This window comes from Chiroxiphia lanceolata, chromosome 20, assembly GCF_009829145.1.
Source record: "Chiroxiphia lanceolata isolate bChiLan1 chromosome 20, bChiLan1.pri, whole genome shotgun sequence".
NCBI classification, from domain to species: domain Eukaryota; kingdom Metazoa; phylum Chordata; class Aves; order Passeriformes; family Pipridae; genus Chiroxiphia; species Chiroxiphia lanceolata.
In genome coordinates this window covers 10,454,213-10,522,291 of record NC_045656.1, presented here as the reverse complement: position 1 = coordinate 10,522,291, position 68,079 = coordinate 10,454,213, and the positions used below count along the sequence as shown (strand labels likewise).

Sequence of the window (68,079 nt, the reverse complement as noted above, 5' to 3'; positions counted from 1 at the left end):
CAGCGGAGGGTTCGCCCAGGGGTGGGGACGGTCCCCGACCCGAGGCACAGGGCAGGTGACAGAGTCACAGCCGTGTCCTTCGCCCGCAAGCCCCGGGAGCAGCCTCTGCCTTCCCCAGGGCACACTGTGGCTCTCCATCCCCCCCAGCTCCCCCCGGTGCATCCCAGCGGCTCCCACCCCGCTTGCTCCCAAGGAGGGAGAAGAGACGCCTTTTCAAACACTTTTGGTGAAAGGTCGGACTCTCGCAGGCCCGCGGGAGGGCGGCAAGGCTGCCGTGCCCACCATCGCCCCCTCCCTCTCTCCCGGGCTCCGAGGAGGCACCGGCGGTGCCGGGAGCGCTCCCGGGCGCGGAGCGCGGCTCCCACCTAGCGGGGAGCGCCGGGGGAACGGGGGCTGCGGGGGGAGCCGGGCCCTTCCCGCAGACACCCCCCGACCCCCCCGCTGCCGGGTGAATGTTCTGTAAGCAACAAATCGTCCCCCCGGCTGCTGCCCTGAACCTCTTAATTAAAGTCACTGAGCTCCACCGGCTCCCTGCGGTCGGGATCCCCCTTCCCAGACCAGCAAATGCGTCCATCAAACGCCATCCAAACCCACAGAACCCTGGGCTTAACCAGGTTTGCTCCTCACTGCACCGAACGCTCCGGCTCGCAGCCCTCACCCCGGGGCTTCCCCGTTACCCACCAGGCGTAAGGAACCCGCGGCTCCGAACATTCCAACCACTTTTCCATCAAACAGCCTGCCCCTGCCTCAGCCCACGGCGGCTTCCAACAGAGCAGAGGGTTCCCACATTTACACCACGGCAAGGCTCCTGTTCTCCCTCTCTCCCCCACCAAGTGTAGGCTCCCACATAAATTTACAGGTTTTCCCACAAATCTGGCCACATACCTGCCTTGGAACAACAGGACTCAGACGCCAGTGAAGGACACAACTGCTTGTGCAGGAGTTGGGCAGACTGTGGAGCACACCTGCACCCTCCCAGCTCACTGCTGCTCCACAAATCCGAGGGTTTTTGCATTTTCCAACTCACACTTTGGCTCCCTGAGCACACTGGGCAGGGAGTCAGAAAGCACGTGGCAATAAAGCTCTTACCTGGTGATGGAAACTAATGTTATGCAGCTGGACAGGCACCATCTCAGGTGTTCAGGGGAAGAAAAACCCATGAGAGGCCTCTGACTCCACCCCCGGGCCACAGCTGCACCTGAGGGTAATTCCAACTGCTCCCAGCTGAGCCCACTGAGGGAGGGCTGGTCCAGCTGGGAAGGATCTGCTCCCAGGAGCCACCCTGGTGACTTTTTCCAACACAAAATAAAAAATTACTTCCAACTTTCTCCTCGCCTTGCCCTGCACAGGAACTCCCTCAGGGCACACCCCAAGACTCTGTGTTGGCTCTACATTTAATGGTAGTGCTCAGTCTGGAAATGGATCAGTGCTAGAACAGAGGGATTTTGCTCTTTGTAACAAACCCCTGCACCCCTCTGGAGTTACAGAGCAGGCCTGGGAGTAAAGTTTGACCTTCCAAGGAGAAATGAGTAATTCTGCTGTAATCACATCCCTGCCAGGGCTGAATCAAGGCACACAAATCCAAACCACGGGTGTTTTTACATCCTGTTTTTCACTGCCACACCACACAAGGTGTGCCACAGTTTTCTTGCATCACACACAGCAGCAGCACTCAACTGGGCTGGGGAGAAGGTGTGTGGAAGGCAGGGATGAAACCCAAAGGAAATCCCTCCCTTTCCACTGCAGGGCAGAGCTGGGCAGGGAGGGAGAGATTAGATACAAGTTACAACTGTTAGTTTGGGGTGGTGGTGGTTTGTTTTTTTTAAAAAGAAAATAACAAACAAAAGAAAAAAAAACAAACAAAAGAGAATCCCCGCCCACACAAACACAAAAGACAAACACAGAAACATGAAAAACCACAACAAAAATCACAAAGGAGAAGAAAGACACTAACAGTGTTTGTTGTTTCAAAATGTTTAATGAAAGCTCAGCCTGGAGTTTGCAGGCATAGGAAGAACTCTGTTCTAATCCCAGGAAGATTAGCTGTTATTTCCTTACGTTGCTCCACACATTTCCTGTGACTTTGTGCAGCAGCATCACCTTTCTCTCAGCAAACAGCTGGGACACCCAATTTTCACTCTTCAGAGGTGACCAGTAGGAGTCAGTAGGAGTCACTAAAAAACCACAGAGGTCCCAATTACCTGGTATTGCCACACTTTATCCCACTCTGAATTTAAGCAAATGATGGAATGGGAAGAGTATATTATTCCGTTTCTATAAAGAGCAACTTTCCTCAGTGAGCTATAAAAAGATGACACTTGAGGCAGCTGCTGGGATGCATCAAACAGGACCTGCCACTTCCACAGCAGGAAACATCTCTACTGCTGCAAACAAGACACCTGAACAGGCAGAACCTCCAGCTTTGAAAGAAAATGGTTTATTTTCCGCTCTTATTTTCCAACTCACACTTTGAGATAACAGCCTTGAACCTTAAAAAAAAATTATCATTATCTCCAATTTCATCCCTGAGGAGAAGGATGGAGGAAAATGTGCCACACTCATGAGTCTGGGGGGCACCAGAGCTGGATTCCCCCCAAGGAAATGTCTTAGAGTGCCAGGTGGGGAGGCTGGATCCTGGCAGGTGACAGCCAGGGCACAGGCAGCAGAGTCCAGGGCAGCAGAGCTGTCATGAGGGAGGGGGATTCTCCCTCTGTGTCCCTGCCAGCTCTGGTGTCTGCTCCTCTCCATCCTTCCTCTTCTCCTGCAGCTCCTCCAGCACAGTTTGGAGCTGCTGGTGTAAGGCAGGATCCCTGGTTCCCGCAGATCCCTGGTGCTCCTGCTGTGCCACCTGCAGGGAAAGACACAAAATCACACAGATCAGGGTGCAAGCAGCTCCTGAAGGGTGACTGAGGAGAGAAACAGCCCTCTGTGTGTCCAGAAAAGCTGACAGGAATTAATTCATGCTGAGATTATTATTATTATGGAAAAATTCAATGCACAGTAGCACACAAACATATTTCCAAATGGTTTTTACAGACACACACTTATTTGAAAGATTATTCCATCTTTTATCACCAGAACAAGCTCTTTTCTGTCCCACAAGTCCCTCAACCTTGGCCAGACATGTTCATGATCAAGAGGAAAGTTTCCTCTGCACAGCAAAGACATTTTATTACAACCATCAGACATGTGACTGCTTTGCTGAGAATTTACCTCAGACCACCTCAGTATCAGAGGCCTGGGAGAGGGGTTTTCTCAATCCACCAGTCAAGTGACTCTGTGAATATTTAATACTCACTTTATCTGTTGCTCTTCTCTGTAAAATGATCCCACTGGCTAAAAGGGCTTTTCCTGTTTCTTCAAACAATTTCTCCTCTTCAATTTTCCCTTCTTCCTTCAGCTCATTGTATTTCTCAACAAACCTGGATTGCAAGGTTGTGTTTTTACTCTCACAAATAATTTTTGGTTCAGTGACTGAAGGGGAGGAAGGGACAAGTCTCGGAAATATCTCCAGTTTAATTATAATCTTACCTCTGGCAGGTAGATTTGAAGTTTAACTGTGTCAGGTCGAAAGGCCTTGGACCACTGCCATAAACTCTGTAAAATCTCCTGGTCAGAAAAGAAAACAGGTGAGTTTTTGAAAGTAAAATCAATAGTAAATAAACATCAGGGTCTGTTAGATCAGGGTGTGATAAAAAGCATTGACAGAACTATTTCTCCTTTTCACAGGAGCTCTTATGAACACCTGGAAGTGTCCAAGGCCAGGTTGGGGTAACCTGGGGTAGTGGAAGATGCCCCTGCCCATGGCAGGGGGTGGGACTGGATGGGCTTTAAGGTTGCTCCCAACCCAAACCAGCCTGGAATTCTACAGAGATGTTTGTTCGAGCATTTTTAATGGTTTTAGTAAATTCTAGTTAATCACCACCATGGGTCAGAGCAGCTCTGTAACCCCTTCTCAGGGGGGTTAAGCCCAGCCTGGAGCTCTGTGCTGTACAGGTGTGTTTGCCTTTCCTGCTGCACAGGAGCCTCCATCAGCCATGAGAAACATGTGGAAGATCATGAAAAAAACTCTATTTGTTCAAAAAAATCACAAATCAAGAAGCAAAAGCTGGATTTAGGTGATTTACTTAAAACCTGTTTCTACCCTACAGCAGCTTCAAGGCTCCATTCCTCAAACGTGCCCTGTGGAAATTCCCACCATCCAACACTCAAACCCTGTGTGAAACTGGGATTGTCCCTAATCAGCACCTGGTGAAACTCAAGAGAATCACGAGCTTCAAGTGAGCAGATGACAAAGGGAATTTCAACCGATTGCTCCCCAAAACCAAGTAATTCTGCTCAATATGGAGCTGGTGGCTGCCATGAAAGCATTCCATGGATCATGGAACGGTTCGGGTTGGGAGGGCCATTCAACGTCGTGTAATTCCAAACCGTCCAATTCAAGTAACTCCAAGGGCAGGGACACCTTCCAGAGACCAGGCTGCTCCAAGCCCGGTCCAGCCGGGCCCTGGGCACGTCCCGGCGGGATAACGGGTACAACGCGGCGGTGACTCACGCCCGCACTTCATCCTCGCGGTAGAACACGGGCGCGACCGGGTCCACGCTCCGCCCGTAGCGCGGCCGCACCGCGCGGTGCACGGGCTCCCGCAGCGGCGGGAACGCCGCGTACACGTCGAACCACAGCGGCTTCTTGATGATCCCGATGCGCAGCAGGTCCCGCGTCCTGCGGGGGAGAAGCGGCGGGGGGAGGTCAGGGGGGGCCGCCCTCACCGGGAACCGGCCCCCGCCCCGGCTGAGCCCCCCCCGCGTACCGGCTGAACACGCTGCCGATCCTCTGCGTGCGGCTCCCGGCCATGGCGGCTCCGCGGTCCCGCCGGGACCTCTCGGGACACCCCGAGCCCCTCTGAGCCCCCCGAGCCCCCGGGGCCGCCCCGAGACCGGAACCGGAACCGGGGCCGCCGCCAGGCCGCGCAGCCGAGCGCCGAGCGCTGGCGGGAGGCGGTGCCCAGGCAGCGCCAGCCGATGGCCGAGTGGCGGCGCAGCCGGATTGTGTCGTGTGTCGCCCCCCCCAGCCGGGGCTATCGCGACACGCGGGGCCGGGCCCGGGTGAGCCCGAGCACCCTCAGCCCCTGCCCGGGCGGCACCGGCAGGGCCGAGGCTCGCGGGAGCCGCGCCCCCGGGGCGGGCTCGGCCGCCATGTCACTGAGCCACTGAGTCACGGAACGTCCCCGCAGGGACCGTCAGCCCGACCCTGGCCCTGCACAGACACCCCGGCAATCCCAGCCTGTTGTCCAAACACTCCCTGAGCTCTGTCAGCCTTGGGGCCGTGACCAAACAGTGGGAGCCTGTTCAGTGCCAGCCACCCTCTGGGGGGAGAACCTGTTCCTGAGATCCAGCCTGACCCTGCCCTGGCACAGCTCCAGCCGTTCCCGGGTCCTGTCCCTGTCACACCGAGCAGGGATCGGAGCTGCAGCCCCCGATGGGCTCTGCCCTCGGTCTGCTCTGCTCCTGCTGAGCAAACCCAGTGCCCTCAGTGCTCCTCGTGTGGCCCTTCCAGAGCCTTCCCCATCCTCGTGTCCCTGTTGGGCACATGAGGGATGAGGAGACCTGGGACCCCCACCCCGGGCACCTACAGCAGGTGGGGGGCTGCCCTGTTTGCCCCCCAGAGCTGGGAAGCCCATTCCCCCACACTGGGACAGCAGCAGCTCCCTCACCGACCCAGCCCCAGGGAGATAACGGGGCCACTACCCCCCTGCTGCCCCCCAGCCCGGACCCCTGGCACCACCAGCAGCTCTGAGATCCATCCTCTGCTCCCAAACAGCCCCCTCCTCCAGGCCAGGCACAGCCCCAGGGTGAAGGGGTCCAGAAGGGTTTGGGGTCACAGCCCTCCTGGGGGCAACAAAATCCCAGGTGTCCAAAATCCCAGGATCTCCCTTAGCACCAGCCCTGGAGTAAGGTGACGCCAGCTGTGCTTCCCTAAACATCCCTCCTCCTCCCTTCCCCCATCCTCAGGGCTGTGGTTTCCTGGGATCTGGAGGGTGGACAAGCCATGGGACACAGTTGTCACTGTCACCCTGCCAGGCACGTGCAGGGCCTGGCCGCCATCTCCGGTTTCTCTTGGAGCCATCGGGGCTGCTGCAGGGGCAGGACAGCAGTGACAGGAAAGGACAGCTGTCCTGGGTGAGGGACACAGCTGCAAGGGAAGCAGGAGCTACTCCCACCCTCACTGGCCAGTCTCTCAAGGAGGGGACAACTTGGAGATGCTGTGCCTGCGCCTCCACAGTAGAGTCGTTTCTCTCCATACATTAGGAATGATGTCCCCAAAAAGGGCTGGGGCTCATCTCCTCTGCCCATGGCACTGAACTACCCTGCCTGCTGTCCCCAAGCTCAGCACTGCTGTGTCCCCATGGCAGCGAGGGCATGGGGACCGGGGGGTGACATCGGGCTGCAAACTGTCACCAGCAGTGGGGTGTGGGGAGGGTCAGTCTCACCCCATCACCTTTTCATGGACTCACAGAATATTCTGAGTTGGAAGGGACCCCCAAAGATCATCAAGGACAACTCCTGGCCCTGCCCAGGACACCCCAACAATCCCACCATGGGCCTCAGGGTGTTGTCCAAACGCTCCTTGAGCTCTGGCAGGCTTGGTGATTCTTTTCATAGAATCATTAAGGTTGGAAAAGAGCTCTGAGATCATCAAGTCCAACACCTTTTGGTGTTGGGTCTCGCCTAGACAGAGAGCAGATGGTGGGATCTGCACAGTCCAGGAGCTGCTCCCTGACCTGATCCTGCCCTGGCAGCCCCAGCCCTGCCCCTTGATTTATATAAAGTCCAGGAGCTCCACCCCGGCCCTGTGTAAACAGCCTTGCTCCAGTTAGCCTTTCCACCAACCTGGCTTGGCAGGGAGCTGGTCACTAGGTGCAGCCCTTAGCTTGGGAATGAGCTGATGGGAAAAAAAAATGCATCCCTGCTTCCATCTTCCAGGCTCGGGAAGGAAGGGGGCAGTAAATTTCCACGGCAGCCTGACAAGCCAGCAGGTATTGCCGGGCTCTCACATCTCCAGCTTCATCCTCATCTCACCAGTTTCCAGCCCTGGGCTTTTCTCAGCTGCTGGTTTTCTTAAAACACGGCTTTGAAAGCAAAACCCTTGTCCTTGTGGAGAAGAGGAATTAAAAAAGGAGTTGCTGGGACTGCTCCAGGGCTGCATCTGAGCTGCTCCAAGGACTGGGCAGGCCCTGGGCCATTCAGCTCCTTGGAAAGCCCTGGCTCCCCGCAGAGCAAGGCACTCGCTTGGCTGCAGCAGGCAGCCAGAGTTTCTCCACCATTTCTGTGCTTTTGACATTTAAGGCAAGAATGCCTTGACTTTTTCCAGGGTCTTCTTTCACAGGGAAGGTTTCCAAGCCACACGTGAGGCTGGGAAGCTCTAATCCTGCCAGGAACTGGAAGTTGCTCCTGGACAGCTGGTGCAGAGGGAGTGGACTCTGGCCTATCCCTGCATGTGAGAGGGATGCTCCATTTGCCCCCCTGGCCCTGCCACTGCAACCCCGGGGCTGCCCATGAAGTGCCACATGTGACAGCCTCAAAATAACCCCCCTCCTGCAAGTCACAGGCTGCCCACGGTGGAGGTGGAGGTGTGGAGCCATCCCCGTGTCACAGCCCTCTGCTCAGGCTGCCTGGGGGGTGTTTCTCAAGGACAGCACAGCCTGGATAGGCCAAAACTACTACTTTTCCCAAAATTGAAGAGCTCAAGGCTGAGGTTTTGGGTGCTGGCTGGGGACGTGGGGGGCTCCTGTAAGTGGGGCTTGATGCCCTTCCCTCACACCATCACAGACTCCCCTCATCTCTGGGTCCATGTGCTGCTTTTTGAGGCCCCGAGGAGTTTTCACCACAAGTTTTCCTCTTCCTACCTGTTTGAAGGGAACATGAAAGGAAGGGAAAGGCAAGTTCTTGAGAAAATCGTCGGATGCAAATTCAGACCCGTCAGGAGTGTGCAGGCAGTGAGCCAGGGCAGATTTTGGGCATCTGCAGCCTTAAGGGGCACAGCTGGAGCTGGGCTAGAGCTGCCCCTTCCCTCCCCATTCCCCTTTCTTTTTCCTTCCCCCTGTAAAGGAATGGGAGTAAAAAAATACCCCTGAGTGTTAAGAGTACAACAGGACTTTATTATAGGAATTACTATTAAACATCTTTAAGAAAAAAATCACTTATGGAAATAAATTCTAAAACAGTCACACTCACAAACATCACAGATCAGTTTGGTATGTTCTTTTTAAACCCTTTTGTAGAGAAATGATACAAATATCACTGAGAATTGGACATTTTAATGTAAGAAATGAGTTTTGGCTCCCAAGTCGGTTTTGTGGCCTTTCTACTCATTAGACCTGATTTTTTTGTTTTTTGTGTTTTTTTTTTAAAGGACACAAAAATAATCCCTCTCCATCCTCCATTAAAACGATGCTTTGTTGCCTCCAAGATGTTTTGACATGGCTACAGGGTGACATCACTCAGAGGCTGTGCCAGGCCTGGGATGTTTAAGGGCACGTTGTTGGTGGTGCGAGCCAAGACGTCCCCAGGGCGCCGTGCCAGCCCCATGTGCCCGCAGTGCGGTGCCTGCTTTGGGCACAGGGCCCCCCAGCACCACAACACCTCCGTGCAGGGCAGACCCCACCCGTCCCCTCCCCACGGCCCCGTGTCCCAGCTCACAGCCCCCAGACCACCCTTCCTTCCTCTCCCCGTTCCTCACACGCCCCACAGCCCCGTGGGCTCTGATGGGTCACGGGGAGCAGATGGTGATGGGCACTCGGGGGATGTGCTCAGGCAGAAAGCAGAGGCAGCTGCTGTCCCCAGGCTCCTCTGCCAGCAAACCTTGGCTGGGTTACAGAACGTGCCACCTGAGCAGGCCGAGAGGAGGGACAGTGTCCACCTCTGGCTGCAGCTAAAGCCAGCGGGGCAGCAGGACTGGCCTGTGACTGATGTGAGACGTGCCAAGGAGAGCTCAACTGATCCCCCATGGCACGACCCAGCCCGTCCTGGGCACAGCGAACCCTCCAAGGCTCGGCAGAGGGGGGTGAGCTGCGAGTGCCCAGGAACCGGTGCCTCGCTGCCTCAGCCCTCCCGTGACCACCTCCTGGTCTGGGAGGGCAGAATTCCCTTCCCGCCAGAGCCTGAGCACCCGCCCGGCTGCCGCTGCTTCCTGCGCTCATGGAAACTTCGCCGGCAGTGCAGCCCTCGGTAGCTGAGAGGCGCTGGAACGGGGACAAGCTGATCCGGTTCCAAGCTTGATTTTCTTCCAAATATGCAGAGCTGCTTTGGACTGGGAAGGGGTAACAGCAGCCTCCTATGGCCCCGAGGGCCAGCAGAGGGTAAGCAAGGAGCCCCTCCTTCTCTCCACCACTCTCAGGCTGGGAATGAAAGTCCCACCCAGGGAGTAAAGGATTTTCTGTTCCCAGATTCGCACTTAGGCCCCTTGCACCCTGAGCCAGGAGGGGACACGCTCCTCCAGAGCCCCATCCTAGCCTGCAGGGTGCAGAGCAACCCGAGGCACAGCTGGGCACACCACAGGGAGCAGGGGGCTCAGAGCCTTGCCCCTGGGACGGGATGGCTCTAACCTGTCACCAGGCTGCCACGACTCAGGACATGCTCCTCAATCCTTCCTTCGAAAGCAAAGGAGGGGGACACCAAAGCTGGGATTTGCAGCTCTGATTTCAGGAACTCAAAGCTCGCTGGTATCCCAGGGCACTCCCAGCCCAGCGCATCCTGCCCTCACCCTTGGCACCCTGGGATTTGTCCGAGTGCCGGTGCCGTGGGAGCGTTTAGTTTGAGCTAATGAGACACTACGTGGACCCTGCAGCCACAGACAGCCGGGAGCAGCCCTGGCTGTGCATCAAGAGCAAGTGAAGCCCGTGGTGCCCCCGATGCCTCCGCGCTGCGAGGGGCGACAGCAGCGCTCAGCAGGTGCAGCGGCTGCTCGCAGGGGGAATCTTGGCGTCCACTTCAAAGGCATGCGGGCTCCGCTGGGATTGAAGAGGAGCCTGCCGGGAGCCAGCGCCTGCAACAGGGACTTTTGTTACCAAACCCCGTGGAGAGGCAGGGAAAACAGTTGCGTGAGTGTTTGATGGCTGGGGCTTCTGCGTCTGCCGCCTTCGCAGCTCCGATCCTGCAACATTTGTGCTGGTTCGCGGGAGCCAGAGAGTGAAACAGGCACGTCTAGAGCCACCTCCTGCATTTGGCAGGGAATGCTGTGCCGATAAAGGAGGAGAAAATGTGCTGGCGGGAGCGAATTCTGCCTTTACGCTCGTCACTCGGTACTTACACAGCGAAGGAATTTGTTTATGTAATTATTTTTAGCCTGACAGCATCTCCGAGAGCTGCAGCGATTCCAGCGCTGTGGGCACGAGGAAGGGGCTCTGCTCCTGCCCCGCACCAGACCCGGCAGTGCCCCCGAGCCCTTGTACAAACTCTCCGTGCTGAAAACACCTCCACCAGCCTTGCAAACGCCCAGCTCGGGCTTTGCCTCTCACCCACAGCGGGGGCATCCCTTAAGCTTCCAGGCTCCAGGACCACCCCCGGCACCCCACACCCCGTGGGACGTGTCCTGCTCCGTCAGTGAGGGTTAAACTGGTGCAAAATCCAGCCCTTGGTGCTGCCCCGCGGCGGCACAAAGCGTCCCAACTTCAAGGCAGTTGTAGCAATGCCGAAGGCAAAGGTTTAATTCAAAGTGAAATGCCTAGGAAAAGAAGGCCTTTCCTTTATAAACAATTTATATTATTTGACTATTACCTGATCTGAATCTCTGCTCATTACTCCTAGCAATAATAGACAACGGCTGTTAGCTTCCCTTTCTCACGTGGTTTTTGTTCCGGTGTGCGCAGAGTGAAGTTGCATCAGACCACTACAGATATGTTCAGGAGTGCTCCGGCCCAGCAGACCCCACGTGTGAAGGGATCCTCGTTAGTACGACTGATTTCATTCCTCCTGCGACGCCGCTCGGACCGGGAGAGCAGGCGGGCCTGCTCCTCCCTAGCCTGAGCTCCACTGGCTCCTCACAGCTGCTCGCAGCAGCTGCTCTCTTTTTTTTTTTCCTTTTTCTCTTTTTTTTTTTTCCTTTTTGGCTGATTTTCTGGATAGAAAACGTTGTTTTCAAACCGCCGGTAAGAAAACATTGTGCCTCGCTTCAATACTTGTACTTCTGAGGAGCACAGCAGCGGAGGGGGAACAGCCAAAATCTGGGTGATTTGTTGGGTGGGTTTTTCCTTTTTCAGCCATCTCCTCGTGAAGCCTCCTGCACGTCCTGTGCCAGCAAGAAACCCCAGTGCTGGGACCTGCAGAGAGGGGAAGGGGAGGGAAGGAGAACAGCACGTGCTCAGCCTCAGCTGCACCACAACCAGCACCTGGGGCTGTTACAGCCACGGCCACTGATGTCCCCACCCCGACACACTCTGGACCCACTCAGGGCATGCAGCCTCTCCTCCAGCCACGACAGATGGACAGGACCATTCACACACATCCCCAGGTGCCTCTCACCATTTACTGCCCTTCCTTCAGTGTCTCCTCCTCCTCCCGGAGCTGTTGCCTCCGTGCTTGGAAGTCTTCATCTGAAAGGCAGAGGCAGGCAGGGGCTGGAGCCACCTCCACACCAGGACACCTCCACTGCACCATGGTCCCAGCCCCAGAGAGGTGCCCCAGGGGGAGGCAGCCCAGCCCCTGTCCTGGAGCAAAGATTTCCTTGCTCAGACAAGACAATTCCCAGTGGGACACTGGGGTTCTCTGCCATAATTGAGAACACTGGAAGGGGGTTTTGGCCCACAGGGGTATTTCTGCCAAGCGGTCACACCTGGGCCATCCCCAGGGTGACCCGAGACCAGGCACCGCAGGACACAGCCAGCCACGCCCAGCACAGCACACCCAGCATTCCTTACCATATCCATGGCCTTCCACATCATCCAGGAGATTTGCTGTTGAAGCTGCTGTCCCCATCCTGCACCCTCCGCTAAGGAAAACCAGCTGTGGGGCCGGGAGGTGGCTGTGGCACCACAATCACCCTTCCCATCCCTTCCCATCCCACGGCCCAGCCACGGGGCAGCCGGGGGGCTCCAGCCACACTGTGCCCTTGGGGAGCCCCCGGGAGCACCTTAGTGAGGCCCCTCTGACAGCCCTGGGCCCTCCCCCAGTTCCCTTTTAGGATACACCTGGTGCTTCAGCAAGTGTTTTCTTTTTGATTTTCTCATCTTTGTCTTCTCAGAGAAGGCTCTGGCGAGTTCAAACAGCTTCTTGCGCGTGGCTGGAAGGAAGGAACTGGGTGAGGGTCTCACCCCAACACCTTCCCAAAGCTGCCACAGGGGAGGAGACAGGCAAGGCCAAGGTGTGAGAGCCACCCACAGCCCTGTGGTGATGCCCTGGGCTTGTCTGGGAACACCAGGACTGCGCAAATCTGCCAGGCTTGGAGAGTGAGACAGGGATGCCTTGGCCCTGGTGGGAGGTGCTGATGTTTTAGCCTTGGGCTCGGATTTTCATGATCTTCCCAACCCAGACTGACCCACCCTTCCCCAGTGTCCCCACTGCCTGCAGCCCAGCCCAGGCTGCCCAAGGACCTGGGTCCAGTTTGCGGTGGGAGAAGGAGGTTGTGACTTTCCAGAAGAAAGGATTGGAAAAGGGAGAGTTACAGCAAACCCTTGGCTTGCTGTTCTAGGATTCATGCAAACCCTGGCCAGAAATTCCTCTACCCAACACCACCTGCAGCCTCCACTCACCACCTGCAGCCTCACTCCACAACCCACAGGTGCACCAGGGACAGACGGACAGTGCAGAACTGGGGCAGGACTTGGGTGTCCCTCTCTCACCTGCTCTGCCAGTGTCCAGCCCAGGAGCATCCTGCCATTGGCAAGGCCCAGGAGAGCACCACGGGGCAGGGATGCACCAGCCCATGGCTGTGAAAGGCAGGTGGAAACTGCTGCCACCTCTCCCCCTGCCTCCCCCACTCCCAGCTCCCCTCCAGCCCTCCCGGGCATCCCGCTGCCGGCACAGAGCCTGCATACCAACTCACATTTTCCCATGTGTTTCAATTTGTCTCGGAATAAGGCATCATCAGACACGGCACTGCCGGCCTCGCTGGTTACAGAGGGGGCTACATCACCTGGAAGGCAAACATCTGGTCACTGGGATCGTGTGATGAGGGGAGACTCGAGACAAACCATTTCCATGACCCAGTTCCAGCGCTGGTGAAGCACAGCCCTGCCACGAGCACAGCTGAGCCAGAGCAGGAGGGATGAGGGCACTGGCACACGGGGCTGGCTCTGGACGAGGGCCCTCTGCAGACACACCCCTGTGTTGGTGGGTGCAGATGTGGGCCTGCAGCCCACCCTCACTGTGATTCCCCCCTGAGTGGATGTGAGGTGAGCGGTGGCTCAGTCCCAGCACAGGCACCTCCCTCTGTGCTGCTCCAGGCCCAGCAGCCCCAAATTACCCTGGGCACTACCTGCACTCTGGGTATTGGATCATGGTACCCAGGACAGCAGGGTCACCACATCAGGAGCAGGACTTCCAACTCGGTCAGGTGGACCAGAGACCCTCAGAGCCATGTCCCTGTGCCTGTTGGGCCGTGCCCCTTCCCCAGGTCTGTGTGCCCAGCTGGAGCTCTGCCAGGCTGCCCTGCCACTGCATCTCACCCGACCCTGCACGGGGCCATCAACAGACACCAGCTCTAATTCTGACTCTGGGCAGCTGCTCCCTCACCAAGGTTAATCAGGATTACCCGGGAACAGTCATTATGCCTCCCAGGCACAATCCTCTGCTCCAGCTCAGGCAAGAGGGGACAGAGATGGACAAAGGCAGGATGCAGGAGCACCTCCACAAAGGGAGGGCAGGAGCACCCATTCCCATCGCCCACCAGCTCCTGGGGGGCAGCAGGGAGGACTCAGCCCGTTTTCTGCCCCCCCAGCCACTTTGGAGGCAGCTGGGCTGAGGGCTGGGAATACAGGGCCTGAGGGGCATCCTGCTGCAGAGGGATGATGCTCACATGTGCCTTGGAAGTTACCTGATAATACGGAGGAAAAACCAAAGTCGTTGCTGACAGCAACACTGCTCGACTTGGATTTTTTGGACTCATATTTCAATCGATCTGAAAAACAGAAAGCACAGCTCGATCAGACCCTCGGGGCAGAGCACCCGGCTCCCTCCCCTCTCCCCTCATACCCCGTGGCTGCCAAGGGACAGGCTGAGGGCAAGGGAGGGAGCTGGGGCTTCCCTTCAGCACGGTGACCACAAGCCCCTCGGTGGGAGGCAGCAGCAGGGGGTGGGATTGCTCCTCACCCAGCAGAGGAAGCCGCACCCACCGCGAGCACGCGGCAGGCACACGTGTGGTTTTCCAGCCTCTGCAGTGAAGGTGCTGCCAGGACCCTGCAATCCTGCAAGGCCCCTCGGCTTGGGGGGCTCAGAAGGAGGGGAAGGGCAGCTCTGTGATCAGGAGCAGTAAAACCACCCACACCCTCCCCATGGCACTGGACGAGCAACCGGCTCACTGGGAAGGAGCGTGGTGACAGGGAAGGAGCAGTCATGGGAAAACTGCTCTCCAGTTCAGGCCTGCCAGCACCTGGGGAAGGTGCACGGCCAGGGAGGGCTCAGAGGGCATTTCCAAAGCTCCTTGCTATGGATTCTGCTGGGCCCTGCCAGAGACACTGGAGAGAGGTGAGCAGGGGGAGGAGAGCCTTGTGGCAGGTGCTGAACACCCAGAGCAGGAGCCCACCAGAGTGTGCAGGTCAGACCACCCGCCCCCAGCCTCGCCACATCCTGCACTGGCTCTGCTTTGGCAGGGCAATGCTGCCAGCAGCCAGTGCCACAGGGTGGGCACACACCAAAAAAGCAGAGGTTTCTGCAGGTGCTTCTCACCTCTCTCCAGGGCGAGGAGGAAATCCCGGTTCCTCTGGAGCTCCTTCATGAACTCCTCGTTCTGCAGGAAGAGCGCGATCCGCTCGTCCTCCAGGTACTGCTTCCAGCGCCGCTCCTGCTCCAGGGAACCCTGGCCCCGCGGGACAAGCCCCCTCGACAGGGGCTGCCTGCAGCCATGGGAACCCTGGGGGGGAGGCAAACATGGCACAGGTCAGGTGGTGGTCTCGGTGCCCAGGGGTCCCTGCAGCAGTGCCTTGGGCTGCTTGGCATTTTGCCCCTGTTACACTTCACCCCCAGCCTGGACAGCCACCGACTGCTGCTCCCCAGTGGGTCCCTGGGACAGCACCGTCCCCTCAGGATGGTGCTGCTGCCAAGGGGGCAAAGGGGGACACGGCATCGCTGCCTCTGGCCACCGGGAGGGGGGACAGGATGGAGGGGACCGACATTCCACATGGGAACCTCTTGGAGCCAGAAGTGCTCCTGTGCAAAGCACAGGCTGGCACAGATTTTTAACTTTACACTGTGGGGTTGTGCCGCCACAGGCAAGAGAAGGGTCTCAGCCAGCATTGCTGCTTTTATTTCCCATCTCTAAAAGAGCAGAGTCTGCAATTTCCCGCTGACAAACGTCCCTGCGTGAGGCACGTCACACCTCGCACCTGGGGAGCAGCACAGCCCCACGCTGCAGCACAACCTCAGCCTTGCCTACAATATTTATCTGATTTGTAGCTGCTCCCAGAGAGCCATAAAAAGCAAAAGCACACAATTACCGGGGAAAGAAAAGGGCAGCTGCTCCTCTCCTCCCCCTGAGCCCAAATGAATTGGCACACTCCTATTCCCAGAAAGGTAATAGAGCCCACAAAGCTCAACTTGCAGGGCAATCGTTCATGAAAATGTGGCAGGCTGCCTTTGGAGCTGAAAAGGGAGGGAGGAGCAGGGTTTCTGCAGCCCCTCCAGCCCCTTGCCATGCCAGGAGGGTGCTGGCCCCATTTAGTGTTAGCAAAGAGTCGAGGAACACCCCAGACTGCAGCATGCCTGGCACTGAGCTGGATGCCCAGCATGGTCTGAGCTGGGGCTGCTTGTTCCCCACAGGGTGCTGCCCGTTGCCTGCCCTGCTGCAGGCACCCAAACCTGGTGGCTTCAAAACTGCCATGGAGCACATGGGGACTCGGATTTCCCAGGGGCAAATCCTCTGGCTTACACTAGCTTTCCCACCCAAGTTCCACTGCAGCAGCCCCCAAGTGCCCCAGCAGTGCCACTGGTCCTGCAGTGTTACTGGTCCTGCTGCTCCTCACCAGGGCAGCAGGTGAGATTTTCAAATAATTGAAAATACAAGGTGCATATGGCAAGTGGCATTTCTGGCACTAATGATGGAGATAATGGCAGGAAAAATATGAAAGCCTCACTGAAAGATTCTCCTTTCACACCTTGCCCACTTCAGTCTTGCCTTGAAGACATGCTCCAAGTTTAGTGCACACCCAGTACCCAGATGCTTCCAGAGTGCTGGTGCTGCAGCTCAGGGTGGCTGAGGACAGGGATCAGTGCTCCATGCCACACTGTGGAGCCGGGATGCAGGGCTGGAAAGGGGAGCAAGGCTCACCTGTGTGCTGGCTGTCTGCTGGGGCAGGATGCGGAGGAAATCCTCGGGGAGGTTGCCCAGGAGCGGCGGGTTCCAGTTCCTGTAGTGCCCGGGTGCCGGGGTGCTGCCAGGGCCTGGCACGTCCGTCCTGTGGGACAAGCACAGACTGTGCTTGTGGGCCCCTTTGGCGAGGGAGAAACCCAGCAACACCTGCCACAGCAGCGGGGCACAGGGCCTGGCACGGCAGTGCTCGCCCAGCTCCACCAGCGCTCCTGGGAACCAGGAAACCCCAGCACACTTCCCTAACCTGTGGTGTTAGTGTCAGCTCTGGAGAGTGAAAGGCTTTCCTTGTGCAATTGGAATCTCTGGGAGCTGCATTTCAAGCCTTGCCCTGCAACTTTGCAGGCTGGGATTTCCTTCCCCTCCCTGTTTCACTCAGACTCCCAAAAACAAGCCTGGCGGAGCCCCAGCAATGCAGGGATTCGCCTACGAAGCTGATGAAGGTTTCTCACCAGATGTCACACCCAGCCCGTGTCCGAGGGGCTGGCACAGGGGTGGCCAGGGCACCACACAGGGGTCCCACAGCCCCACAGATACAGCCATGGTGGTGCTGCTGGGGAAGAGCCCCCAGCCTGCAGGGCCACAGACCCTGGGGCTCAGTGCCCCAGCTGCTGCCCCACACAGAACCCGTCTGCTGCCCCACACAGGGCCCGGCTGCCCAGCACCTGGTGTTTGTGAGTGGGGGCGAGCACTCCCCGCCTCCGGGAGCTCATTTTTGCCATTCCACACACTGCCAGAGCAGCTTTCCAGGCCCCTCAGCTGTTCGTGTTTTAGGGCCTTGCAGGGATTTCTGAGCCAGCTGTGAGCTTCATTCATCTCCCTTGTCTTCATCCCACCCGACCCCAACAAAGTGGGGTCAGATACCCCGTGCCAGGGCCAGCCAATGGCAGCCTGACCCCTGGGAGAGGCATGGGGTGCAGCGGGAGCAGGAGGTGTGTGGGGCTGGGGGCTCACCTGGGCGGGGGGGTGGGCGGCGCGCGGGGGTAGCGGCTGCTGAACGTCTGGCTCTCGTAGGCAGGAGGGGAGTAGACGGGAGGGGGCTCCTCATCCGAGCTATCCGGCTCCAGGGTCCGCTCCAAGATCTGCGGGGTGAGAGGATGGGGTGAGGGCAGGACAGGGAAATGCTCCTCAGTGGGCCAGGGCCCCAGTGCAGCAGCACGGACAGCACGGGCTGAACGACACTGCAGAGGATGGGGGCAACCTCCTGGCACTGGTCCCCTGCACCAGGGGGTTTGGGGGAGTTTGGAGGTGCTGCTCAAGGGATGAGCATGGGTGAGCTTGTCCTTGGGAGCACACAGCTCTGTGGAGTCCCTCTGACGGCAGCAAAGGGTCTTTGTTGGGTTTTGGGGTAGGAGGGAGTAGGGAGAGCACCTTGGCTGAAGCCTCAAGCAGTGCCCAAGACACACCAGGCAGGCTGTGTGCTCCAGACCAGCTGAACAGGCACTCGAACCTCTGCCTGCCTGCAGCAGCTGAGTAGCATCGTGTCCAGGCAGAAGGGAGGCAGGATGAGACTGAGGTGCCCGCTCACGACAGCCCAGGCAGAGCCCAGGCAGGGGAGCCCCCCCCAGGTTACCTCGGGGGGGATGCTGTCCTCCGAGTCCGAGCTGTCGTCACAGCCGCTGCCATCCAGGTTCATCTGCAGGAGCTGGTCGATGGTGGCATCCACAGCACCATTGTTGGCCCTCAAGACACACTCGATGATGTCGTAGTCCATGTTGGGGAACATGGTCTTGAAGTCCTCCATGGCCTGGTTGAACTCCAGCCGCCGGACCTGCCTGGCGGGGCGGCTGTTGTTGAGCTCCTGGGCGGAGGAGCCGCCGCGGGAGCCGCCGTTGCTGCTGCTCCGGCGGAAGAGGCTCGTCATGGCGGGGCGGCTGCGGGGGCACGGCGGCCACGGTGCTGCTGTGCCCGCCGCCCTCCTCACGGGGGGCTGCCCCGGCGGCCAGCGGGGACCATGGGTGGGCAGCGGGGGTCCCGCTCCCTGTGGCCGGCGGCTCCGCGGGTCAGCCCCCGGCGCACTGCGGCATCCTCCCACCTGCGGGGAGAGGGGAGAACATCACCCACACATCACCCACGGGACAGCACCCTGAGACACCGCCAGGTCCCCGTCTCATCGAGGGATATCCAGTTCAGTCTGACTCATCCCACTGCGCCCTCGTGGGACTGTCCCGTCCCTGGCACGCCGGAGCGTGGATGTGCCGCGCCGGGGGCTGTACAAACAAAAGGCAAGGCAAGAGAAATGGCATTACTTCCACTGCCGAGGGCTGCCCAGATTTAACGTTTCCATGCTTGACATGTATTTATAAACACGGTAAAATCGCGCTTTAAAATAAAACATGGAGTCGGCTCAGAGAGTGTCAGAGCAGGGGGCTAAAATGCTGTGCAGCACGGCAAAATCGACTCTTTGGAAAAGCCACCAAATCCAAGATTAACATTCACTTTAAAACCATAAACAGATTATACAGCTACTGCTTCTCGTTTGGAAATGCAGGGCCAAATTCAGTTCTGGATTAACTCCACTGTTGAAACAGAATTACCCCAGGAACACTTTTGATCCATAATATCATTTTCAAAGGCTTTTTCCTAAGCAGCAGGCAGAGAGTTCAGGATAACTGTCCCTAAATGGTACTTAATGCAGAAGAACGTGCCAAGCACATTTCTTAGCGAAACAGGGTATAATCAGATTCCAAGCCATTAGGAGGAGCAGTCACCTCTGAAGGTCACCCAGGCTCTGCCCTGCCCAGAGCCAGGCCCTGTGTGACAGCCACGTCCCCAGAGCTCGCCTGGCCTCGGCTCACAGCCCCGAGCTGCTCCAAGAGGGGCTTCCAGAGGCTGCTGAGAGCGAAACACACTTGAAAAACATGGGGAACTCAGCGGGAACTCTGGGAGCAGGTTCACTTTTGCCACGCTGGTTAACCCTGGCCTTCATCCCCAGGGACAGCGCTGCTCTGGCTCGGTACCAGAGGAGTCACAGGGGATGATTCCTGCTCCTGCTCCGGGCACAGTCCGCTCTCCTTCCCTGGCTTTTTTGTAATCCTGGAAGCATTTGCATCTGGATGCACCACCAGCAGCCCTGTGCAAACACCAGCACCAGCACCCGACCAGACCCTGCACCTCGGCCGAGGGTCCCTGGGCTGAGCACGGTGCCACAGGGCCCCCCTCCAGGGCCACCTTCCCGTGGCATTTGTTCGCCCTGCGGGACAGGACCCGTGGAAAAGCAGCAGCAGCTTCATTGCCGGGCACGAGGGGCCATTTCCAAACAGCACCAGGAGCCCCCAGCTCGCTCCTGCTCACTGATAGTATCCATGTAAGTGACCACTCAGCCAGGAACTGTCTCCATCCCGCTGTTGCACTCTGTCCCCGGGATCTGCTCCAGCTTGTAGGAGTCAGGCACGGAGCAGGAACAATTCCGCCAGCTCTGCCCGGCTCTATTCACCGAGGACAAATAAATCCACTGGAGTCAATTAATAAAATGCTGCTGCTCGGTTCCTCCTCCGCTCCCCTGACTCACTCCCAGCAAAGAGCCCGGCATTGTTCACACCTCTGGAATTATACTTTAATTGCAATATTGCATGGCTGGTTTAGTCATGTGTTAAATTGAGTTGTAACACATTCACAGGGTACACACCTCCTTAAAAGATTTGGCTGCTCCAAGAGGATGGTGAAAGAGCGACACCCAGGAAAACACAGCTTGTACAGAATACACTGCAAACACACACACGATCCACGTACGGAGATGAGAGTCTCTGTGGAGAGCTGCTGGCTCAGAAATGCCATGCCAGCCCATAAACCTCCAATAGCGAAATCAGCCCCCAAAATCAGGCTGGAAATCCCTAAGTCTCTTTAAAAATCATCAAATCTACAAAGTAACAAGGAGCATCTGTGGCTGGAGGGGTCTTTGTCTTCCAGCATTTGTCTTTGAGTGTGTATTTAAGATCTTCCCTGTAACCATGAGGGCCACGACCATGCCAGGTGCTGGCAATCCCCCTGCCATCCCTCTGGGCTTCTCCTGAAGCCAACACCTCTGCTCTGGGGAGGTGTTAGTGAACACTGCACGAGAGTCTGGGACAACTCTCTGGAAGTGCTGGATAGCGTGACTGAGCACGGCAACGTGCCGAGCAACAGAGAGCTTCTGGTCAGAAGATGAACGAAATCAGGGATGGGGACAAGATATTTATACACCAAAAAGGCTCTGCTGAACATCTGGCTTCAAACAGTCCTGAGGGAATGTGCTGCTGGGACCTTCCCAGCCCTGACATACACCCTGGGAGTTCGGGGCTCGCAGGGGCTGCTGCAAAGGACACCTTTGGCAACACCGAGGTGCAGTCGGTGCCCCTGGCACAAACCAGGGCAGCTCCACGTGCCCTGTGGGCAAACCCCACCGTGGGCAGAGGTGACAGTGGTGAAACACCACAAATGAAGGCTTTTAAGTCCATTTTTTAAAGTCCTGCTGCTAATGCAGAGAAACGCAAATCACTACACCAGCATGAGGAAAAAATCCAGGGAAAAGCAAGTCCCCTCATTGGCACGAGCTGACTTAAAAGATCAGCTGGTAGTTGTATTCCAAGGATCCTCCCCAGTACCTGCGTGTCTGCAGCAGCATGTTCAGGTGAGCAATGGGGAGGGCAGTGGGACCCCCAGGGAAGGGGCTCAGCACGCTCCTGGCCCTTATTGCTGTGATGTCAGTGAGGGGCTGGGAAGATGCCAGGAAAAACAAAATCCTTTGGATTTCCCAAAAAAGGAAAGAAGCAGCTGGTGTCTGACTGCAGCCCAGGCATGAGCATGGCTGTGCTCGGGGCACGGGCTGGGCTCCTCTTCACCCCGTGCCCCCATCTGCAGAATGGGGCTGTGATGACTTGTTTGGCTGCTGCCTGATCAACTTTCTTCCCGCTTGAAAACAGCTCTCTCCCTGTTTTCCTGCAGGAAGGCCCCTGAATGCTGTTATTCATTCACCCAAACCCGGGCACAGGCGTAATCCTTCACCCTTCTGCTGCGCCCATCACAGGAGGAGCTTAAAGGCTTTGCAAGCTCCGGGTGCGTGTCCCTGTCCACGGGTCACAGGGAGAGGCGAGGTGGCAGCAGAGACACTGCTGGGGCTGGCACTGCCCCTGTGCCCCCCACCAGCATGGCCTAAATCCTCCCGTCCTGGCAGGGCACGGGCAGTGGCTGGTCCTGGCTCGCCCTGGGGACACAGTGGCAGTGCCCAGCTGAGCCACCTCTGCATCCAGTGGTGGTGGCTGTCCCAGCACTGACCTGCACCATGGGGAAAGTGCCAGGTGACATCCCAGTGCCAGCCCTTCCACTGTCAGCCCCGCAGGAAGGGCTGTCTTGATGCCACTTCCACACCAGCTTCTACCTAAGTGCCTCTGTGCTCCGGGATGGGGCTGGTACTGAAAATGCCCAGGCAGGTTTTGGTGTCACCACCCAGCCAGGACAGTGTGGGATGCTCTCCCACAGACCTCCATGGCTGCAGGCTGTGCTCAGGCACCAGCACACCTTTGTGTGCAGCTCCTGCCCCAAGCTCATCACCACTTAAAATCAGAAAATGCAACCAAACACAAGCTGACCTCGGGAAGAGGCTCTCTCGTGCCAGCCCAGGGCTGCACCCAGCTCTTCTCCCACCCAAGCTGCCAACGACTTGCACAATTCAGATCAGAGCCAGAGCCAAGAGAGACCTCGCAGCCAGGAGGAACCCTCAGTGCGGCTCAGGGGGAGGGATAATGCTCACAGCCTGGGGGCACATCCTCCTGCCTGGGCACTCGGTACCTCCCAGAACTGGGCTCTTCCCATGGAGGGGTGGTCCAAGGGGCCGCGGGCACGGTGCAAGGAGCACAGGCTGCCTCCCGTCAGCCATCCGGGAACGGTGCAGAGAGCAGCTGGATAATCCCGGGGGTGGGTCAGACCGGTAATGTCATGCTGGAAACAACAGTTGCTGGGCTCTGTGAGGAGCACAGCCCGAGCCGGGGAGCCAGCAGCTGGAAAAGCACTGAGACTGATCGCTCGCAGCCCTCACCGCTCGGGGAAGAGCCTTGGCACCAAGTGCAAACGAGAATATTCCCTTCCCCAGTGTCTGCTGCGGCTCAGACAGCAGATGGGATTGCTCAAACACCGCTGAGCCAGCCCGGCCCCTCTTCCCCTGCTATTGCCACGCTGTGTTTGCAGATCATCCCTGAAAACACGCCGGAGCCGTGAGCCCCATCTGCAGCCAGGATCGGGGGATCCCCGAGCACTGGTTCCCCCCAGCCCAGCACCCATCACTCGGCAGCTGCCAGCCCAGGCCTGTGGTGCAGAGCAGAAGCATTTCCAAGCACAGGATTATCTGGAGACAAGGGCTGACAGCCCCCCCAGCTCCTGGAGGGAACACTCTTGGAGGAAGTCTCAAAACTAGGGATGTTAAAGCAGAAATAATGGCTCTGGCCAGAGCAGATGTGCTGAGCTCTGCTGCAGCCAGACTCCTGAAAAGGGATTGCTCAATATGGGAACAAGAAGTCTGGGAACTGTTCAGCAGCTGCAGGTGTGACTATAATGGGATTGAAATTGGAATGAAAAGTAAAGGATCAGGAACAAAAATGATACCAGTGCCTAACAGCAAACTTGCCAAGGATGGGCAGGATGAGGCCCTCTCAGTCTCTCCCAAATCACCTTCCTCTCCACCTCAGGGGATGCTGAGCACCCCTCCTGGGCCTGTAGCCTGGGAAAATTGCCTGCCAGCAAATCCTTTTTCATGGAAACAAATAAGCACCTGAGGATTCCCTTTAATACTTGTTCTACTGCATATTAAAATGGCTGGGTTTAAGCCCTTTTCAAAGGCAAAAGCAATCAGGGAGGCGAGCACAAGTAAGCCCTGCTTGGGAACCTGTGCAGCACATACCTCTCTGCAACAGGAAATTCCCCTCTTGGCTCCGAGAGCAGCGACTGAGAGCAGAGGAGTCAGGAGAGCCATGCAGTGATCCTGGTTCCAAACTGGGCATTGGCAGCATTCCTGCTCAGGTGCTCTCACCTGATGGCTTTGCTGAGGAGCCCATGGCCAGACCTGCATTCTGAATGCTCCACATCCACGTTTCAGAGGAGCAGTGGCTGCTGCTGCCTTGGGACACCCTCTGCTCTCCCAGCCGTGCTGGCCATTCCCTCCTCCCGGACAGATTTATGGGAGCCCTTTGTGAGCTGACCAGATGTCGGCCCTCCACAGCACCCAGCTGGCTCCTAAACCAATGACACCCGGATAAAACCTGGGGGACACACTCAGCTGGGACAGGAGAGCCAGGCAGGGCCATACAGGGGACCTCTTGCCCCCCCAAGAGCAGCACCCACCTTTGCCCTGCCAGTGTGGGCGTGCAGCAGGATCTGCAGGGCTGTCAGGGGGTCCTGGTGCCCCCAGCCCTCTCTGCCAAGCAAGGCAGAGCCACCCGCTGCCCCTCAGCATTGTGCTGCTAATCCCTGGCTTTCACAGGTTTTCCATGCCAGGAGCACAGCCCCCCCAGACTAAGCCTACATTAATGAGGTAGAACTAGATCCTCATCCAAAAAGTCGCCTGCCTTGCGAGGCCGCCTTGCACTGGTTTCATTGAAGGTAATTTGATCTTGGTAGGACGACATTCCTAAAATAGTTGAGGGAATTCAAACATGAAATAAGGTTTCCAGGAAGGGATTAAAAAAAAAAAAAAAAATAGGTCAAGCAAGTGTGAGCGATTAAAGTGACCCGGCATCCCTTTGTACGGTTTAACTGCGTCTCTGTTCAACTCTATCTTGCATCAACGTGTAATAAATTAGATCCAAGAGGTTGCCCAAAGCAGGGAGGCTGATATAAGATTATTCCAGGAGGTGACTGGTGTCGGTGACCTTTCCTCCTCCAGCTTTCACCGCCGACATCAAACACACGCGGCCCAGAGCTCGGAGCTCTGGAGCGGCACACGCGACAGCGGCACGGCCGGAGCCAGCGCTGCCCCCGTCCCAGGGCACAGCCCTGTGCCCACCACGGACCCTCTGCCTCAGCCTGCCCACCCCAAGCCTGGCAGGAGGGAAGCCCAGGACCCCCGTGCCCACCAGCGTCCCCCCGGCGCCGGCCGCCGTGCAAAGCCCTCGCGCCATATGTCACACAAACCCATCTTTAACTGCTTATCCCTCTCCTCCCTTTGTGCTCCCAGCTCGGCACAAAAGCCTCGGGAAGCAGCTGGGAGTGAAAGAAAATAAAAATTCCTGCGGAGACAAAGGTGTGTGACGTTCCCTGGGGCTGGGCTCGGGGCAGGGCGTGCTGAGGAGTCACTGCCAGGCAATTTTTGGGTTAGATTTGGGCAGAGAGCACCTAAAGGAGAGGGGGAGAAAACGAACACAGGCTGCGGGCAGGGCCAGCCCTGCTCCCTGGATAATTAACATGGCTTATTCCCAATTGCTAATTTGCTGTTATAGGTCAAGGGTCACAGATATTAAAGGACAGGAGGGGGAAAAGGGAGAAAGAGCCTGAGTAGAGGCAGTCCTTTCCCCTCAAGCTCTTTGCAGGAACATACTGGAATAGACTGGGATTAGACTGGGCTGACCCTGCTCCAGCCTGGTGCAGAGCATCTCTGCAGGATTTGGCCCTGGGCTTCCTGCAAAGGCAGGGACAGGCAGGGACAGGCAGCGCAGCCCAGGCCCAGCCTCCAGCTCTCCTGCCGTCAGGGTTTAAGGGCCATCGCTCACTGTGCAAAGGAAAAATCCCGTATTGATTCACCCGAGGCTCCGGAGCACAGACCGCACGAGTTTCTATGGAAACAAAATTAGTGGAGTAAAACTCTCCCTGCCGGCACACGGTGAATTATTCACCAGGACAGGGCCCTGGCCAGAGGGGCTGCTGAGAAGATTTAAAGGTGATCACAGCGTGGTTGCCGCGATCCCCCTTCTCTTGGGGACCAAACCACAGCCGGGGAGGAGGAAAGGACCTGGGTTTCCACACCGTGTGTGTGGTGAGACCCACAAGGGATGTGGGAAGGTCCTGCCCCTCCATCAGCACGTCTGCAGCCTGTGGGGTCCCCAGGGAGGGGACAAGGGCTTCCCCCCTCAGCTTCCCCCTTCCAACCCTTCGCTACACAGCACGGCAGTGATTCATGGCACAAAGCCAGCAGAGATACCCCTGCCCAATGCCCTCCTGTCACACACTGGTCACCCCGTGGCCACCCATCCCTGGCACCCGGGATGAGGGCAGGACCGGCTGGGCCCCGCTCACCCTGCAGTGCCTCAGCACTGTGCTCGTCACTGTGAGCCAAGACTGAGGGGAAGAAAGGGACTAATTAAGTCACAAACAGAGGAGGTTTTTTTTTTATGAGTCACTAAGCCATATGGCTGATGTAGCTATCCCGGGAAAGTGCCGAGCCAACAATCCGGGCACTACCCTCCCTGTGCTGGGACACAGCGTCGCACTGTAATTGCACCAGGCTTTTGTCCTCCCTCACGCAGGGTGACATTGCTCAGCAGAGGAGAACCTGCTTGAAAGGCTACACCTCACCAGGGACAGGTATTTAATTAACACCCTGCGTCAGGCCCCTCCTGCCAGCCTCCAGCACAGGCTGCTCCATCCCGGCACATCGTGGCTCACAGGGCAGAGAAAAGCCCTGAAAGGCAAAATATTGACTTTGCTCCTTTCCCTCTGCTCCATCACGGATATACATAGAAACTACATGGGACGCTAACCTGGATTTGAAGCCAGGCCAGTGCTCAGAGAAGCTCTCAGTCTCCTCAGCAGCAGAATCACTCCTGCACCAGCACAGCCCTGGTTGTGGGCAGTGAGGGGACCCAGACCCCCAGCAGTGGCTCTGCTTGCTGCCCACTTTGTCACCAACCACATGCTGGGCTCAGCCACCCAAACAGCTCACATTCTTCTTCAAAATCCCATCTCACTTCTCTTTCATTATTTTTAAATTTGTCACCATCCCATCCCAGTTGATCTGCACTGGCCTGACAGTGGCAGTCACCAGTCAGGGAAGTTAAAAGCCACAAGGATTTTAGAAACAACAGTTTAGGCTCCAGGAGCTGGGGATCCTCCCCAAAGGCTGTCCCCTGTCACCACCACTGCCTTGCATGTGCTCCCAGTGACCCATTCCCTCACCAGGGCTGCAGCCACCCCTTCCCTCCACTCTCTGGAGATGATCCCCCCTGTTTTCCCTTGTTCAGCCCTGCTTTCCTACGCCAAGGACAGCGGCCAGGCCCCATCCCGGTGTGCTTGCGTGCCCAGCTGCGTGTGCCTTCCCTGGGGAAGTGAGAGCGAGGGCAGGGATCGACCAGCTGTCAGGCAGAAGGAAGAAATACCACTTCCAGGAGTCAGAGCTCATTTCCCAGCAATAAAAGCAGGCTAGGGCTGGAGAAAAGCACCACTAATGGGGATGCACATCCCGCACCACTCCAGCTGCCGATAGGAAAGTACGCAGGGGCTGCATTTTGGAAAAATAAAAGCCTTCAACAAGGGTTGGTTTCAAGCAGCACAGACCCAGATTAGGCTCAGATTGGGCCATAAAGGATCTGCCATTCCCCACACGGATTATTGCTGTGGACGATGCCTTCCACGTGCCAACCTCGTCTCCCTGGCTCCCAGCTACAGCTCCTCCAGCAGATGGGAAAAGAAAACCTTACTGCTTCCTCCAGGGAGGGGAATTGCTCAGACAAGCATCTGCCCTTAACCGTTCCCCTCTCCATCCTCCTCAGCCCCATTATCCCCCCTCCACCCACACACACCCTTCTGGGGACCTACGGAAGAGCCAGAGTCTCCAGTGCTCATAAATGTCACCTAGAAATGAAGACATGAAGAGTTTGTGCTTCCCAGAGTTACTGCTGCGTGGATTTTAGCTCCTTTCCCACCTATTTTTGCTGCACTTTGATGAGGAGGGTCCTCACCACTGAGCAGGCACTGCCTTCCCTCTGCCAGCTCCCACCCTCCGAGCAGAGGGTGCAAGAAGGACAGTGTTGCCTCCCCAGAACAACCCCAGAGATCCAGGCAGACCCCAGTGACCAGGATATGGTGAGGCCCAGCCTCGCCAGCCGTGGCAGGAGGGGACAGTTCCTGCGAGGCCATTACTCTGGGTTTTAAGACATTTGTTTGTTTGTTTGTCGCCGGGCAACTGAGAGGATGGAAAAAAATATCAATGTCATATTGTCACCTATGAGTCACCGCTCGGCACGGGTCGAGATGCCCCGGTCCCTGCACTGCTGAGCGTGGGGTGGCCGGAAAGAGCCCCAGGCACCCCAAAAGCTGCTCAGCCCAGCTCCTGCTCCCTGCTCAGTCCTGCCCCAACACCTTCCCCGTCCCCACAGATGGGGACTCCAGTGGCCTGGGGACATCGGTGGCCCAGAGACATCGGTGGCCCAGGGACAACTTTCCGGGCCCCGGAAGGCGAGGCAGGAATTTGCATTCCTATTTGCATTTCCTAATTGCGCCTGCGGGTTTCCTGGGGCAGCGGCTGGCTCTGGTTTCCATGGCAGGTTTTGTGCGGACCCGAGAACCGAGGGAGGCACAAAGGGGCCACAATGGACCTGCCACTCACCCGCATCAAAGGCGGCCGGCGGGGCGGGCCGGGGGCACCGCGAACGGGGCAGCGCAGCCGGTGCCCCCCGACACCGCCGGCACCGGGCGGGCACCGGGAGCCCCGGGGCAGGGAACGGGTTGTCTGGTGGCCGACACTCCGGGACTGCCGGAGCAGCGGAGGGGACATGCCACCGCTGAGGCTGCTCCATGGAGGAGCCGGGTTGCGGCCGCTGTCGCCCGCAGGCAGCAGCCGCCCCGCGCCCGTCGGAAGTGGTGCAAGAGCTGGACCCAGATGTTCCCCCTGTTCTCATTTCCTGTTATTTTCAGCCAGCTTTCCACCCAGCCGGGTGGTTTCTTTCTCCTTCCAGTTTCCCTATCCACTCAGGGACTGTCTCGCCATCCCGGCTGTCTCTCCCTGTCCCGGCTCGCCTCGCACGCTGCGGTGCCCACCCAGCCCCAGTGCTGACCCCAGGGAACCGGCAGAACAGCCAAAACCGGGACCGAGCCCTGGGAAAACCTGATCCCAAACCGCTGCTGCAAGCCTAGGGCCACCGAGCAGAGGTGAGGCTCCAGCCAACATCCCTCCACAACCCGGCCATGGTGCCAGAGTTGCTGCCTCCTCGGCCACACCACAGGAGAGGGACCCATCTCTGCTTTGCACACCTGCCAAGGGCTTGGGCAATTACTTCAAGCTTTTTTCTTATTTTATAGCTATCAATTACCATCATCATCATTAACTCCTGCCACCCAAAAGCCTCCCAGCTCTGCCCACGAGTAGCCTGAGATGTGCCAGCGAGCGCATCCACAGGGTTATGGCAACAGCCCCCACCCATCCCGGGACTTTACCCTCATGGCACAGACCCCGGGCCCGAATGACCCTCCAGCTCCTCTCCCACTTGGAACACCAGTGCCCACAGCACCCCTGTTATCTGTGCCCCCGCAGAGGGGGTTTGTGCAGGCAGATGAGCACTGAGTGCTCACTGTGGTGCTGCTGCTCCCCGGGGCAGAGGGAACCACGGCACTGCCACCACGGCACTGCCACCACGGCACTGCCACTCAGCCCCACCACGGACCTGGTCGGGGCAGCAGGTCAGGTGTTGTTGCGTTCTGCTTGTTTTCATTTGAAAGCTCTTCTTAAATAAAATGCTGGAAAAGTCAAAGCTTTCCCAGGAACTTTGTGGCTGGGAAGAGGACGGGCACCTTTGACAGAAATGCTTCTGGCAATCAGAGGCTTCAGCACCGGAAAGGGGCTGTGGGCATCCAGGGATCAGTGTGTCAGCCTCTGCTGGCATCAGGCACATCCTCACCAAGGAGACAGACACTGCCCAAGCCGTTGGATAACACAGTGGGAAAGGCCACAAGTGCACAACAAGGAGCTGATGGCAGAGTCTCTGCCATAAGGACCACTAAAAGCTTCCCACTAACCCCACCAACAGCACTGACCGATCTCTGCTCCCAGAGGGCTCCCCTGGGGTCTCGCTGCCCCAGTGCCATGCTCCAGCCAGCCACTTCCACAGGAAAACCTCCGTGAAAACCACAAAAAGCTTCGCAGCGGAGCAGATGCCACTCAGCCTGTGTTGTTAGAGATGGAGGAGGAGGTGAGGAAAGCCACAGCTTCCCCAGCCGTGGGGCAGCCCCACCAGCAAAGCCCCACTGGCAGCCTCAGGGGTCAGCCCAGGATGGCAGCTCTCCCACGGAAATCCTTATGGCTCCGGCCCCTGTGTTTGTTGTCAGTGGTAGCAGCAGGAGGAGGTGTGAGGAGGAGGTGTGACTCCACTGCTTTTTAAGAAAATAATAAAAGGGAGCCTTTCCAACCCGCCTGTGAGACAGACGGTGCGGGAGAGTGCTGCTTTGAGCGCTGACTTGCACAGGAGAGGCAGCTCCCAAACCCTTCCCCATCACTGTGTGCCTACAACCCATCGGCGGCAATTTCGGCGCTGGACGGGAACCCCGGGAGAGGAACAGCCTGGCAAGACAGTGCCCTCCATCCTCACGGAGGATGTGAGGTCTGGCTGCACTGGGCACCCCAACGGGGGCTCACAAATGACCCCAGCAGGTGACCCCCAACACCATGGCACGCCAGGGCCCCGCCGTTCCTGCACCAAGCCCTGACCCACCCGGCAGGGATGCTGGGGTGTCGGGGATTTCAGGGATGTCGGGGTGTGAAGGGCGTTGCTCCATGAACCCGGGGATGGGGAGGATGTCCAGCAGCAGGAAGGCACCAAACCCAAACCCGCGGCGCACGGAGGGATCACGCTCAGGGAGCAGCGACGCTCCGTCCGGGGCTGAGCGGGACGGGGTCCTGCCCCCGGCTCTGCCGGCCCCACGCGGGGACGGGACCCTCACCCCAGGCCGGCCCGGTGGGCTCGCCCCCCTCTCTCTCCCCACCCCGCCCCGAGGGCTCCCCACGCGGGACCCTCCCGGACCCGGCGGGCGCGGGGCCGCGGCGGGGCCGGAGCGGCGGCGGGGCCGGGCCGGGGCTGCGGAGGGGCGGCCGGGCGGCTCCAACAGGCGCGGCCCCGGGCCCGGCCCCGCCGCCGCCGCCGCCGCGGCCGCTCCGCCCGAGCCCCGGTGGAGGCCGAGCCGGCGGCGCCGCCGCTCCCCGGCCGTGCCCGGCGGGGCCCGCGCGGCCCCGGGCCCGACCCGCGCAGGCCGAGCGGCGCCGCCCGCCCCGGTCCGGCCCCGGCCCAGCCCGGCCCGGCCCAGCCCGGCTCGGCGCACAAAGAGCCCCGGCCCGGCCCGCCCCCCTTACCGGCGGTCGGCGCCGCGCTGCGGGGGCGGCGGCGGCGGCGGCGGCGGGCGGCTCCAGTCACGCCGGGAACCATGGAAAGGAGCCGGGACGGGAGACGTACGTGGCGGGCGGGCGGGGGCGGCCGTGCCCGGCAGCGGGGGGCGGCGCGGCGGGGCCGGGGCCGGGGCCGGGCCGGGGGGGCGCGGGGAACGGGGAGCGGGGCTGAGCCCAGTGGCTGCGGGGGCGGGGGGCGTGCGGGTCCCCTCGGGGCTGGGTCACCCCCCCCGGGCCGGGTGTCCCCCCGGGAGCACCGAGGGGCGGCACCGCCCGGCCCCCGCCGCCTCCCGGGCTGAAGCAGCCCTGACGGTGGTTGGGGGTCTCGGGGTCCCCCCGCTGCCCCCAGGCTTCCCTGGCACCCCCAGCCCTGGGGTCGGCATCTCTCGCCCTGGGCAGCCCGTGGAGGGAGCAGTATCCCGAGGATGGATGGATGGATGGATGGATCCCAGCTCTCCGGGCTCTAAGCCTCCTCCACACATTTGGAGTGTCTCAGGCTCCTGGAGCTTGGCCCCCCAGTCCCGTGGTAAGGAAGAAGACATGGTACTGCTGCCCCATGGCTGAGCATCAGAGATGGGGTTGTAACAGAGCATCACTTGGAGCACAGACAGAAAACAGCCGTATCCCATGTCCCGCGCTCCAGCTGACAGCTCAGGACGGGAAGTGATCTCGTCTTACAAGTTACAGGAGCCCGTTTACACAGGGCAGACACTTCCCCTTCCACAGAGACCAGAGCGAAATCACGAACAGCAGCAGGTCAGAGCCTCCGCTTCCCTCGTGGCTCTCCAAACCTCCCGGACATGCTGTGGGAGGAATCCACATCCCTGGGCACCACGGCCCCCACCACACCCTGCTGCATCCAGCAAGGCCACTGGGATGCACGTCTGTGGGTGCTGGAGCCCAAGCTCACATGTGGGGTGGTCCAGGGCTCTGACAGGACAGCTCTCCATGCTGAGGTGTTTCCCACTCAATCGTTTCATCCCTGTCTGGGAGCTGAGCGATCCTGGGTTAAGATCTGGAAGGCTCTGACAGGGAACTCAGAGATCAATAAGAGTGGAAACACTGGAGGCAAACCTTTGGCCTTCAATGTGCACGGAACATGTGCCACAACATTCTCTCCCCCAAGTTAACGCAGACCAGACTCTTCCAAGGCACAGCGCCTTGCAGCGAGCTTTGGTGGCTGCAATCTCTTCCTAATCCAGGCTTGTTTCAGGGAAAACAGGCAGTTTTATATCCCTTCGATATGGGTCTTAGCTGCTAATGACACTAGGAAGTAAAAAGAAGTGGGAATAGAAATACACAACCACGAAGAATTAATAGTGAATGTAATTTTCAGCCAGTTCCAACGAAATTGGTTATTCCCTGGAAAACAAGCCTTGCACGGAAAACACAGAACACAAACGGTTTTGTCTTGACAGCTGGTGAGAACAACTAAGTGAAAAAGTGAATGGAATATTTCTGACTTCTCTGGACAACAAAAGGTTCCACACATTTGTAAAATGTCCTTTTTTTTTACTAAATGGGTTGGTTGGGAGGCAGGGACTGTAAATGCTCTGGAGGAAAGCAGAGGTCTGTGCTCTGACACAAGCAGTGATTGCAGATGCCAACGGTGTGACTTTCAAAAAGCACCAATGCTTCCTTAAAGGAAAACCCAGGGCTTTTAAAAATCATAAAACCACAGAATGGTCTGGGTTGGATGGGACCTCAAAGCTCATCTCATTCCAACCCCCCACCAAGAGCAGGGACACCTTCCACTAGACCAGGTTCATTCAGAATAGCCCAGAAACCTGAACAACAGCAACAACAAAATATAACATTTTTAAGAATCATAAGCCTGGCTTGCCCAGTGGTCCTGATCTGGGCTTCAGGGAGATGCAGTGTCTGACAGAATGATGTGATGCTGTGGCGGTTGCCAGCTGAGGAGGGAGCTGGCTGGACAGCCTGGCTCAGCTCCTCTCAGCACTGAAACACTCTTTCCAAACCAATACCAAAAAAGGGTTGTTTCTAGGTCAAGACCTCAGCACTCAATTTTAACCAGGGGCTGACAGTCCAATCTGAACACAGCTGTAAAATGGATTTGCAGGAGAAGCTCTGGCATTCTTTTTGTAATTAGCAAACAGCCAGTGAGCCATGTGCCTTTAAAGGTGAAAGCTATTTTTGACATAAAAATTAGCACGTAGTTCCTCTGTCACCCCTCGGCTGCTGCACTGGGAGCTGTGAGTGAACAATCCAAAGATAAGAAGTATAAACATGCTGAATTAAACAAATGCGTAGAAGGGGATCAGGTTTAATTTGTTTTATTCTCTGACAATTAGAAGAGATTTATTTTTACACTTTTTCTCTAAAAAGCATGGGTTAAAAGGTCCACTTAAGCACTGAGACCTCAACGGCATTTAAAAACTTGAAGTGCTTTTAATAGCTGCCTTTTGAAAACACTGTTCAATCTATTTTTGAGATGGATAAACTCAGCCACCAATGAGCAGGGCAGGAGTTTTCCGAAGGGCCCGGCACTGACAAACTGTTGTTCACTTCTCAACAACTCAGCTCCCACACGGGGACTCTGAGATAAAAAACACCACAGTGCTGGATGCTTCAAAAACCTGAGCGTTCCTCAAATCCCAGTTTTCCCTCCTTCTCTCTTTGGTGGGAATCTAACCCTCTCAGCTTCGAAAACGAACCCCAGGTGGTTTTTAGGATACAGATCTGAGTGGCTGTTTCTAAAATAAAAGTGAGGGAAGAGCAAGCAGAACTTGGAGGCTTATCAGCACCCAGAATGCCCCGGCTAATCCTCGGCAGCCCCGGCCCCTTTATGTAACCTGGGATTGCTGCAGCTCAACAGCTTACTGGGGTCTGGGTGGTTTTCTTTAAACCTCTCGTGGACAAATGCAAACACACTAAATACTTCTTTCTTCCGCCTCTCTAAAGAAAAAGTTGTTTTAAGGGGGGGGGGGGAAAATGTTTTATTGGTGAACAAGGGCAAATAGAATTAAACTCTTAAGCTGAGAATAAAACGTGTTTCTCTCTGATCCATCTTGACTGAACAGAATCTTCCCCATTTACAACACTCAGGTGTAACTTCTCAATAAAAGGTGGAATCCCGGATTTCTCCTCACCCCAAACACCCTCTGGAAGTGGTGGGGTGTTCCAAATAAAGAGAAAAACTGCCCATTTATACCATTTGCACCACTCCTGGCAGCGTGGGTGGCTGGGCTGGAATACTTACGTCCCCGTGGCCGCTTCCAGAGCCGGCACCCGCGGCTCTCCTTGCGCGGAGGACGCCCCTCTGTGCCGTTCATCTGACTGCTCTGACTTTCCACGGCACAAATCCAAGGCAAAATTCAACTTTTAAAACCCTCAGTCGGTGCTAAGCCATTCACCTCACGCTGAATGCTTATGGAAACATCACAAGGAAAAAAATAAACCCCCTATTGAACTCCTTGCAATCGGAGACCTGAATGGGCTCGACATAAACCCCACTCGAACCAACGGCAGCAATAGGCTTCCCTGGATGTTGGACTCGATCCAGCTTAAAAGTTTCCATGAAATAAACTAGGCTAAGCGCATCAGCTGCATAGAAACTAACTCGGTGTAACAGGAGCATCTGTTCTTCACAGCCACCATTTTCCTAGAGCCTTAAACGCGAGGTGCCGCACGGATCACCGGCCGTGACAGCTCCGGCCCCGCCGCACGGGGACGGACATGGATTAGCAGGGAGCATGCACGTCGGATAAACTACTTGACCAGGTAGCTTTTGTTTGTCAGAGAAACAGCTTAATGTATTTGGTAGGACGGCATTACAGAGCGCAGTCAACGTCCGCACTGAGACAGCTGAGGACACCTCGGACCCATTAATACACGGCACAAAGCAAATGTTTACCCAAGTACAAATGAAACAGGTCGACAATTAGCTAATGCAGCTTTGTGGACATAAACCAGGTACAGTCGAGCAGAACCAACATAAAATAAAAAGGAAACAGCCCTTTTCCTATGCCATGCTAAGAGCACCATGGTTAGTGGTTTGGGAAGCCTCTGTCACAGTGAAAAATTTCCTTGCCGGTGTTTAATGTGTTTATTCTACTGCTACACTGCTGGGATAAAAATAACAGCAGCCAGGCTGTGCGAGGGACCCACTGTCAATACTGCAGTAATTGACAACATACAATTAAGTCTCACACCTGTTTATTGTAAGTAATTCATAGATAACCACTTCTAGTACACATTTTCATATTGGCTTTTAATGCTTTTGTTCTTTTTTTTTTTTTTTCTTTTTTTTTAAGCTCAGGGGCACCCAAACTTCACCTAAGGGTCATCTCTGTGGTTACCCAGGCCCGGAAGGCTACACCTACTTTGGAAAACTGGTGCAAGGTGGTGTCGTGGCCCCGGGTCCCAGAGATGGCTGGCAATGTACAGGTCCCAACATGCAGGGGGGCTGTGGGGAGGGAGGTTGGGGTGCATGTGCCCGGGGCTGCGGGCTGCCCCCCGCCCGCCGAGCTCCACACAGTGCGAAAACACAGACCTCTACACAGCTGGAGTAAGAACAGTGGTAACAAAGTCATAGCTACATATTCTTCTCTACATTTTTGTTTATTGAGACAAACTAATTAAAAGGCACAAACATAGGGCATATGTTTACATGGACATTATAACAAACATATACATTAAAAGTGTAGGAATGTGTTTCCTTTCTGCTAAACAGAAAGTTCCTAAGCTTTTATATATACAAAAGTTGTACAATTTGATGTCCTAAAGTACAAAAGATCATTTATAAAATTATTTTACACTAAGCTCTATTATTTATTTTTTTTTTTTTTGTCTGTTTTTGTTTTACTATGTAGTCCAAGCCCCTAGAACAGTTTCACATAAGGATACAGATACCTGTCACCTGAGCCAGCAGCCTGGCAATCACTGCTCGCACGGACACGGCCGGGGAGGAACGGAAGCAGTCCAGTGTGACTGGTCAGTCCTGCTATGACTCTGTGAAAATGCACACGCTAATCTCCAGAGCTCTCAAATTCCTTAAGATAAAAACATCTCAACTGTAATTTCTTTTTTTTGTGTTTTTCCTCTTTTTTTTTTTTTTTTTTTAAATTTCACGTAGAGTCTTGGGTTTAGGGTGGTTTGTTTGTTTGTTTTTTTAAACAAAGTTTTAAAAATGTGAATATGTGACATGATAGTCTAAAAAGTATATCTGTTTCCCTAGATTTTTGCTTTCTACTTTATGTACAGATAAACAGGTTAAGAAATAAAAAGCACATGTAGCTTAAACATGTGTGACCATTTATGGAGCAGTTCTGGGCTGGACAGCTCAGCACCCCAGAACTCCCACATATTCATAGAAATGTGTTAACACAATAGAAGAATAACGTAAAAATGATGATGTTTGCAAATATTTACAAAGTTGAACAGATTTGCACAACACTTGATTAAGAAATAGGGGAGAAATTAAAAGACGCTCTCTGCTTGTCCTGGAGGGGCATCCTACCTAGTTAGTGGTTAGAATAAAAACTGTATACAATTTAATATAAGACAAAACTTCTAGTGAACAACTAACACGTCTGTCCCCTGCTGGAACACCAGCAGGCTCTGATTGGGAGGCAGAGGGCATAAAAATCACACCCAGGGCCTCCAGAATCTTCCAGCTTAAAGCAATATTTCTTAAGTTTCCAAGCACTCCTTTTGCTCCTAGATAAGAGTCCCATGGGGGTCTGACTGTTCAGAGACCATGTTTACATACATTTCGACTCCTCTTCTGTCAGCCATGGCTGTTTCTCACCAAACAATAACAGTTTTTTTAAAAAAAATGTTGACTACAATGCTCTATTCCCTTAGGGTAATATGTTGGGTAATATTTACATCTCCAAATATCAGGTCACAATCCCTATTATATGTTGAAGTTAGAATGATAAGTTATCATATGCTTTGCATATCAGAGCTGGTATCACCTTTCCCATAGGGAATGCTGCCTGAAATTATCATATTCCCAAAGGTAAAATGCATATTTTCTCCAAAAATGCATTTTTTTTTTTAAATGACAACATTGTAATGCATTTACTCATTAAAAAAAAACAAAAACATCAACACAGACAAAGGTTCTACACTAGCTCAGAAACAGTGGACTTGCCTGGCAGGTTAAAATGAGCCATCCACCCTGTCACAGATACAGAGGGGTCTTTGCTAGTGTTTAGATTAAAATAATTTTCTAAGTTATAATTTGAGGGGATAAAACATAAAACTGTTTTTTTAATTACCTTTTTTTTGTTGTTTTTTTGTTGTTTTTTTTTTTCTTTAAAAACTCTGGCAAATAAGTATCTGCTCTAATTCAGCATCAGTCAGCTACAAGGTAAAACTTACTTTAAATGAAGTGCTCCAGTGAAACTCAAGCCTGAACCATGTGAGCCAAATCAAGGGGAAGATGCTACTGTGGTCTCTGATGGTGTTGCCCCAGTGTCTTAGCCTGAATTTATTATGAACTAAAACAAAACAAAACAAAAAACCCAACAGAACAAAACAAAACAAAAACCAAAATAAAAGAAAAAAAAAGAAAAAAAAAAGAAAAAAAAACCCCAACCAAACAAAACCCAAAAAAGAACTGCTGGTAAGGATTCCATTTTAATCCTTTTTAATACTGTTTAGAACTTGTTTACCAGGGAGGAGAGGTGGGCAAGGCCTGGGGCAGGAAAGGCATGCTCTCCACTGGTCTCATGGCTATGTTGAGGGGGCCAGCCAGCGTCATGGGGGTGGGCAGGTTCATGGGGGACGTGATGGTGACGGGGTGCGCTATGTTCACGGGAGCCGTCACCGGGGTGGGCAGGTTCACCGGGGTGGTGAGCGTGAGGGGCGAGGTCATGGACAGAGGACTGGTTATGGTTACAGGATGCCCTAAGTTCATCGGACTGGATATATTAACTGCACTTGATACATTTACTGGACTTCTCATGCTCATTGCAGCTGCCACTGTGACTGGGTTTGTGATAGTCCCAGAAGCCACAGAGGACGTTATATTGAATGGAGTAGTAAGAGTCACAGGCGTAGTAGCAGCAGTGGAGGTTTGGCACAAGTTAGCAGCTTCTAAAAATGAGACATAAAAAAGACAAAAAGTTTTTAACACGTAAAAAAAACCCATGGACAAGATTTAAACAAAACGAAACAAAACAAAAAAACCCAAAAACCAAACAAGAACAGGTACAAATTCCGGAATAATTTTCTTTAGGAATTATTAGTAAGTTAAAACTGTTAACATTCTATAGCCTACAGGAAATACAAACTCTCATGCAGGTCATTTCAATTCAATTTTTTTTTTTTTTCCTGAGAATTCAAGTGAGGTTGTCTTAGCAAGAGGGTTTCCAAGTTCATAAAAACAGTATCGTACAATCGAAAAAATCCTCCCAAGAGGAACATTAGAAATAGAGGAGAGAGTGTACATACCGAATGGTACGTACTCTATAGCCTTCTCAAAGGTGAACTGACATTCTGTGAAGGTTTTAAAAAGTCATTATTAGGGACTGATAAGCAAAGCTCGTTTCAATATTTACCTGCTTATTTCAGTCTTAATTACTGCTACTTAATTGCTCCGCTGCTCACAGTACCTCTACTCCAAGCCTACCCCAGCAGTACATCCCTCAACCCCCTTCAGCTCCTCAGCTTCCACATTCATTTGGGGTTTTTTGGGGTGGTTTAGCAGCAAGCAGGAATGAAGTGCTGAGCAAGGGAGACCCAGGAGGGCGGCGGGCAGGGGGTGGGGAGCAGGGCCGGGCACTGGGGAGCAGGGCTGGCGAGGGGGGCCGAGGGGGGAAGGAGGGCTCTCTGCACATCCATCAGCACCACCTGCCGGCTACCCACACCAGGAGGCTCCAAAAACAGGAGGAGGGGAAAGGGGAGGGCTGACTGCTAAAGAAACCAGGGAAAATCGTGTTCTACATCAGCGTTACAGCATGGCTAAGTCGTGTCTGATTCCACATTTGTAGGGCAGGACCCCAAGCTCAGTTACACCCACGTGTCAGAGGTAAAACGGGAGCAAAGAGTCCGCTTTGCCACTCGGGCAATACAAATGTAACTTTGAAAGCAACATTAGCCCCATTCAAGGGTTACTGTTGGTTCTTCAAAGTCCATAGCTAGGAGGGGTGGAAAGGAAGGGAAAGAGTAAAAAAAAAAAAAAAAAAAAAAATTGTGAAAATAAATTGTATTAGACTAAAAAAATCCCATCTAGTGTTGCAAAGCGACCACAAGTGGCACCAGCACAGGAGAACCAGCAAGGAAAGAGCAGCTCAGGCATGGCACTGACTGGTCTAACTTCACCTTCAAGCACAGTCACACCCAAAGACACATCCCACCCATGCCCCTTCCCCAGTCAAACAAAGCTAACAGCATCAGTCTGACACCACTCCTACCCACCCACCTCCCTCACCCCCCATCCTGCCCCAAACCACTTCCGTTAAAGCACATTCAATAATCTCAATGAGCAACGAAGGGAAAAAGGAACAAGACATAGGAAGAAACAAGCAGGAAAATAATTCTCAAGAGATTTTCTAAATCCAACACCCATTTGCTTTATCTGCTTAGTGGCCTGATGATATTTATGTTTCTGTTATCAGTACATCTTAACATGAATAAGCTGTTTCTATACTGTCTAGAATTCAATTACTGGCATAACAAGGCAAAAGGAGCAAGCAGCCTAAAACACAAAGAAGACCTAGAAAAGAAAAACAGATTGAAGAAACTGAAAGGAAGGTTAGGAGAAAAGAAAAAAATAAGGTGAGTCAAAAACATTCCTAAAAACAGCCAGTGAAAAACAGTAAATGGTCACTAACAGCTTCTAAAACATATAATCCACAAGAGTCACATGACAGGCATTAGAAATCAAACTGTTGTGAAACAAATAAGCAGCAATAATGGGAGAGTTTAAACTACTATATCCTAAAAACACTACACTGAAGCAATTTGTTCTTTACAAACTGACACAGTGGCCAACAACAGGAAGCAATTCCTCTTTGGTTATGGCAGCACAGGTAAGGTAAGCTGTGATCCAGCACTAATGAAAAACAGGATCACTGATTAGTTCATTTTGTAATGAAAAAAAAAGCAACAGAGGGAGAAGAGTAAGTTCTCTGAGGTCTAGAAAAAGTCCAGGAGAGTTAATGATGATAAAGTAGATGGAATAAATTGAGAGAGAGAAGATGAACAGGAACAGAAAGCACACACGTGCAAACTGGTGACGCAAAGACAGAGGGGGGTGTGTATATATACATATACATATATATATATATATATATATATATACACACAAGTGAACAAGGGTAAATATGCACAAACACAGCTCAAAGCCACTTGCAAGTCAAAGCCCACACTCCTGCCCTGGAGCAGACACAAGCCTCCCTTTGTAACTGATGGCTGCTATAGACACAGAGACCAAAGAGAGCAAGCAAAGAGGAGTTCATGTAACACAGCCTAATCCTGGGCCTGTTTCCTCCTGCTAGTTCTGAGCTGTGACTTCTAACACCGGGAATGCAACTGTCCTGTAAAACATCCTTCCTGACACCTTGACCTCCCTACAGAACTGCAGACTGCACTGCCTCACAGACCTAAACCCATCAATATTGGTTTGGTTTACCTTTCTTCCTCGCTTTGACGGCCTCTTCCCACAATCTCAGGGTCTCTACCTGCTTTCCAGGCCAACTTGTTACGTGTTGCTGCTGTTGCTGCTGCTGCTGCTGCTGCTGCTGTTGTTGCTGTTGTTGCTGCTGCTGCTGCTGCTGCTGCTGTTGTTGTTGTTGCTGTTGTTGCTGCTGCTGTTGCTGTTTCTGGTTGCTGGTCTCTTCACTCATGCATGCTATGCCAATTAAGTAAGAACACAAATTCACCTTGAAAAGTTACTCTGGTTTCTGCTGAGATCACAAAGGCAACTTCCATAAAGAGCGTGTGGAATCTCACAGGATTCCAAGAGCAAAAAATCACAGAGGTGTTTAAAACCATATATTTAATTCTGTGCTTTATAAAACTACTTTTCCAAGACCTAAAAACCAGCATATAAGTCAAGAACATCTGCTTTAACTGCCAAAAATTGACTTCCTTTCTGATTATTTAGTTTGCATTTAGGAAGAATGAAATCAAAGACTCCAGTGAGCCTCTAGAACTCAAGCTGATTCCATTTTTTCTAAACCTCAGCTCCAGCTCAAAAAAAAAAAAATAAAAAACCTTTTTACTTTTTATTGCAAGTATGACTTAAAACTTTCAGTTTACCTTTACATCACAGAACAGCCTGTCACTACTCCCTGGCCACAGTACAGCTCATCATTCCCACCTCTAACAACTGCTCTAAATGCCTCATGTGAACTGGCTTAGCACCACCAAACTGGCTTGGGAAGCCAGAGCTGTAACCCTATACCTTAAAAAATACTTCACATCCAAATTTCCTACTAAGCTCAACAATCACGCATTTCAGACATTCCCAGTACCTTCAAATTATCCAGGAATAACAGGAACAGCAAAGATGTTGTAAATTAATAGTTTAAAAGGCTTTAAGGACAAAGTTTCCAAAGACATGCCTTACTTCTTCCTCTCGTTCCTCTGAAAACCCATTTTATATTACTAACCCTGTGGGTTAACTTAAGTTACAGGTATCTGAAAGTCAAGTCTTCATTTGTTTGCTAGGCACTCCCAGGTCCAGGCTGCAGCATCTCCACAGAGGTTAAGACCAGAAAGAACTATTACAAACATCTCATCTGACCTCCTGCACAACACCAGTCAGATGCCATTAATGCCCAAAACACATCAGGGCTGGATTTAAATCCTCTTCTTGTCAGCTACTGCCAGAGGGAGGAAACATTAAGCCTTGGGGTCAAAGCTCAGGGAAAGCACAGAAATCTTTCTCCTAATTTTGATGAGCTTTAGGTGATGCTTTAAACCTGAAACCTGGCAGATTTTAGCAGTTCTTAAATAGCCTAAAATCTCCAAATTATCTGTTGGACTTCCAGGCCTGCACAGTTGAGGAAGCACTGTAATTAGAAGGTGAGAAAACCTGGGCACTCTCACAAACTGCAGGGCATTCCTAAGGGATAAGAGCACAGTCTAGCAGCCAACCAGTTCCCCACACGCCAATTCTTGAGCTGAAGCAGATTCTGTTACTAAATATCTACTTTTAAAGGTGTGACCACCCAGACTGATGGGTCGGTTGCATCTTAACGTCATCAAAGGCCATTCCCTTCGCACGCACACTGTTAATTAGAAATGTTTGTAAAACGTTCACCTACTTTTATTGATGCCTTGTTTACAGGTATTACAGTTGATACTTTGGCTCTGCCCGTGTGTCTTTAAGTGGCTGGTGATATATGCTGCACTCAGAAGTTTACCACAGATATTACACGATACCTTTCCTTCATGGCGCACCATGTGTGTCCGCAGTCTGTCTTTGGTGGCAAAGGCAGCAGTGCACGTCTAGATGGAGGACAACAGTTACACTTGAGGGGCAGACAGCAGCATTACAGCAGCAGTTAAGGCCCACTGAGAGCCCTTTTTGCCTTGCAGGTCCTAAACAGTATCCTAAATGCACTGACAACATTAAGTTTTACCTGTATTTATAGAGAAACCAAAATCAAACTACTAAACAGAGATTGAGAGTGGTATTGGTTTCTGAGACAATCAGGACAAAAATCATACTCAATATTACTTGAAATTTCTTAAAGTAGCAGGTTGCCTTACCCTCCAAAGCAAGAGGGAGCTTATAAAAAAGCCTGGAGCAGGCAAAGTTGTTTTTTGATATAATTTTACTGTACAAATATGAACATGATCTCTTGAATTGCTCAATTACGTCTGTTCCCATCCAGAACAAGGAAATAAAACCTCTTCCTAATGCTATTCTTTTTACCCGAGCCTTTTATTTAATAAGATGAGTCAGTAAAACAGAGGTTGGAATAAGCATGGATATTCCAAGCAAAACAGTTAATTGTTCAAGGGCAATTTAATTATTTCTCCTAGACTCAGTCATCAACTTACGACAACTTGCCTTCCCCTTCCAGCAAAATAACAAATCCAGAATCAACCATTTCCATCCATTTTAAATAGATGTACTGAGAGACATTTGATTTAAACATGCTGAGAAACACACTGCACACATTACTCCACAAATCAGCACTGAGCTGAGGATGCTGTTACAACCCTACTACTAAGTTAAGCATATGGTAAAATAGAGCAACTACGCTGTTCTCCAAGACAGCAAAAAGCCTCTAATCTTCCTAAAAAAGCAGCCACGGCATCTTTTTAAACTTCCACCAGAACTCCAGCACTGTGTTATGCGGGTGGATGTGGCTTTACTCCTAAACTTGCTTATCAAAGGAAAGCCTGGGAGCAAATATAACTCTGGAAAGATTCACCTGAGATTGTACTGATACAATAAAGTATTGTTCTTAATAAATCATTTTAGCCCTTACTTGGCATTTGAAGGGTCTCTCTGTTGAGTGAACGTGTTTAACGTGACAGCTTAAATGATCAGGCCTGCAAAAAAGAGAGGAACAGGAGAGAAAATGCACTGTTACAAACACACAGTAAGGACACCTTGGCCAGTGGGCTGCCACTGCTGGAGACCCCCTGCAGCCCCCAGAATAAATACCTTCCCCTCACCTACCAGTGGCTGTCACCCAGAGCTCCTCACAGTTACTCTGGGACCCAGTTTGCAGCTTAATCCTTAACCCTGTTCTCCTTACACACCCAAAAATGGTACATTTGGTCACACCTTGTGTAAAGGTGAGAGCGCAGCAGCTGTAAAGGTTGATGTTTTCTCTGCTGCAAGCACAGGTACAGACACAGCCAGCAGCAATGCAAGCTCCCCCCAGAGCTCTGTCAGTGCCCTCAGCCCTGCTACAAGACCAGGTGACAGTTCACCTGCCCTGCCCCATTCGGTCACAGACTGTGGCAAGGCTGGTAAAGGGGCTCCGTGCCCACCCCTGTGACACAGACGTGTCCTACAGGGCCTGGATGACGTCGTGAAGCCATTTCCAACCACTCTCCTACAAAACTGACCGCTTTTGGCCACTGCTAACCTGGCTCAGATGGAGACCCCCACCCTGGAGGCAGACAAGGCTCCTTATCCCCTCACCAATCTCCTCAAAGGCCTGGTTCTCCCAGCCCCTCGCTCCGCCAGCTTAACCCTTCGTGCGTATGAAGAGCCAACAGCGGAGCGCGCCCGGGATTTGCTACACGGTACCTCGAGAAGCCTTTTCCACAAACACCACAGGTGTAGGGTTTCGTGATGCCCCCCTCGTGAGACCTCACGTGGTAGGTCATGCGATCCTTTCTCTTGAAGCGCTGATTGCAAATGGGACATTCGAAGGGTTTCTCGTCGGAGTGGGACAGCTTGTGCCGGTTGAGGTGGTAGACGTCCCTGAAGGCCTTGCCACACATCTCGCAGGCGTGGTTCTTCTTCACGGGCTTGCTGGGCTTCTTCACCGTCTGCGTCACTGCCATGGCCGTGGCGCCGGCGCTGCTGCTGGGGTTGGTGGCAGAGGAAGACGTAGTGACAGTGGACAGGATGCCTGCGATAGTCGAAACCAGTGAACTCCGGCTGTTGTCACCAGCGATGGTCGAGATAAGGGGCACCATTGTGGTGGGAGTTTTCTTTGGCCGTGACACTAACTTTATCCCTGTGTGGCAGGACTCGTGACGCCTCAAATGGTAGCTGTCCCTGAAAGCTTTGCTGCAGTAAGTGCACACAAAGGAGGTTTTAGGTTTTTCCTTTTTAATCCCAACAATAGCATCCTTTAATGTTTCTGGTGCAGGCTGAGGTTTCTGCGTTATTGGTAAGGGCAGAATCGGCTTCTGATCGGGCGGCTCAACAGCAGAGCTCAGGAGAGGCAACAAACTGTTCTGTGCTGCCTGCTGTTGGTGATGGGAGGCTTCGTGTGCCTAAAACCAAACATTCACACTTAAATTCTCTGGATGGGTGCTCACTTTAACACGGTGAGAACATTTACAAACAACAGGAAAGCATATTCTAGACCAAAAGCCAGGGAAGGAACAACAGGGGAAGGTTACATAATTCTGGTTTTGGACAAGATAAACCACTCGCACTGTAAATGCACTCGCTGTGCAGATCCTGTGGTAAGTGTAGGACACAGCACAGCAACCAAAGAATTATTAAGTTTCCGGAGGGCAACTTTTTATGGAAGACAATGAGATGCTTGTCAGATCTTTTACTAACACAGCGTTTGATCTTTACATAACAGATAACTCATTTTGCTAATGATTGTATCAGATGCCACCTTGGGACTGTCTCTGGAGCTGACGAAGGTACTGACAGGAGTTGCAAAATAACGCCCCACCTTTAAGTCGAGCTTAGTGCACACTGAAAATTGAACTGCAGCCACAGAGAGCCAGGATGTGATAAGGCGTCTTATTTAAACAGCGTGTTCATACCAGTGTGCCAGCACTGAAACCAAAGCAACTGGAATCGGGAGCTGTCTAAAGCCACATCTCTATATTTAGCAGGTTCCCGATGCATTTATCCACTGACCACTGTGCTCTCTGTGTCTGGAACTAACAAGAATAGCGACACGGCCTTTTTCTCTTCGTCAGCAGCTACTTTGTGCTAGGAAGAGAAGCGAATCGATACGCACTGGGAGACATCTAGAGATGCTGGAGAGCACACATGGGGGGGTGTTGGGAAAAAACCTCTGAAAGCTGTTTGAAAGCAGCCAATACCAACTGACTTCGGACTACAGAATCAGTGGGAGAAGCTACAGGGAAGGGGCAGAGGGGGGACCGCGGCCAGCACCGCTCAGCTGAGCTGCAGCCTGCGCCGCCACGGGCTGTGCTGCACCATGCTTGGTTATTCTAAGGCAGAAAACCAGTGGATACTGTTATTAAAACTCATCCAGTGAGACTGGGACAAAACCCTGGCAGATACAATTTTAAAGTGGTTTAGAAACCACACAGACCAATTCAGCCTAATGGAGCATTAAAATAAATCACTCCAGCACCTTAAGCCAGTTTAAGCGCATCTGTATTCAAGATGTGCCTCGGTCTCATCAGACCAGTTTTAAATCAGGCTCGTTATTAGCGCAGCGTGCCAGGCCTGAAGCTGTGTTTGGGGAAACTTGCATTCCCATTAGATCAGTATTGCAGCCTTCCAGGACTCCTTTCCTACAGCTTCCCTTACAAAATAGCACGACTCGAGGCTGCGAAAGCTGAACCAAACACTGTGCTGGCGTGTGCCCCCAACCTGCCTACTTTTAGATCAGCTGAGGATGGACAGTGCTAGGGAGTGCACTCAGGCTAATGCTCTCCCCACAGGAATCCATTTCAACACGGTCTTTGCAGAAGCCAGTATTTCCAGAAGCTCACTTTGGGACTTTTTCCTAGTTGGATCTGGAGGCTTTTGGAGTTGGATCTCTGGATTGCAGTAGGCCACCCCAGAGCACCTCTCCCTGGCTGCAGGGTGGCTCCTGCCCCTCACAAGCCCTTCACCACTCCAGTCTCACTTTTCAGGAGGGTGATGCTGGTGATCTTTGGATAAAAAGCACCAGAGGATACCAACACTAACCTATATGGGGAGGAATATGAGCTCCCTAACACTCCAAGCCTATCCGACAGGAAAACAGTTCACGGGATGAAGCCTGGATTTGGGATGGTAACAGGAGACAAAACTTGTGGGAATCATTAGAAGCCAGGCCAGCCTGTCCATCTGTATCTGCATTTTCCATCCTGCCTGTGCCCAAGGTCAGGATGCAACAGGTAGGCTGGATATTACCACACCTGCCTGGCCACAGCAGCCACCTCAAACAACAGCCCCAGGGGCTGCTTTGCAGAACGACTGCTGAAGAGCCGGATCCAGAACTCTCCTGGAGGCGACGCTGCTAAATCAGGGCACGGCACAAGCTCCAGCAGCTCCATTAAACTTTTCCCTGACTTCAGTGTCAATTGTGGATTTTCAACCATTTATCTTCCGTGTTTTTAAGAGGGCACTGAGACATCCACATTGCATGAAAACAGAGTCTGCAGGATACACACCAGCAGCACAGTATCGAGCAAGTTAAGCACTTGGATACAATTTTAATTTAAAAAAAAATTTGAAATGTTTTACAACTTCAAATGAGCATTAAACAGTGTTGTTAAACTGCACCAGAAGACACTGCAGAGCACCTAATGATAGCTCCAGAGATACAGTTTCAAAGGCAGAGCTAACAGATCGGATAATGGAGAGCCCAAATCCTTTGGACAAGGTTCAAACTTAGGCAGTTTATGGATATTTTTAAGCCTCAAAGAATCGTCAGCACTTCAAGGTAATGATGCACTTATTCCTACGGATCCGACGGAGACAGTGGACATAAAACAATGTATATTCATAAGGCTACAGGCTATGGAGCTGCTGCTTATATAAGTCTGCTTATCTTGGTTCCCAGAGAGCCAGCGTTATTAGCACCGTCCTGCCCGCAGCCCCCGTGCCACGAGCCCTGTTCCTCAGTTTCCAAGGGCTGCCTGCCTTAAAGCCTTTTAAAAAAGGATCAGGCAGCATTTTTTTTTAACTCCCTGTTGGAGAAGGGAAGGCAGCACCTGCTGCACGCCTCTCGCGGGCGCTGCTATTCAGGCTCCGACCACAGTTTTACTTGACCCAGAATTAACGTCAAGTCAACATTTTGGGGATATTTTGACAGCCCGGGACAGGCTCTCGTGCAAAACCCCCTCGTTCTGTCACTGGTTTCTTCCCTCGAGGGGAGAGGGGGCAGCAAACAAAAAAACCTGCAATTCGTGACCCGGAGTGTAGGATGTGGCATTGTGAACTTCCAATGCCAGAGGCTAAAATATTTTTGTGCTCCAGCCTTAATGTGAGAGCAACAAATTAGGATGAGTCATATCTTGAACGCTCCATCTGATGGATGAGTCCTCCTCACATTAACAGATACAACTTTCGCTTCCCGACCAGATACTAAAAGTGGGTTTCCAAATAAGCATTTCGTGGACTAAGGAGATCCAAACAAGAACTGCTTATTCAGTAGCACGATCGTTCCTTTAGAAAGGGATACAATTCATCAAAATGCCACCTAAAAACAATCAAACAACTTTATTTGGAAGGAGCGATTTACAGTCGCACAGCCCATTGCTACAGGACTAAAATTACGACGTCGAAACCTCCTCTGAAAACATTTGGCTAAAAATTACAACTTTATATCCCGTGTATTTAACTGTCCCTTAGGAATCCTGTCCTAGCTGGAACACACACTCGGCTTAAAACTCCCCCCAGGAAGAATGAACATGAATATTCAGTCACTTGCATTTGTTACTTAACCGACACAGGGGAGAGGCTTTTAAATCCACTTTTTTTTAACTAATTTTAACTAATCAGCTGGGTCTTGGCTGCTGTGTGCTGTAGGAATGGGAAGAAGAAAGTCACATCAGGAGTACCTTAATGCTGCTTTCAGCTGGGTGCCTTGGGATGCTCGCAACCCAAATCGTTGATTTCTAACAAAATCACTCCAGAAACGATATTCAGCATGTATTATGAGCTCTGAAAGCTTTATTATTTGGGGGAAAAAATAAGAAAAAAAATCAGAGGAAAATTTCCACACCACAGTTTTATGAAGATGCATCCGAGTCGCAAGCTGGGAAAGTGAACTGCTGACTCCTTAATTAAAAGCAGCAAAGGCGACTCCTAAATCAGCCTGTGACATCACTATTTCAAAACTCAGCACCTTCAAAAAACACGGACGAGCAGCGAGGAGCTGGACACGTACTTGAAAGCATTACTTGGCATTTCTCAGAGCCTGCTGCAATACCGTCCTGCCAGCCCAGGAAAAATTTCCCCTGGAAAGCGCTCAGCTGGGAGGCAGCAAGGCACTACACCAGCCCCGGCTCGGAGGGAGATGGCCCTAAACTAAGGAGATTAACTTCCTAGCGTGAAGTTTCCTACGTGCGAATCACAACTGCCCACTAGAGTGAGAAATAATTCACCAGACCTCAGCCAAACTCGATGGCATCACCCGCATCCACCACGAAAAGGCGGAAAACCCAGTGCCCAGCTCCCGGTACCGGCTCCCCGGAACATTCCCGGCGTGTTTTCGGAGGCAGAGAACCCGAGCGAGTGACTCATCCCTTGGTACTTGCAAGGGACGAATTTTTCCTCTCTAAAGGAATGGTGCTCGCTCTTGGCGGATTTATTCATTCAACTCAGGTTTTCAAACTCGTGTCATGGGTTGGGTTTGGGTTTAATTCCGAGGAGGACAGTGAGGAAGCGAGCGGCCGCCACCGGGAACGTGCAAAGAGGATTATTTTACCTTGAGAAAGGTGATGTGCTGGGCTTTTTTTTTTTTTTTTTTTTCCCCCGCTGCTGCTGCAATCGCACATTTTATGTTTTCCAGCTCAAAAAGAGCAGGAGAAAACAATCCAGCGTGAAAGGGCTCGCGAGGCTCACAAAAGCCAGGCGAGGATTTTTTTTTTTTCTGATTTTTTTTTTTCTGGTACACTGGATTTTCTTCGGAATTACATAAACAGCGGTGTTTTTAAGTCAGTCTTTCGCCGACAGAAAGGGGGAAAATTGTGACTCAGTTGGCAAAGGGAGGGGTTGCACGCTCCACCGTCCCTATTCCTCCCCATTCCCGTTAGGATTTCGCCAGTTTTTACAGAAATCCGGCCCGCTCGCGTCCTATTTTAAAAGAAAACAAGCTCCCTCGTCAGCCGGCCCTGAGTCAGGCTGTTTAAAGAGGGATTAATTTATTCTCCCAGACACGGCGTTTGTTCCATCGGGGTTTTGTTAGAGCCCGGTGGAAGCTTGGGGTTGTTTTTTTTTGTTGTTGTTGTTGTTGTTTTTCTTTTTGGGCGGGGGGGTTGGAGGTGGAAGAGAAAAACAAACACCAAAAAAATAATAAAATTTAAAAAAAAAAAAAAGCGCGATTTCACGTTTTGGAGGGAGGGAAAAAAAAATAAAACACGACTACGAATAGACGGTTTGCGAGGGAAGCGGGAAGGGAGCGCGCTGCGGGGCGGCGGCGGAGGGAGAAAGTGCAGGAGGGAAGGAGCGAGAAGCGGAGCCGCGGGGCCCGTGAGGCGCTGCCCGGCGGGTCGGGCCGGGCCGGGCCGGGCCGGGGGCGGGCGGGGGCCGGGCGGCCGCGCTGAGTGACAGCCCGGCCCGGCGGGGACCGGCGGGGCCGCGGCCGTGAGGGAGGGAGGGGGGGCGCGGGCAGCGCCGCCGCCGCCGCGGGGCCTCACCTGAAAGAGGAACGCGGTCCAGTTGGCCTCCATGGCGGGGGCGGCGCGGCCCCGGGCGGCGGCGGCGGCGGCTGCGGCGGGCGGTCCCCCCGTCGCTCCCTCCCCCGGGCCGCAGCTACATGGAGCCGACAACAAAGCGGCGGCGGCGGCGGCGGCTCAACATGGCAGCGCCGAGCGGCCGCTTCCGCTAACCTCGGGCTGCACCACTGCGGCCCAGAGGGGGGAGGCGGCGGCGCGGCGCCCCGGCGGGGCGGCGATGGCCCGGGCGGCCGCGGCGCCGCCCCCGCCGCTCCCCTCGCCGCGGGGCGGGCGGCGGGCCCGGGGCGGCGCGGCGGGGCGGCGGCGCGGGCGGCGGGGCCGGGGCGGCGCGGCGGGCCGGCCGCCCCCCCCGCGGGGCTGGCAATGGGCCGGTCCCGGGCTGGGGAAGCCGAGCTGTGGCGAGAGAAGATGGAGGAGCGGCCGAGGTGTCCGGGGCCGCCGCGCCGCCCGCCCCGGCCCGGCCCCGGGGCCGCCGCGCCGCCCGCCCGCCCCTTCTCCCCTCCCCGCCCGCCGCCCCCGCCCGCCGCGCCGGCAGGGAGGGAGGGAGAGAGGGAGGGAGCCGCGGGGGCGGCGGGGGGCGGCTTCGCCCGCGGGTGCGGGCGGGCGGCGGTGTCGGGGGCGGGGGGGTGAGCGCGGGGCCGCCCCGGGGGTCGCCCGGCGCCGCCGCCACTTGGGCTCCCCCGGGCTCGTCCTCAGCCCACCCGGGCTCGTCCTCAGCCCACCCTGGGTGCTGCCGCCTGCCCGGGCCGGCCCGGCTTCGCACCCCGCCTGGCCGGGCTCCAGGAGGGCCGGGCCCGGCGCTGTCCCGCGGCCCAAGGCCCCTCCAGCCCCCCCGGGCCGGGCCGTGTTCCCCCGGCCCTGCAGCCCCCGGGCGGTTCGGGCGATGCGGTGCCACCGCAGCCCCCTCCCCGCTGCGCTGCCCCGCACACCTCCACGTGTTCGGCTGAGTGGATTCGCCCGTATCTGAGGCATCTTCAGCGCAGCACCTGAATGCAAATCGTAGCCACGAGCAATTAAATGCATACATACCGTTAATTACGTGTTTATACACATCAAGCACATCCCTGACAGGCAGGAGGATGGGACCCAGGGACAGCTCCATGTGCCTCCCCGGTGCTCCCAGGACAGGGAGGGATGTGTGGGACACCTGTGCCCCACCTCGGGTGGCATCTGAGGGACACCTGGCATTTCTTGGGTACCTGAGAGTGGCCGATTTAACACTGCAACAGGAGGGGGGTTTTAATCCTGACCTCCACTTGCCTTCCCCGGGGCTGGGGAGATGAGAACAGGCTTACGGCACTTTATTATTTATTTTCCCACAGCTCTGGTCAATCCTCTTTGCTCGGGCCTGGATCCCTGCTGAGCATCCGAGGCCTCAGCCGCTGCGGCACCGCGGGCGCGGGGAGAAACAGCTGAGCCACCCCAGCCACAGCACTCGGGGCTAAATATGGCTCCTGTCAGCGAGGCTGCCCTGCGACTTCCTCCCGTGCGGGACAGCCGGCTGGTTTTTCTTGTCTCCTGTTACAGATAATGCACAAGCCGGTCCCAAAGCCACAGCTCAGTGTAATGCAGGGGGGGAGGAGGGACAGCAGGGACCAGAGGACGCTCCTGAGGGTCCCAGCCTGCTGGCTTGGCCGTGGCTTTGTGCAGCCTCAGGCAGGTCACCTGGCCCTGCAGCCACAGGGTCCTTGGCCCTCCCCAGGCGTTTCTTCACCTTCTGAGAGCATTGCAAAACAGTCCTTGTTCTGTTCCGAGTGACGCCTGCGGATGTTTCATGCCTCTTGGGCTTTTTTCCTTGAAACTCCGGTGCCAGAGTCAAGTGGTTATGTCAAAATCTGTTTGCATTTAAAACAAAAAAGAGTTTCTCAGCCCTGTGACCCCAAAGGGAAGTTTGTGGCCGTGTGCCTGGGGGCTCGGCTGCCTGGAGTGGCCCGACCTGCTTGGGAGCACCTGCAGCTCAGATGGTCCATCTGCCTCAGGAAATTTGGAGCCTGCTTGGTTTTGACCCCCCAGTCTGCACCACGGTGGAACTCTGTGCTGAGGCACAGTGCTGGAAACGTGCAAAATACCACCCTTGCTCTGCAGAGGCAGAGAATTAAGAAAAGCACACCAAAAAAAGGAGCTGAAAGGGTTCTCCAGCGCGCGTGCAGCACTCGCACAGGCCCGGCTCGCCTGGAGATGGTCTCTCTGCTCAGCCAAGATTCTCTTCCCAGCCGCAGCACGGGAGCAGCTGGATCATCCTCTGCTCCACCCCGTGTGCCAGCACCCCAGGGTTTCCCTCTCCTGCCCTGTGTTCCGACCCCGGCACTGCCTTTGGCTGAGCAGGGCTGCAGGAGAGCCCGGAGCAGCCCCGCTGGAGCAGAGGAGACACCACTGCCGCCCCTGGTTATTTTCCTCCTGGTGGCTCAGTTATTTTTGTTAACGCTTATTAAGGAAGACTTGGGAGAGCTCTTTGTTAAGGGCTCACACTCACTTCAATTAAAGGCTAAGAAAGCTACCCAAGCGTATCACTGACTCATCGGAGAAATCCCGACGAGCACGTAGCCGGCTAAACTCTGTGTTCTTGTTTCCACAACTAAAGAATCAAGAGAGGATACAGGAACAAAACCTGTAAGGCTCAAAGCTGAGCCAGAGAAGAGGGAAATGGAGTTGGAGCCCACTTCCCTCTTGCGAGTGCCCGGCTGAACCCTCCCAGCCCCTCATCCTGCAGCTGAAAACAGAGCTGGGTTGGGAGCAGAACAAGCCGAGGTGCTGAGAGAGTCCCCCGGGGGAAGGAGCTTGCAGGAGCTCTATTTAGAAAGGGCAAGTCTATGCCAAACCTGACGAACTTTCCTTTACCCAGAATTATAACTGGAAATCTAAAAAGCCACAGTGTTTGAAAACACATATTTACATTATATATGCCCCAAAGCAGAATAAACAAAGGTTAGATTTGTAAACTCTCCGTCTTAATTAAAGCGGCGCTGCTTAGGACAAACCCACATAACAGGTGGCTTGAAGTGTTGTGTTATTTAATTTATACCTTCCAGCTCCCTTAGTCATCGAGCTGGGACAGCGATAGCATCAGCAGCCACCCCGCTGCGCCGGCACCGCGGCGAGCGCGCACAGGGAATTTCTAGGGCACAGGGAACCGGGTGGCCCATTTACCACCGTCCCGAGGCTGCGTTTTTCTGCCTTTTCAAACACAAATCTTCCCTCCTTCCTTCCTTCCTCAGCGCTTCCCACGTTGTTGGGGCTGCTGGCTGTCCTCTGCTGCCAGTGCCAGAGCCGAGGCTGGTTGTGGGGAGCCTCCCGGGGACAGGCCAGCACTGGGGCTGCCCCTCGGTGCCACGCTGTGCCCAGTGCTGGCACCACTGAAAGCTCCACAGAGCCCGGCTGATCGTTTCCCTCCTGCCACCCAGCACATGGCTCCAAGGGACGTCACCTCCAGGAGAACCAATACCTGTCGTGCACTCGACAAACCCCCCTGGCAGGGTGACTCGAGCAGAGGAGCTGCTTCCTCCACTGTGCTCAGCCATGGAATAGCTTAGAGCTGTCCTGCCTGCTGGGATGGGATGTGGGGCAGGGCAGGGAATGCAGATCCCCTCCAGGATGGGATGCAGGGCTAGGGCAGGGGGATACAGATCCCCTCTGGGGTGGGATGCAGATCTCCTCTGGAATGGAATGCATTTAACTCTACCCATCTTATCCCATGATCCTTGCAACAGCCCCCCGTGTGTTAGGACCTGCACTGGCACATAAGCAATATAATCCTTATTTGCTTTGCTGCTCTCTGTGCATCTCCCCTGGGTGTAGAGTGGATGAGAGGCTGCCCACAGTGTGTGTGCACCCACGCACCCTCTTTGCCCGGGACCTCCGAACCACGTCCCCCGGCCCCTGCTGACACGTCGTGCTCCAATTCCTCTGGGCAAGTGTGTGCTTGCATTGCTAAGAATAGAAACTGTTGTCAAATATTTCAGCTTTAGAGAAGCCCCTTTCTGCTTGTGCTCTGCTCCCTGAGTGACGTGGTGGGCTTTGAATTTCACAGCTCCGTGGGGCTGGAAAGCCCCAAGTGTGTAAACAAGCTGTGCTGCTGGTACTGAGAATGTGCTCCCTGCAGGCAGTTTCTCTTCAGCTGCTTCCCAAGTTTGTGTCTTCTCTGGTTTCTCTGTTTGCAGCCTTGATTCCCTATCAAACTGATCAGGCACACTAAAAAGAGACAGTAAAATACATCTGTGGGAAGCAGGTGTGGAAGCAGAGGTGCGTGCCCACTGCAAGGATCAGCCACGGGATGATCCAGCATCCTCCAAAGAGCATCCCTGACCTGCAGCAAAACGAAGGTGGAAGGTGCTGTGGGGACAGACGTTCACCAGGCAGAGGGAAAGGGAAATGGAAACAGAAAGGGAGAGAGAAAGGAAAAGGCAAAGGGAAAGTGAAAAAGAAAGGGAAAAGGAAAGCTCTTGCCAGATAACTGCCCACGGTCACGGTCTCCCCCAGCCTTGGGGATGGCAGTGATGCCCTGCCCATGCCCTGTCAGTGCTGCTGCTGCCGAGGGCACCGGATCGTAACTGGCACATCTGAAAGATCGCTCCACTTTTCAAAAGAGGAAAATAGGATGCAGGAAATTACCATCCAGCTCGGCTGAATCACTGAGGGAGGCAGGACAGGAATCAGTGGGGAAGGAGCAAGGAGCTGCTCAAAGGCAGGAGTGTCAGTAGTGGGACTGGCAGGGATGGCTGAGCTCTGCCCTGTGCTCTGTGTCCAGGGGTTCAGCACCAAACTTCAAGGTTCATCACTGCAGGGATAGATAAGGAGGGAGGGAAGCTGGAAAAGCCAGTGTGATGCCCAGGGCAGTGTAGTCATGGTGCCGGGGCCACACATGTTGTTGTGGCAGCAGGGAGACCTCTGGGTCTGTGTGGATCCGGTGTCAGCTCCCACCACACCCTCCCTGTCCCAGGGCTCCTCAAGAGCCGGGCGATGCCCGCGCTCCCGCCAGGCAGGAAAAGCGTGATGGTTACTCCATGCTTCAAGCATTCCCTGGTGAAAGCATTCCCATGGCAAACTGCCCTGCAGTGGTCACTCCCTTCCCTGCTGTTCTCCTGAGCTCTTCCTTCCCTGCTGCACCTCCCGCACCCACTGTCCCCGCTTGGCCACGCTGCCACACCTGCCATGGGAAACCCTTCCTACCTCCCTGGGATTTCATCATCCTCCCTGATCTTTGCCATCCCTGTGAATCCCTCGGTCTCCTCTCCCCAGGGTGCCACAGCAGGCGGATTCCCGCTTTCCTGCAGCCTGAGCCTCACTTTCCCCAGCACTGCTCGGGGCTGGCTCTGTTCCTCCAGGGCTCCGACGCTCCCTCTGGGCCCAGCACGCGCCAGGGCCACGCGGGAGCCGCTCGGAGCTTCCGGCCGGGCAGGAGCAGCGGGAGCAGGACTATGTTTAGCCCCGCGTCCGCCCGGCAGCGCCCGGGAAAGTGCCCTTATCTCTTCCCACCTCCTTGTCCTCAGCCGAGCCTGGGCTAATCTCTGCTTGGCACCTTGAGCGCCGGAGCTGCCACGAGCCACCAGCACCCGGCGGCCTTTTGTTGTTATTTTAAGTGAACTCCGTCACAAGGTTTTTCCCACAAAACAGCCGCTGTCAGCTGTGCCCCGGCGGGGCGGAAGAGCCGCTCTCGCGGTGGCCACGCCGGCCGCAGGGATGCTGCTGGTGCTGTCACCGTCCTCAGCAACGAGCAAAATTGCTGCCTGTGCCCCAGAACTGGGGCTGCTCGTCACTGCTGCCACAGCAGAGCACGTGTGGGGGGCTCCCCGGGGCAGCTGAGGGGTGCACAGGGCTGGGCACTGATGCCACATGGTGTGGGTTCCCCATACCGAATATCAGAGCATAGAATCCCACAATGGTTTGGTTGGGAGGGACCTTAAAGCTCACCCAGTTCCACCCCTTGCCAGGGGCAGGGACACCTCCCACTAGACCAGGCTGTTCCAACCCCCATCCAACCCTGAACACTCCCAGGGATGGGGCAGCCACAGCTTTTCTGTGTCTATACGATTTACATAAGATTTACACATGATTTGCACAGAGACCTGCAGATACACAGCGTCTTCTGTCTCATACAGGACATTTCAGAGCCCTCCTGGCAGGTGCTCATGGCCCCCTGCTCACCCCATGCCCCAAGCTGCCCTCGGCACTTCACCTTTGAGCAACTGCTGCTCTCCAGGAAAACATTCCCAGTTTGATTTAAAAACTTCCCGAGCCAGAGCCTGTACCAATTACTTAGCAGCGTGCTGCTCTGGTTAATCACCAGTGACCATTTTTAGTAATAATTCCTGTGGGGCCGAGGACCGTGGAGAAACATCCGCTCCTGCCTTGCTCCCCTTCCCACCATCTGCCCCGGCTTCTCCCGGGCACGGGATGTACAGCAGCAGGCACATAAGGTCAGTGCATTTAGGGAAAAACACGGCCACTGAATTAGAGCAGCCGAGCCAGCGAGGAAATCCTAACGCTAATCCCTGATCTTTCACTGACACACGGCAAAGCTCGGCCCAGCCGGCTGCTCCCTCCTCCCCAGCCACAGCTGGAAAACACGGATAATGCTGCATTACCTTCCCTGCAGGGCTGCTGCGATTAATAGCAGCGAAGAGCTCCGAAATCCTTCAGGGATGGGGTTGGCAGGGATTAATACCCAGCTAGATGGTCCCCCAGGACCTTTTTCCAACACCGTGCCCCATTTTCTTTATTCTTTGCTATTTATTTTTATTTTTTTCTGGGACCTGGGTGTTGTTTAATCTCATTTGGCAGCTATGGATTGTCTCCAAAATAATCAATGTTTGTGCATTCATCTGCATCGCTCAGCTGATCCCACGGGGATGAACATCCAGCGCTGGCAGGAGCCTCGGGCAGAGCATCCCTGCTCTCACCAGCCAAGGAACCAACTTTCCTCCATGTTTCCAAGGGGGGAACAAAACCTTTGGTGGTACCAGGCAGCTCTGCCTCAAATTGATTTCAGTGCCATCAGGAAAATATCCTGTATCATGCTGCAAATCAAGCAGGGAGTGATGCTCCCCCTGCCTCCCCCCTGCCTGCACCCCGTGTACTGTAAAGGCACACACGTGTGAGGATGGAGAATCGATGGATCCAGAGTCAAATCCAGCTCGGAGCTGCACAGAGGAATTTTCTCCCCGTGTTTTAACCGGTATCAAAAACAAGCAGAAAAATAAAGCCCTGCCCTTTGTCGGGGAGGAAAACACCCGGAGTTCAGCAAACTGCCAAGTTCTTCATGTTTAAATTTCCGCTGGCAGCTGCTCCCCGCAGCATCCCAGCCAGTCCAACACCCCGCGGGAGCCGGGCAGCGCCGCAGCCCCGGATCCAAGCAGGCAGCCCTTCCCAGCTCGGCATCCGAGGGCTCGGGGCTCGTGGGGACCCGGCTCGTCACCGGCTGCGCAGAGGGCGAGAAACGGGGCTTTCGAAAAAAAATACCAGACCCGGAGCGAGAATCGCGGCTGAGTCATCGAAACACGAAACTCACTTAAGGGATGAATTAGAGCTATTAGAATACAGAGGTAATTACTCATGCGAACAATGCCCTGCTCGACTCTTTAATGATTACACAAATTAGTGCATAAAATTATGTTAATGGCCCTGCAAGCGGCACATACAGCCAGCCCGCCCGGTGGGAGGGGACGAGCAGAGCTGAGCCTCAGCACCCAGGAGCGAGGTGAGGGCTGCAGCCTCTCCTGGCATTCCCTCACCTCCCTGGGCTCCGTGCCGGTCCGGCCTGCAGTTCTGCCAGGCTCCATGTCCATCCTATGGCTCTGCCAGGCTCCAGGCCCATCCCATGGCTTTGCTGGGCTCCATGCCCATCCTGCAGCTCTGCTAGGCTCTGTCTCCATCCCACCCCACAGCTCTGCCATCCCATCCCATGGCTCTGCTGGGCTCTGTGCCCATCCTGCGGCTCTGCTGAGCTCCATGACCATCCCACAGCTCCAGGCCCATCCCATGGCTCTGCTGGGCTCTGTGCCCATCCCGCAGCTCCGTCAGGCTCCGTGCCTGTCCTGTCCCATGACTCTGCCAGGCTCTGTGCCCATCCCATCCCCTGCTCAGCCGGGCAGGACAAAGTGCTGCGAGGAACGCGCAGCGCGGGTGGTACATCAGTCTGACCCTCCTTCAGGCACGCGGGAGAGGGATTTTAGGGAGCATTTATTAAACAGGGAACTTCCTGGAATCTTCACTTTTCCGAATAATTCAGCTTTCTCTTTGAAACAGCTCCAAGTGCAATTCCAGATAAACTGCTCTTCCCTGCGCAGGTGCAGCGAGGATCATCCTGCACTTGGCACGGGGGACTCTCGCCAAAGCTGGGGCTGTTTTTAGCCAGTCTAGAAATGAGTCCCATTTTGCTGCACAGTTGAAACCCTGCTGTTATCAGAAGCAAGAAACCTCACGGCACAACCAGCACGCACAGATCAATGAATGAATCCCCTGTTCCAAAGCAGAAGTTTCTGTTCAAAAAAAAAAAAAAAAAAAAGACCTCAAACAAACAACAAAAAAAAACCCCGAACTGTGGTTTCTAGGAGAAACCACAAGTTTTCTAACCGTTTCTATTTCAGCCTAATGTTGGGTATATTAAGCACAGGGCTATCAGGACGATGTGCAATTAAGGAGGAGAGATTCCCTCCCTCTGCGCGGTGCTTCCCCAAGTGTTTGCACAATGAAGGCAGTATGGGCCGGGCTGGCCGGGCAGCTGCGCGGCCCGGGGCGGCACAGAGGGGCCACACAGCCCCGGGGGCACAATCGCCCTCAGTTGTACCAACAAAGCGGCACTATCGGAAGCGCAGGAGCGTCGGAACAGGCAGATTCCCTGCTGGAGTGGCAGAGCTGCTCCAGCGCTGCCGGGTAAAAGCCCGGTGGCACCGGGGAGGGAATGCTGCCTGCTCACTGCCACGGGGGTGTGCAGCAGAAACACCTCTGGCCTTGGGATGGAAGAAGTATTTAGGAGAGGGGGTGGTTGCCCCTCAGCTCTAGCAAAGGTAATTCCAACCTCTAATTCCCACCCCTTTCCATCTTCAGACAGTACAGACTCTCAAAACATTGAGTTTTGGGAAGAATACATTCATAAAAGAAGACACTTGGTGCCTTGGTTTGCATCCGTTAAAATCCTAGGAAATATGCTCCCAGATGTGCTGGCAGAGCAGCCACCATGGGCTGCCTGGCTGCCTGCAGGGAGCCTGCTCCCACTAATGCACTGGGATATTAAAATAAATGGAAGTTTTACCCAACAGCCCCGGCCGGGCGAGCAGATGCAGCTCTGGAAGCAGATTCCCCGCGAGGGAAGGCAAGTGGGTGCTGACTCAGGTTCATTTTCATCCACAGCCCAAGAAGTCAAAGGGGGGAAGAGATGGCACCAGGTTCCCTGGGCTGTGCCAGGCAGGAGTGCTGCTCCCAGCACCCGCTGACTCCTCACCATCTCCGTCACGTCGTTAATGAACTCGTAACGTGGTGTAATTAAAAACTGAGAGTGTGTCAGGAGGCACAGCCTCCTCCAGTTAACTTTTTCTAGCGCTGTCAAACCTGGTTTATAGCACATTCCTGAGACATTAATTTAATTCCTCTATTTTATGTCAATCAGAGGACACGGTGATCCCCCTGAGGACGGTGAAACACGCTGGATCAGAACCCAAAATTAAAACATGGGGCACTTGGGGAAAGTCTTGCTTCACCCCATGGCTTTCCTGCTCCACCACCGCCTGTCTGGCTGCTCACAGCATGACGACAGAAACAATTTCACAGGAAAAGAGCTGAAACGAACCAGAGCTCCACACTGGGAACAGGTTTATTATGGCATCTCAATGTGCTTTACAAACCCCACAGCTGGGACACAGAGAACAGAGCGAGTGGGTGACACTGGGGCAGCAGTGCAGCTGCAGGAACTCCGAGGACCCACAGCCACCCGAGTTCTCCCCTCAGAGGGGAACCCCAAAATGAGAGAGGGAACTCATCAATGCTCCATTCCCTTCTGTTTTCCAGGTGAAATGGAAACACACCTTGCAGGAAGGTGACACGCTCCACAAATCCCAGCACCGAGGAACGTTGTGTGACCTCCTCCTCCTCTGAATCAGTGCCCTCCCGTGCCCCCCCGGGGAGGATCAGCCTTTCCACGGGCTGATCCAAACCACTGACATAATCTCGGAAGCAAACAGCCCTCAGGTATTTCCCGCTCCAGTAGCTGATCCACACAGTGAGAGCTGGAGCGCATCCCGCACCCGCCAGCTCTCCAGCACCGGGACCAGGCTCGACACACTGCAGCCTTCCTGCACCTCCAACACACAGCTTGCACAGGGAATTCCGTGTTACAGCCTTCCTGCACCTCCAACACACAGCTTGCACAGGGAATTCTGTGTTACAGCCTTCCTGCACCTCCAACACACAGCTTGCACAGGGAATTCTGTGTTACAGCCTTCCTGCACCTCCAACACACAGCTTGCACAGGGAATTCTGTGTTACAGCCTTCCTGCACCTCCAACACACAGCTTGTACAGGGAATTCCGTGTTACAGCCTTCCTGCACCTTCAACACACACCTTGCACAGGGAATTCCATGTCTTGAAATCAGCTGAACCACTCCTGAAGCTGGTGCTCCATGTGTTAACAAGCTCCTCATGAACCTGTGTAGAGGCACAAGCTCTGCTTGGACTCTGGGTCAGACCTGACCCTCCTGTTTCAAAGCAGGGACTGTGACCCCTTTGTCTGTCGGGATCCTTCACTCCTCCTTTCCCAGGGGTCACTTTCTTCCCAAGCTGGAGCAATCCTCCCCAAACTCCAGTCCTGGCAAACCAAACTCTTCAGGTTTCTTCTTGTAAAATGAAAGGTTTTCCTCCCTTGAGCACACCCAGAACCTTTGCTTTAAAACTGCTGTTTCACCTTTCTTCAGCACAGGTGATAGAACAGATCAATTCTGTTCGCAGAGTTTGGGGGCTTTGGGGCCAAACTCGCCCTTGTGTCACCAGCCCACACCTATGCAGCCCACAGTGCCCACTCCACTCCCTGGTTTCCTACATCCTAAGAAACCTCGAGGAGAGTCACCCACCTTCCCACAGGGCCACGGCCTCCTTCGGGCATCCACCTTCCTCCTGGGGATGGTGCCATGTCCAGCCTGGCCACGTACACCACAGGGGTGCAATTCCCTGTGCCCACAGCTCCGTGATTACACCACTATCCCAGCTCCTACACAACCCTCCTTCCTCAGCTCCCGCTCCCTGCCTCATCCACCCACACCAGGAAGGGCCACATAGACCAGTTCTATCCCAATTTATCCTCGGGAGCACAGTGGGAGCAGTGCCAAGCCCACGAATCTCCCATTTTCCCCATGTGATCTCCCAGCCTTATTAACATTCACATTAACACCTCCTCCTTAAAGCAGTGAGAATTCCTCCTTTTCCCCTCCCCATACACTAAATTCCACTCATTTCCCAGGGAACTGATCCTTTACTGAGGAGAAGCTCAAACATGGGCGCTTCCTGTGGAACACTCCGGCTCTGTTCCACACAAAAGCCCTTTGTCCGGGACCTCTGGATTCCCGAAGTGAGGGCGGGCGGGCGAGGACGAGACTCCGCGACCAACGATGACACCGGGCGTGTTTTTGTAAAAATTTTATTTGTCAAAGAAAAAAAAAGCAATGGCCAATTGAAACCTACGTCATCTTTAAACTCCAATTTTTGGTCTTTAAATTTAGAGAAGTGACTTATTTACTTTTTTTTTTTTTTTTTAAACAAACCCCCCTTTTTCCCCTTTAAGGTTTACCATCTACTCGTGCTGAATCCTTCCAAGGAGATTGCTCCAGCGTACCTCTCCAGGTCCTCGCTTTGCTCCTTTTACCAAAAAAATGCAAAACTCCATCGTGCATCTTAAGGGCTCCAATCGTCAAAAATAGGAAAAAGAATATCTTTGGAATAGCCAATTGAGTTGAATAAAAAAAATCCACACGAATGCGGTTTGGTTGGGGCAGGAATCCACTCCTACGTTCCTGGTAATTTGATCCCGCTCCATGAATCCTTGTAATTCAGCCTCCCTATCCTATCCACATTATGATTTGAATCCAATGATCCAGCTCCAAGGATTGGGATCCAGTGAGCCCTCTCCAATCCAAACCTTTATAACCAGCAAAACCAAAAAAGAGGAGGCAAAAAGTTAGATACTGTAATGAAAAAATAGGATTCTGGGGAATGATCAGTTATGTTTGCCATCAATTAATTCAGATGTACAGTAATAACTATCAATTCCCCAAAACAAACTTTCCAATGGTGATGCTCAGATAATTCTTTCAGAAATGTTAATTACTATTCGGAGGAAACATTGTAAATATTCACAATATGTCAACTGGAAATGCCAATATACTCAGCGCATTGGTGGGCTACGAGGTTTTGTGGTTGTAAAAAATGGTTTTATTAAACTGGAGAAGTTTTAACTGCTCGGTCTATCCACCTACTATGGAATGGCTGGACTACAGCTGCACTCCCAGCTGGAGGGAACGTTAACAATCGGTGTTTTCACACGGATTGTGAGTCAATCGTGAATTAGTCTGAGGGGGCAGGGCTGACACTTAAATTATTCCCCACTAGGTTTGCTATTTTTTTTTTTTTTTTTTTTGCTTTCATTCTGGTACTTATAAAAATGCAACAGCCACGCTGTATCAGTCACACAGAGGACATGCAGATTTTAGCAGTATTGATATTATACTCTGATTGCAAGTTCTACTACAAGTGTACGGATACTACGGACATGGACACTTGTAACCAAACGCTGCGGGACAAATAAACCAATGCTCCCCCCCGGCCCCGGTTACTCCTTTAAAAAACTAGAATGGAATAGAGAATTACAAAAGCAGGGATTTGGCCACAATTGCCCCCCCAGGAAGAGAAGTTTTAAAAGAGAAGAGCAATCGCAGCCTGCGGTCACGAGAACATGCCTGAAGCGACACATGGGGACACGTATGTGCTCGGCCTCAATTCCCCTGTCTCTCAGTATAAGGTCAATACTGCCAAGTTCATCTGTGACAATAGCACTTGGAGTCATACCATTGCCTCCATTATTGATCTGATCCTCCTCAATCCTCCTTTTGACAATCCTAAAATGATTGACATGTGCTCCACAATCCTTTAATCCAAAGCATTCTTAATCCATCTCTTCAGATATGTCTACAGAAAGACACACGAAAAGGCAAGATAAAAATGTAAGATCCCCCAGAAGAGACAAGTTAGCCACAAACATCCCAACATCCCCAGCTCGTCTCGACCACAGCGGAACACTGAGACATTTACACAGCAATACCACAGCTCCAAGAATGTTGGTATTGAACTAGAACTAAACCGGAACAATCCTGACTGACAGCAATTAAAATACAATTTACCAAAGACAGGAGGGGAATGTTGGTGTCGAGGAGCAAATACTCACTAGGGATTTTACACAAGAATGCAATTCAACAATTCAGCCAATTCGAGTAAAACAGTTGGAATTTAAAAAAAAAAAAAAAAAAATAATGAAAGACTGTACTAAGTAAAGAAAACTGTGTACAACATGGGGTTCTACAAAAAGATCAGAGCTAGTGATGTTTATGTACGAGATCGGGATCTGCTGTGGCGGGGAGAGTAGCGTGGAGATCCTCTGCTTCTTCTTGGGGAATAACTGCGGCTTCTGCTGTTGCTTCGACTACGGCTCCTGCTACGACTACGGCTGCGGGACCGAGATCTTCCATAGCTTGGGCTTCTTGGGCCATCAACTTTAACACGGATGTAGGCAGTTTCTCCCTATTGGACAGACAGAACTTTCCATTGAAACGTCGAGGCTTCAGGGCCATGTTTCAGGCATGCTGACAGACTGCAGACAGTGCTACTACGGCCGGCACAGACAGCACAGCTTACACGTCTGTCTCCAGCCTCACCACACACTTATCTAGTTGCTTTGTCACCAAACAGTGAACACCACGCGTTCCTTACCTTCCAGTCCTACTGTTAAGCCCCTTGTATCCAATTCTGGCCAAAGAAAGTAAGTGTGATACCTACCTCGTGCGATCTAAATTTAGTGTTATCCAGCTTTCGCACAGCGTAGGTCATGTCTTCCTTCCGCACAAACTCCACGACACCAGTGCCATCTCGGAAAACATCAGCATAACATACATCACCTGCTTCACGCATGTGATCCTTTAAATCCTGCCAACTTCCACTTGGAGGCAGCCCTACGGAAAAAGCAAGAAATGACTTTAAAACCAGATGATAAGCCTCACCTCCGATACGTACAGCAGCAGCAGGGAGCAGCAAAGGGGAGAGACTGCACCGGAGGAGCACCGAGGGGACACCATTCCTGCCCTCCCAAACCGCACGCAGCGATGCTTTTTAAGGAACAGCTCGCAGCAGCATCGCCACGCCTGCAGGACCCCGGGGGAGAGCATTCGGGCTGAGAGAAACAGAGAGCAATGACTCACCCGAGACGATCACTCTGTACTCCGAGCGCCGGGACGGGGGGCCGTACCTGCCCCTGGGGGCTCCTCCCCCTCCACCGCCGCCGCCGCCTCTGCCGGTGCCGCGGCCGCTCCGGGGGAACTCCACGCGGAGGCGATACCCATCGTAGTCGTAGCCGTCCCGCCCGTAGACGGCGTCCTCCGCGTCCCTGCGGGCGGCACGGGGCGGGCGGTGAGCGCGGCCGCCGCACCCCCGCCTTTGTTCGCGCTGCCCGCCCGCCCCTCCCCGCCCGCCGCCCCCCGGCCCAGGCCGCGGCCCCGGCGGGCTCCCGGCGGCCCCGGGGCAGCGCCCGCGGCGGTCTCACCTGGGGTCCTCAAACTCGACGAAGGCGAAGGGCGGGCCCCCGCGGCGGTTCTTGAGGTCGATGTCGCGGATGGCGCCGTATTTGTAGAACACGTCCTCGATGTCCTTGGTGCGGATGTCGGGGGGCAGGTTCCCCACGTAGATGCGGCAGTCGTTGTTGCCGGCCGGGCCGCGGATGACGCCGCCGCCGGACATGGCGAGGTCGGCAATGTTTGCGGCGGCGCGGGGCGGTGCGGGCGGCGCGGGGCGGCGGTGGCGGGGCCGGGCTGGGCTATCGGAGCTGTCGCCGCCTCCCCCGACCGCCGCTCCAAAATGGCGCCCGCGGCTCCGCTCGCGCTGCCTCTGCGCGCACCGATCTCAGCCCGGGACGCACCACCGGCCGCAGCACCGCCCGCGCTCACGGCAAGCCAGCGGCGGCACGCGTCTTCCGCCGCGCCCTCACCGACTCCGGTCTGCGCATGCGCGGCGCCGTCTCAAAATAGTCCCTCCCGGTTTTGCCGCTCCGGAGAGACCGAGCCCGTGCAGGCGGCGCAGCTGCGGGGCGCGAGGGTGCGGCGAGCTCGGTTCTGCCGCGGAGAGCCTCCGGTGCTGGCGGCGAGGGGAAGAGTCTGTCCCCCGACCGCGGCTTTTACGGCTGTGGGGCGCGTGACGTCACGTCCGGTGCGGCGCCCGCGCCATCGAGGCCCGGCCGGGGAGGGCGCGTCCCACAATGCCCCGCGCGGGGCGGCGGGCGCTCTTGGCGCCAAGCGCGGGGCGTGTCCCACAATGCCGCGCGCGGGGCGTGGGGCCGTGTGCAGGCCTGGGCCGGCACAGGGCCGTGCGCAGCGCCGGGGGGGCGGGACCTGGCGCGTTCCCGCCGTGTTCCCGCTGCGTTCCCCTTGTATTCCCTCTGTGTGCCCGCTGTGGCTGAAGGGCCGCGGGCACGGCTCTGTCCCGCTGTGCCGTGCCCGGACACAGTGGGGAAGGGGGCTCTGCCCGCCCCTCGGGGATAGGACGGGGGCTGAGGCAAAATGGCCGCCCTGAGGGCACAGGGAGCGAGACCGGCCCGCGGCTCAGCCAGGCGGGCATCCAGCTGACACATCTCCTCCAGCAAAGTGTTATTAAAGCCCAGTTTTAAATCTACTCGGTTTGGTTCTTTCCCCTCTGACATGGTGCTTTCTTATTGTTGAACCAGTATGATGATTCTCAGGGGCCCTTGCATCAGACCGACCTCGTGGTCGACGTGTTTCCTTTGCCCCTGAACAAAATGAGTTTGGACATATCAAACTACGAAGGGACTTGGCTCTGTGTTTACACAAATCAATAAAAGGGGAGGAACACAAAACATGAGAAATTGAGGCTAAGTCACATCCCAAGAGTTCGCCTTCAAGAGAACATCATCCACGCAGGGCTGTGTACTTGTGCTGTGTGGAGCGTCTGCAGAGGTTTAATGTAGAGCTACATGAAAAATATACACAAAAGAGGGTAGAAAAGATTTTCCTGCAGAAGAAGCAAGAAAATAATGTACAATTGTGTTACAGTTACAAGATTATGATTTAAATAAAGTCACTTCAAATCACACTGGAGTAGCCTGGGTTGTCACAAAGCCCTCACAGGTAGGTTAAAGCAGCCTTAGAGTGAGAAACCACTTCTGTGTGCCCCAATCCACAAGATAAAACAGATGTGGGAGAGGTAGTGCTAAAGATGATAGAAATAGTTGTTCTTGTGCAGTCTGGGTGTCTCTCACTGATCCCTGGGTGTCATTTGTACTGGCACAAGTGACTCCATGTGGTGCCGGAGAGGTTCAGTCGCTGAAACCACCATGATGGTGTTAAAAGCAGTGTTGGAGTGAGGAGAAAACCTCTTTAAGCTCGTGAGTTAATTAAGGGATTGTGAAAAATGTTTTCTGCCGCTTCCTTGGAGCCCATCATGCTGCCCTCATTTTTCATGTGTTAATGAAAAATGCATATTCCTGTGGAAAAACAGCGAGCCGGTGGCTGACAGATAGGGAAATATTTTCAGTGTAACGTCATGTCGTGTGTGACTGTTACAAATGCTGCTCATTTTTCTCTTGTGGAGGTTAAAGTGCAGTGATGTGCTCTGCTCCGGGCATTTTTAACAAGGAATTTCAGTGTTGGGTTGCTAATGGATTAAATAAAGGTGGCTGCTAATGATGGAGAGATGGTATGAGAGAGCCCATCTTCAGGACTGGTGGTTGGCAAAGGGTAAACTCCCAACTGTCTGGGGATTTTCTACATCTTTAACAGAGTTTTATGGTTTCACAATTCAACTTTGTAGCAGAACAGGACCTGTCGAGCCCTGACTGTGGCCCCTGCGGTTCCAGTGCTGATCTATGTGACTTAAGTGGGTGCTTTGGGGTAAATAATGCATTTTTAACATTATTTAACAAGCTATTCACAATTTAACAAGCTGTTCAGTTATTTGCCAGCTCAGTAGAAATATTCCTTGGAGTCCCCACCCCTGGAGGTGTCCGTGGAAGGACTGGATGTGGCACTCAGTGCTCTGGGCTGGGTGATGAGGTGGGGATCGGGCACAGGTTGGACTCGATGATTTTGGAGGTCTTTTCCAACCTCAGTGATTCTGTGATCCCTGGAAGTGTTCAAAGCCAGGCTGGATGAGGCTTAGAGCACCCTGGTCCAGTGGAAGGTGTCCCTGACCATGGCAGGGGGTCCCTCCCAACCCAAACCTTTTTGTGATATTAAAAAAACCCAACAACTACCCTCCCCACAAGAAACAAACCACAAAGAGCCTGATTATGCTCCTCCCGGGTGTAGGGAAGCTCCATCCTGTGCCAAGAAATGAGTTTCATTTTCAAAAACTTATTAAACCACTGAAAGTTATTCTTAAAAGCATCATAAACCAATGGTAAGTCTGCCTGGTTGGTGAAAACCCTATTGCATAATTTCTTTTGTACCTTAATAATCCTCATAGCTGCTTTAAATTATTGTCTTAATTACCTTAATGAAGTGTCTCTTTATAGAAGTATTGGATGTTTTCTTCCTCATTACCTTCCTTAGCTCTATGTTATCAGTGGAGTGTTTAGTTGGATAAGCTGCAGTGTACTTATTTCTCAGAGTAATTTTTGGCTTTCTAACAAAACATATATGTGGAGAATCATTAAATTATGTAGAAAATAAATTACTGGGAAGGAAAAAGCAAATAATCTTGCTAAAATAAAAGAAACCAACTGCTGTAAAATGACAAGTTTTTGTTCTCAAAGTGGCAGCAATGAAAATCAGGGCTTTCCAAGGGAGAATATTGGTGAATAATGCAAAT

General features: G+C 54.0%; 4 protein-coding genes and 1 long non-coding RNA gene across 8 annotated transcripts; 1 reads left to right on the top strand and 4 right to left on the bottom strand.

Annotated features, from left to right (window-relative positions):
• Positions 1-2,415: 2,415 nt before the first annotated feature.
• MRPS23 (mitochondrial ribosomal protein S23) lies at positions 2,416-4,961 on the bottom strand. The gene is made up of 5 exons (XM_032707127.1): positions 4,812-4,961; positions 4,556-4,723; positions 3,532-3,609; positions 3,299-3,422; positions 2,416-2,848 (listed from the first exon to the last, which is right to left on the bottom strand). Exons 1-5 carry the CDS (start codon positions 4,853-4,855, stop codon positions 2,687-2,689), a joined length of 576 nt encoding a protein of 191 aa, XP_032563018.1. The 5' UTR covers positions 4,856-4,961; the 3' UTR covers positions 2,416-2,686.
• A 3,177-nt stretch (positions 4,962-8,138) lies between these two features.
• Positions 8,139-18,566, bottom strand: CUEDC1 (CUE domain containing 1). Its single transcript, XM_032707126.1, has 10 exons — positions 18,090-18,566; positions 17,471-17,598; positions 16,478-16,604; positions 14,881-15,064; positions 14,030-14,113; positions 13,040-13,129; positions 12,184-12,277; positions 11,916-11,974; positions 11,521-11,591; positions 8,139-11,318 (listed from the first exon to the last, which is right to left on the bottom strand). Exons 1-9 carry the CDS (start codon positions 18,378-18,380, stop codon positions 11,524-11,526), a joined length of 1,125 nt encoding a protein of 374 aa, XP_032563017.1. The 5' UTR covers positions 18,381-18,566; the 3' UTR covers positions 8,139-11,318; positions 11,521-11,523.
• A 12,442-nt stretch (positions 18,567-31,008) lies between these two features.
• LOC116796505 lies at positions 31,009-36,844 on the top strand. Its single transcript, XR_004360389.1, has 2 exons — positions 31,009-34,532; positions 35,066-36,844. It is a non-coding gene; the product is annotated as an uncharacterized LOC116796505 (long non-coding RNA).
• On the bottom strand, positions 35,054-50,149 carry VEZF1 (vascular endothelial zinc finger 1). Of its 3 annotated transcripts, none has more exons than XM_032707123.1 (7): positions 49,977-50,149; positions 43,984-44,681; positions 43,211-43,274; positions 42,035-42,218; positions 40,396-40,614; positions 38,214-38,258; positions 35,054-37,856 (listed from the first exon to the last, which is right to left on the bottom strand). In XM_032707123.1, exons 1-7 carry the CDS (start codon positions 50,007-50,009, stop codon positions 37,429-37,431), a joined length of 1,671 nt encoding a protein of 556 aa, XP_032563014.1. In that variant the 5' UTR covers positions 50,010-50,149; the 3' UTR covers positions 35,054-37,428. The 3 variants fall into 3 exon arrangements, with proteins under 3 accessions (XP_032563014.1, XP_032563015.1, XP_032563016.1); XM_032707124.1 differs by lacking the exon at positions 49,977-50,149 and adding an exon at positions 48,728-49,057; XM_032707125.1 differs by lacking the exon at positions 38,214-38,258 and having other exon boundaries at positions 37,021-37,856.
• An 11,471-nt stretch (positions 50,150-61,620) lies between these two features.
• SRSF1 (serine and arginine rich splicing factor 1) lies at positions 61,621-65,161 on the bottom strand. 2 transcript variants are annotated; one of them, XR_004360476.1, is made up of 5 exons: positions 64,805-65,161; positions 64,464-64,648; positions 64,045-64,217; positions 63,061-63,789; positions 61,621-62,134 (listed from the first exon to the last, which is right to left on the bottom strand). XR_004360476.1 is itself a non-coding variant. In XM_032707482.1 (4 exons), the coding sequence occupies exons 1-4, from the start codon at positions 64,996-64,998 to the stop codon at positions 63,595-63,597; spliced, it is 747 nt and encodes a 248-aa protein (XP_032563373.1). In that variant the 5' UTR covers positions 64,999-65,161; the 3' UTR covers positions 61,621-63,594. The 2 variants fall into 2 exon arrangements, 1 of the variants encoding a protein (XP_032563373.1); XM_032707482.1 differs by having other exon boundaries at positions 61,621-63,789.
• Positions 65,162-68,079: the final 2,918 nt, after the last annotated feature.

Bases quoted from the DNA above. Each gene is read 5' to 3' on its own strand.
- MRPS23 (XM_032707127.1), bottom strand. From the start codon at position 4,855: ATGGCCGGGAGCCGCACGCAGAGGATCGGCAGCGTGTTCAGCCG. The intron at 4,724-4,811 runs GTACGCGGGGGG...TCTCCCCCGCAG, and splicing joins ATCGGCAGCGTGTTCAGCCG to GACGCGGGACCTGCTGCGCA. The intron at 3,610-4,555 runs GTGAGTCACCGC...TTTTCTGACCAG, and splicing joins CGCGAGGATGAAGTGCGGGC to GAGATTTTACAGAGTTTATG.
- CUEDC1 (XM_032707126.1), bottom strand. From the start codon at position 18,380: ATGACGAGCCTCTTCCGCCGGAGCAGCAGCAACGGCGGCTCCCGCGGC. The intron at 14,114-14,880 runs GTGAGAAGCACC...TCTGTTTTTCAG, and splicing joins CCTCCTCGCCCTGGAGAGAG to ATCGATTGAAATATGAGTCC. The intron at 13,130-14,029 runs GTAACTTCCAAG...TTTGCCTTCCAG, and splicing joins TTTTTCCTCCGTATTATCAG to GTGATGTAGCCCCCTCTGTA.
- VEZF1 (XM_032707123.1), bottom strand. From the start codon at position 50,009: ATGGAGGCCAACTGGACCGCGTTCCTCTTTCAG. The intron at 42,219-43,210 runs GTAAGGGCTAAA...TCCTCCATCTAG, and splicing joins AGAGACCCTTCAAATGCCAA to ACGTGCACTGCTGCCTTTGC. The intron at 38,259-40,395 runs GTAAACCAAACC...AAACCTTCACAG, and splicing joins CGTCAAAGCGAGGAAGAAAG to AATGTCAGTTCACCTTTGAG.
- SRSF1 (XM_032707482.1), bottom strand. From the start codon at position 64,998: ATGTCCGGCGGCGGCGTCATCCGCGGCCCGGCCGGCAACAACGACTGC. The intron at 64,649-64,804 runs GTGAGACCGCCG...TGCCGCCCGCAG, and splicing joins GTCGAGTTTGAGGACCCCAG to GGACGCGGAGGACGCCGTCT. The intron at 64,218-64,463 runs GTGAGTCATTGC...CTTTTTCCGTAG, and splicing joins GTACAGAGTGATCGTCTCGG to GGCTGCCTCCAAGTGGAAGT.